Source organism: Triturus cristatus, chromosome 6, assembly GCF_964204655.1.
Source record: "Triturus cristatus chromosome 6, aTriCri1.1, whole genome shotgun sequence".
Classification (NCBI taxonomy): Eukaryota; Metazoa; Chordata; class Amphibia; order Caudata; family Salamandridae; genus Triturus; species Triturus cristatus.
The window spans coordinates 586,855,348-586,927,436 of record NC_140589.1 but is presented as its reverse complement, the minus strand read 5'-3'; positions in this window follow the sequence as shown (position 1 = coordinate 586,927,436).

Genomic DNA, 72,089 nt, shown 5'->3' with positions numbered 1-72,089 from the left:
ACCACTGCACTACACTACACTAAACCCTAAATCTACCCCCAGCATGACCTTCCACACTACCCAAACTTCACTGCACTACCCTAAACCCTAAAACACTACCCCCAGCAAGACCCCCTATACTACCCAAACGCCACTCTACAACCCTAAAACACTTACCCCAGCATGACCCCCTACACCACACAAACACCCCTGCACTACCCTAAACCCTAAAACACTACCCCCAGCACGACTCCCTTCACTACCGAAACACCACTGCACTACCCTAAACCCTAAAACCCTACACTACACAAACACCACTACACTACCCTAAACCCTAAAACACTACCCCCAGCACGACCCCCTACACTACCCAAACACCACTGCACTACCCTAAACCCTAAAACACTACCAGAAGAACGACCCCTACACTACCCAAACACCACTGCACTACCCTAAACCCCAAAACACTACCCCCAGCACCACTCCTTACACGACCCAAACACCACTGCACTACACTAAACCCTAAATCTACCCCCAGCATGATGTCCCACACTACACAAAAACCACTGCACTACCCTAAACCCTAAAACACTAAACCCAGCATGACCCCCTACACTACCCAAACACCACTGCACTACCCTATACCCTAAAACATGACCCCCTACACTACACAAACACCACTGCACTACCCTCAGCCCTAAAACACTCCCCCCCAGCATGACCCCCCAACACTACACAAACACCACTGCACTACCCTAAACCCTAAAACATTACCCCCAGCATAACCCCCTATACTACCCAAACACCACTGCACTATCCTAAACCCTAAAACACTACCCCAGCACGACCCCCTCACAACACAAACACCACTGCACTACCATAAACCCTAAAACACTACCCCAGCAGGATCCCCTACACTACACAAACACCACTGAACTACCCTAAACCCTAAAACATTAGCGCTAGCACGATCCCCTACACTACCCAAACACCACTGCACTACCCTAAATCCTACATCTACCCCCAGCACAACCCCCTACACTACACAAACACCACTGCACTACCCTAAAACCTAAAACACTACCCCAAGCACGACCCCCTACACTACCCAAATACCACTGCACTACCCTAAACTCTAAAACACTTACCCCAGCATGACCTCCTACACCACACAAACACCACTGCACTACCATAAACTCTAAAACACTACCCCAGCACGTTCCCCTACACTACACACACGCCACTCCACTACCCTAAACCCTAAAACACTTACCCCAGCATGACCCCCTACCCCACACAAACACAACTGCACTACCCTAAACACTACAAAACTACCCCCAGCATGACCCCCTACACTACACAAACACCACTGCACTACACTAAACCCTAAAACACTACCCCAGCACATCCACCTAAACTACACAAACACCACTGCACTACCTTAAACCCTAAAACACTACCCCCAGCACGACTCCCTACACTACCCAAACACCATTGCACTACCTTAAACCCTAAAACACTACCCCCTACACTACACAAACACCGCTGCACTACCCTAAACCCTAAAACACTACCCCCAGCACGACCCCCTACACTACACAAACACCACTGCACTACCCTAAACCCTAAAACACTACCAGAAGAACGACCCCTTACACTACCCAAACACCACTGCACTGCCCTAAACCCCCAGCACGACTCCATACACTAGACAAACACTACTGCACTACTCTAAACCCTAAAACACTACCACAGCACGACTCCCTACACTACCCAAACACCACTGCACTACACTAAACCCTAAATCTACCCCCAGCATGACCTCCCACACTACCCAAACTTCACTGCACTACCCTAAACCCTAAAACACTACCCCCAGCACGACCCCCTATACTACCCAAACGCCACTCCACAACCTAAACCCTAAAACACTTACCCCAGCATGACCCCCTACACCACACAAACACCACTGCACTACCCTAAACCCTAAAACACTAACCCCAGTATGAACCTCTACACTACACAAACACCACTGCACTACCCTAAACCGTAAAACACTACCCCAGCATGTCCCTCTACACTACACAAACACCACTGCACTACCCTAAACCCTAAAACATTACCCCAGCACGACTCCCTACACTACCCAAACACCACTGCACTACCCTAAACCCTAAAACCCTACACTACACAAACACCACCACACTACCCTAAACCCTAAAACACTACCCCCAGCACGACCCCCTACACTACACAAACACCACTGCACTACCCTAAACACTAAAACACTACCAGAAGAACGACCCTCTACACTACCCAAACACCACTGCACTACCCTAAACCCTAAAACAATACCCCCAGCACGAATCGCTACCATACACAAACACCACTGCACTACCCTAAACCCCAAAACACTACCCTAAGCACCACTCCCTACACTACCCAAACGCCACTACACTACACTAAACCCTAAATCTACCTGCAGCATGATGGCCCACACTACACAAACACCACTGCACTACCCTAAACCCTAAAACACTAAACCCAGCATGACCCCCTACACTACCCAAACACCACTGCACTTCCCTAAACCCTAAAACACAACCCACAGCATGACCCCCTACACTACACAAACACCACTGCACTACCCTAAGCCCTAAAACATTACCCCTAGTATGACCCCCTATACTACCCAAACACCACTTCACTATCCTAAACCCTAAAACACTACCCCAGCACGACCCCCTCACAACACAAACACCACTGCACTACCCTAAACCCTAAATCTACCCCCAGCATGACCCCCTACACTACCCAAACACCACTGCACTACCCTAAACCCTAAAACACTACCCCCAGCATGAACCCCTACACTACCCAAACATCACTGCACTACCGGAAACCCTAAAACACTACCCCCAGCACTACCCCCTACACTACCCAAACACCACTGCACTACCCTAAACCCTAAAACACTACCCCCAGCACGACCCCCTACACTACACAAACACCACTGAACTACCGTAAACCCTAAAACATTAGCCCTAGCACGACCCCCTACACTACCCAAACACCACTGCACTACCCTAAATCCTACATCTACCCCCAGCACAACCCCCTACAATACACAAACACCACTGCACTACCCTAAACCCTAAAACACTACCCCTAGCATGATCCCCTACACTACACAGACACCACTGCACTACCCTAAACCCTAAAACACTATCCCAAGTATGACCCCCTACACTGCCCAAACACCACTGCACTACCCTAAACCCTAAAACACATACCCCAGCATGACCTCCTACATCACACAAACACCACTGCACTACCCTAAACCCTAAAACACTACCCCTAGCACGACCCCCTATACTACCCAGACGCCACTCCACTACCCTAAACCCTAAAACACTTACCCCAGCATGACCCCCTACACCACACAAATACCACTGCACTACCCTAAACCCTAAAACACTACACCCAGCATGAACCCCTACACTACACCAACACCACTGCACTAACCTAAACCCTAAAACACTACCCCAGCACGTCCAACCACACTACATAAACACCACTGCACTACCCTAAACCCTAAAACACTACCCCAGCACGATTCCCTACACTACCAAAACACCACTGCACTACCCTAAACCCTAAAACACTACCCCCTACACTACACAAACAGCACTGCGCTACCCTAAACCCTAGAACACTACCCCCAGCACGACACCCTACACTATGCAAACACCACTGCACTACCCTAAACCCTAAAACACTACCAGAAGAACGTCCCCCTACACTACCCAAACAGCACTGCACTACCCTAAACCCTAAAACAATACCCCCAGCACGACTCTCTACACTACCCAAACACCACTGCACTACACTAAACCCTAAATCTACCCCCAGCATGACCTCCCACGCTACACAAACACCACTGCACTACCCTAAACTCTAAAACACTACCCCGAGCACGAATCCCTACACTATCCAAACACCACTGCACTACCCTAAACCCTAAAACACTAAACCCAGCATGACCCCCTACACTACCCAAGCACCACTGCACTAACCTAAAACACTACCCCCTATACTACACAAACGCCACTGCACTACCCTAAGCCCTAAAACACTACCCCCAGCATGACCCCAACACTACCCAAACATCACTGCACTACCGGAAACCCTAAAACACTACCCCCAGCACTACCCCCTACACTACCCAAACACCACTGCACTACCCTAAACCCTAAAACACTACCCCCAGCACGACCCCCTACACTACACAAACACCACTGAACTACCGTAAACCCTAAAACATTAGCCCTAGCACGACCCCCTACACTACCCAAACACCACTGCACTACCCTAAATCCTACATCTACCCCCAGCACAACCCCCTACAATACACAAACACCACTGCACTACCCTAAACCCTAAAACACTACCCCTAGCATGATCCCCTACACTACACAGACACCACTGCACTACCCTAAACCCTAAAACACGTACCCCAGCATGACCTCCTACACCACACAAACACCACTGCACTACCCTAAACCCTAAAACACTACCCCAGCACGTTCCCCTACACTAGACAAACACCACTGCACTACCCTAAACGCTAAAACACTACCCACAGCACGACCGACTACACTACACAAACACCACTGCAATACCCTAAAACCTTAAACACTACCCCAGCACAACCCCTACACTACCAAACATCACTGCACTACCATAAAACCTAAAACACTACCCCCAGCATGACCCCCTACACTACACAAACACCACTGCACCACCCTAAACCCTAAAACACTACCCCAGCACGATCCCCTACACTACCCAAACACCACTGCACTATCCTAAATCCTACATCTACCCCAGCACAACCCCCTACACTACACAAACACCACTGCACTACCCTAAACACTAAAAATATACCCCCAGCATGACCCCCTACACTACACAAACACCACTGCACTACCCTAAACCCTAAAACACTACCCCAGCACGTCCACCTACACTACACAAACACCACTGCACTACCTTAAACCCTAAAACACTACCCCCAGCATGACTCCCTACACTACCCAAACACAATTGCACTTCCTTAAACCCTAAAACACTACCCCCTACACTACACAAACACCACTGCACTAACCTAAACCCTAAAACACTACCCCCAGCACGACCCCCTACACTACACAAACACCACTGCACTACCCTAAACCCCCAGCATGACTCCATACACTACACAAACACTACTGCACTACTCTAAACCCTAAAACACTACCCCAGCATGACTCCCTACACTACCCAAACACCACTGCACTACACTACACTAAACCCTAAATCTACCCCCAGCATGACCTTCCACACTACCCAAACTTCACTGCACTACCCTAAACCCTAAAACACTACCCCCAGCACGACCCCCTATACTACCCAAACGCCACTCTACAACCCTAAAACACTTACCCCAGCATGACCCCCTACACCACACAAACACCCCTGCACTACCCTAAACCCTAAAACACTACCCCCAGCACGACTCCCTTCACTACCGAAACACCACTGCACTACCCTAAACCCTAAAACTCTACACTACACAAACACCACTACACTACCCTAAAGCCTAAAACACTACCCCCAGCACGACCCCCTACACTACACAAACACCACTGCACTACCCTAAACCCTAAAACACTACCAGAAGAACGACCCCTACACTACCCAAACACCACTGCACTACCCTAAACCCTAAAACAATACCCCCAGCACGAATCGCTACACTACACAAACACCACTGCACTACTCTAAACCCCAAAACACTACCCCCAGCACCACTCCTTACACGACCCAAACACCACTGCACTACACTAAACCCTAAATCTACCCCCAGCATGATGTCCCACACTACACAAACACCACTGCACTACCCTAAACCCTAAAACACTAAACCCAGCATGACCCCCTACACTACCCAAACACCACTGCACTACCCTATACCCTAAAACATGACCCCCTACACTACACAAACACCACTGCACTACCCTCAGCCCTAAAACACTCCCCCCCAGCATGACCCCCCAACACTACACAAACACCACTGCACTACCCTAAGCCCTAAAACATTACCCCCAGCATGACCCCCTATACTACCCAAACACCACTGCAATATCCTAAACCCTAAAACACTACCCCAGCACGACCCCCTCACAACACAAACACCACTGCACTACCATAAACCCTAAAACACTACCCCAGCCGGATCCCGAACACTACACAAACACCACTGAACTACCCTAAACCCTAAAACATTAGCGCTAGCACGATCCCCTACACTACCCAAACACCACTGCACTACCCTAAATCCTACATCTACCCCCAGCACAACCCCCTACACTACACAAACACCACTGCACTACCCTAAACCCTAAAACACTACCCCAAGCACGACCCCCTACACTACCCAAATACCACTGCACTACCCTAAACTCTAAAACACTTACCCCAGCATGACCTCCTACACCACACAAACACCACTGCACTACCATAAACTCTAAAACACTACCCCAGCACGTTCCCCTACACTACACACACGCCACTCCACTACCCTAAACCCTAAAACACTTACCCCAGCATGACCCCCTACCCCACACAAACACAACTGCACTACCCTAAACACTACAAAACTACCCCCAGCATGACCCCCTACACTACACAAACACCACTGCACTACACTAAATCCTAAAACACTACCCCAGCACATCCACCTAAACTACACAAACACCACTGCACTACCTTAAACCCTAAAACACTACCCCCAGCACGACTCCCTACACTACCCAAACACCATTGCACTACCTTAAACCCTAAAACACTACCCCCTACACTACACAAACACCGCTGCACTACCCTAAACCCTAAAACACTACCCCCAGCACGACCCCCTACACTACACAAACACCACTGCACTACCCTAAACCCTAAAACACTACCAGAAGAACGACCCCTTACACTACCCAAACACCACTGCACTGCCCTAAACCCCCAGCACGACTCCATACATTAGACAAACACCACTGCACTACACTAAACCCTAAATCTACCCCCAGCATGACCTCCCACAATACCCAAACTTCACTGCACTACCCTAAACCCTAAAACACTACCCCCAGCACGACCCCCTATACTACCCAAACACCACTCCACAACCTAAACCCTAAAACACTTACCCCAGCATGACCCCCTACACCACACAAACACCACTGCACTACCCTAAACCCTAAAACACTAACCCCAGTATGAACCTCTACACTACACAAACACCACTGCACTACCCTAAACCGTAAAACATTACCCCAGCACGACTCCCTACACTACCCAAACACCACTGCACTACCCTAAACCCTAAAACCCTACACTACACAAACACCACCACACTACCCTAAACCCTAAAACACTACCCCCAGCACGACCCCCTACACTACACAAACACCACTGCACTACCCTAAACACTAAAACACTACCAGAAGAACGACCCTCTACACTACCCAAACACCACTGCACTACCCTAAACCCTAAAACAATACCCCCAGCACGAATCACTACCCTACACAAACACCACTGCACTACCCTAAACCCCAAAACACTACCCTAAGCACCACTCCCTACACTACCCAAACGCCACTACACTACACTAAACCCTAAATCTACCTGCAGCATGATGGCCCACACTACACAAACACCACTGCACTACCCTAAACCCTAAAACACTAAACCCAGCATGACCCCCTACACTACCCAAACACCACTGCACTTCCCTAAACCCTAAAACACAACCCACAGCATGACCCCCTACACTACACAAACACCACTGCACTACCCTAAGCCCTAAAACATTACCCCTAGTATGACCCCCTATACTACCCAAACACCACTTCACTATCCTAAACCCTAAAACACTACCCCAGCACGACCCCCTCACAACACAAACACCACTGCACTACCCTAAACCCTAAATCTACCCCCAGCATGACCCCCTACACTACCCAAACACCACTGCACTACCCTAAACCCTAAAACACTACCCCCAGCATGAACCCCTACACTACCCAAACATCACTGCACTACCGGAAACCCTAAAACACTACCCCCAGCACTACCCCCTACACTACCCAAACACCACTGCACTACCCTAAACCCTAAAACACTACCCCCAGCACGACCCCCTACACTACACAAACACCACTGAACTACCGTAAACCCTAAAACATTAGCCCTAGCACGACCCCCTACACTACCCAAACACCACTGCACTACCCTAAATCCTACATCTACCCCCAGCACAACCCCCTACAATACACAAACACCACTGCACTACCCTAAACCCTAAAACACTACCCCTAGCATGATCCCCTACACTACACAGACACCACTGCACTACCCTAAACCCTAAAACACTATCCCAAGTATGACCCCCTACACTGCCCAAACACCACTGCACTACCCTAAACCCTAAAACACGTACCCCAGCATGACCTCCTACATCACACAAACACCACTGCACTACCCTAAACCCTAAAACACTACCCCTAGCACGACCCCCTATACTACCCAGACGCCACTCCACTACCCTAAACCCTAAAACACTTACCCCAGCATGACCCCCTACACCACACAAATACCACTGCACTACCCTAAACCCTAAAACACTACACCCAGCATGAACCCCTACACTACACCAACACCACTGCACTAACCTAAACCCTAAAACACTACCCCAGCACGTCCAACCACACTACATAAACACCACTGCACTACCCTAAACCCTAAAACACTACCCCAGCACGATTCCCTACACTACCAAAACACCACTGCACTACCCTAAACCCTAAAACACTACCCCCTACACTACACAAACAGCACTGCGCTACCCTAAACCCTAGAACACTACCCCCAGCACGACACCCTACACTATGCAAACACCACTGCACTACCCTAAACCCTAAAACACTACCAGAAGAACGTCCCCCTACACTACCCAAACAGCACTGCACTACCCTAAACCCTAAAACAATACCCCCAGCACGACTCTCTACACTACCCAAACACCACTGCACTACACTAAACCCTAAATCTACCCCCAGCATGACCTCCCACGCTACACAAACACCACTGCACTACCCTAAACTCTAAAACACTACCCGAGCACGAATCCCTACACTATCCAAACACCACTGCACTACCCTAAACCCTAAAACACTAAACCCAGCATGACCCCCTACACTACCCAAGCACCACTGCACTAACCTAAAACACTACCCCCTATACTACACAAACGCCACTGCACTACCCTAAGCCCTAAAACACTACCCCCAGCATGACCCCAACACTAGACAAACACCACTGCACTACCCTAAACCCTAAAACACTACCCCAGCATGACTCCCTACACTACCCAAACACCACAGCACTGCCCTAAACCCTAAAACACTACCCCCAGCATGAACCCCTACACTACCCAAACATCACTGCACTACCCTAAATCCTAAAACACTACCCCTAGCAGGACCCCCTACACTACACAAATAACACTGCACTACCCTAAACCCTAAAACACTACCCCCATCATGACCCCCTTCACTACCCAAACACCACTGCACTACCCTAAACCCTAAAACACGTACCCCAGCATGACCTCCTACACCACACAAACACCACTGCACTACCCTAAATCCTAAAACACTACCCCCAGCATGACCCCTTATACTACCCAAACGCCACTCCACTACCCTAAACCCTAAAACACTTACCCCAGCATGACCTCCTACACCACACAAACACCACTGCACTATCCTAAACCCTAAAACACTACCCCCAGCATGACCCCCTATACCATACAAACACCACTGCACTACCCTAAACCCTAAAACACTACCCCAGCACAACCCCCTCACAACACAAACACCACTGCATTACCCTAAACCCTAAACCTACCCCCAGCATGACCCCCTACACTACCCAGACACCACTGCACTGCCCTAAACCCTAAAACACTACCCCCAGCATGAACCCCTACACTACCCAAACATCACTGCACTACCCTAAATCCTAAAACACTACCCCTAGCAGGATCCCCTACACTACACAAACACCACTGCACTACTCTAAACCCAAAATCACTACCCCCAGCATGACCCCCTACACTACCCAAACACCACTGCACTACCCTAAACCCTAAAACATTACCCCAGCACGACCCCCTACACTACCCAAACACCACTGCACACCATCTCTGAGGGGCGGTGCACCTTGTTGTGAGGAAATGGAACAGCCTCTGATTCCTTACAACAACGTGGATGGTCTACATGTTTTTTAGAACGCATGGTCATTTACCATACATACCTTTGCAACAAAATGTGTTGTAAAGGCATGCATGGTAAATGTCCACGCGTTCTAAAACAATTCATAGTTATGACTTCACGATGTACAATGCATGCGTGGTAATGCGTGCTTTGTAATGGTATTGTGAAGTAAAAAAGTCGTTGTAACGGCTGTTTACTGATTGAAGCTGGCCCCTGTTCTTCAGTGAGTCATTTATTTGATAAATTAGGAGGAAGGAATGTGGGTTTTTTTTACCGAAAAGTGTGTTATTCAGTGCCCTTGTTACCTTTTTTGTGGGTTGTGGTGCTTTTCACTTCGCTGCCCCGCCGGTGCACACGACTCATGTGCCATCTGCAGGGCCTCTGCCCTCAGCTCACTGGTTTCAGTTTCTGGAGTGGCAACATAAACAGTTGCTCCCAAAGGACTAACCTGAACACTTAGGTGAATATTCCCTGCACCAGCATTCCACGGAAATTCTTTCCTAACTCTCCCACGTCGACGAGGACGTCATAATAGCACAGCTCCGCTCGCGACACCGTATGATGTCATCGGAGCCATAAGAGGACCTCGTTGGCGTGCTGACGTCATTTCCACCCATTTTGTCCGTGCCACCGAGGCAAACAGGTGGACTGAGACACTTTCACATGTATACATAGTATACTAAATATATATATATATATTCACTGAAAAAAACATAGGTTTCAGGGGCGTTATAGTTAGCTGGACATTTCCCTCATACAAAACCCTAGAAATTCCCCCGTTATAGTTAGTTCAGCTAACTATAACTCGCGCCCCCGCAATGCACTGCTGATGACGTCACATATTACATCACTCATGACATGGTCAGTGACATCACTGATGACATCACTGATGACATCACTGATGACGTCATCCAGTGAGTGTGTGTATCTGTAAATTTTAAATATGTTTAATATATATATAGGGAAAAACATATGGAAGAATGAGTGGGTGTATAAGTGTGTGAATGGATGATTTAGTAGGTGCGTGACTGACTCTATAAGTGAGTCATTAAATGTATCTTACTGCAGACTAGTGACTAAACTGTGTGAATGTCTGTTTCTGTCTGTCTGTTGGAGTATAAGCGGCTGCATGGTTTTGTGAATAGCTATATGAGTGTCTCTATGGGTTATTGATTGGTTGTCTGAGTATCTGTATGGGTGCCTGAGTGTTTGTGTGGGTGGGGTGTGTGTGACTCTGTACATACATGTGTGAGTGGGTGATTCTATGGGTGCATGGTTTTAAGAGTGCATCTGTGATGGACTGTATGGTTGGGTGAGTGTGAGTACCTACATATGTGAAAGGCAGTATATATGTATCTAAGAGTATATAAGTGGGTATATGTGAGAGTGTGTGATTGTGAGAGTGGCTGTATGGATGAGTGTGTGCTTGTATCAGTGATTGTATAAGAGCGCAAGAATGTGGTACTATTTTTATGAGTAAGTGAACGTGTGTGTGTATAACTGCATAGGTGAGGAAATGGGAGTGTGATTAATTATTTGCATGACTGACTAGGTGTGAGAGTACCTCTATGGATGATTGGTGGTGTGTGAGTGTCTATGTAGGTGTATAAATGCATATGATAGTCCTGTACTCAGTGACTGCAAGTATGAGTGACTGTACAGGTGAGTGAGTGGATGTGTGTGTAGATCTAAGAGTCAATGAGTGGGTATGTAGTTATTGGTATTGGAGTATCTATGGTTTTGAGAATGGACGTCTGAAATTTTGTTTGAGTATATCAAAGGGTGTGAGAAGATGCACTAATTTATCACATGGATGATGTCATCAGTGATGTCATCAATGATGTCATTTGAGATGTCATCAGTGATGTCATCAGTGATGTCACTGACCATGTCATGAGTGATGTAATATGTGACGTCATCAGCAGTGCATTGCGGGGGCGCGAGTTATAGTTAGCTAAACTAACTATAACGGGGGAATTTCTAGGGTTTTGCACGAGGGAAATGTCCAGCTAACTATAACGCCCCTGAACCTATGGTTTTTTCAGTGAATTTCAAAGGTTTTTTAAATGCTAAGTCCTAACTATATCAGGCCTGAAACCTATGGTTTTTTCAGTGAATTTCAAAGGTTTTGTAAATGACAATTTTGAATGTATTAATTGTTATACTGATTTTTTTTATACTGATTTACTACATTTTTTAAACTATTTATTTTTAGATATATTTTTTAATTACATTATAATTACATTATACATTACAATACAAAAAATACTTTCTCAGAATTAATTACTTTAGTTTAAATACATGGCAAATAGGCAACAGACTTTTAATTACAGTAGTTACAGTTGTTGCAATGGGCAACACAACTTCAAACACAAAGCAACTCCTGTAAACAGTTGAGTAAAAGCGCTTTGGTTACAGTAGTTGTTTTTAAGGAATATTATTGTATTTTAAAAGTTGACACTTAGAAACTTTTTCCCATAGAATCATCAATGTTATCCTATGGCAGAAAATTCACTTAGCAGGTAAGTAGTGTTATCGTTACTTTTTCTTACTCAGTGGCCAACCTCCTGCAAACAGTTGAAAGAATGTGTTTAAGTCATACAGACCATTTTTTAGGAATATTTTTAGTTTGTGAAAATAGACACTTAGAAACTTTTTTGGTGAAAACCACACAATGGATTCCTATGGAAGGAAATACAAGTTACTGGTAAGTACGCTTCGAATTACTTTTCAGGGTCAGTGCTGGGCTAAAAGATGCAGCCCTGGGTTCTCTCCTGATAACAGGTGAGTAAATCGGAATTCGTAGTTCGGCTGATTTTAGAGGAATATTTGTACGTTTCAAAAATTGACACTTAGAAACTTTTCTGGTGAAAACCACACAATGGATTCCTATGGAAGGAAATACAAGTTACTAGTAAGTACGCTTAGAAATACTTTTCAGGGTCTGTGCTGGGCTAAAAGATGCAGCACTGGGTTCTCTCCTGATTACAGGTGAGTAAATCGGAATTCGTAGTTCGGCTGATTTTAGAGGAATGTTTGTACAATGGTGAAGGAAGGGGGAGGGGCCTGAGGTGACGTGTGAAAACACGTCCTGTGGCGCGTTTTACGTTGGGGAATTAATTCCTCTTCAATCCTGAGGTCCCCTGGGGGCCATCTAGCCCACCAGGTACCTCCAGTATACGCCAGGGAGCTGCATTGCAAAAAGGTATTCAGAGGCCACGCCCTTTTTTACAACACTCTGCAACACAGCTCTGTGGCACTTACTGGAGGTACCTGGTGGGCTAGTTGGTCCCCAGGGACCCTAAGGATTGAAAAGGAATTAATTCCCCAACTTAAAACGCGCCACAGTGCGTGTTTGCACAGTATCACCTCAGGCCCCGCCCCCTACCTTCACCACTGTGCAAACGCGCCCCGTGGGGTATTTTAAGTTGGGGGATTAAGTCCCCTTAAATCCTGAGGTCCCATGGCGGCCAACTAGCCCACCAGGTACCTCCAGTATGTGCCAGGGAGCTGCGTTGCAGAGAGGTGTTCAGAGGCCACACCCCTTTTTACAACACTCTGCAACGCAACTCCGTGGCACTTAGTGGAGGTACCTGGTGGGCTAGTTGTCCCCTAGGGGACCTCTGGATTGAAGAGGAATGAATTCCCCAACTTAAAACGCGCCACAGGGCATGTTTGCACAGTATCACCTCAGGCCCCGCCCCCTACCTTCACCACTGTGCAAATGCGCCCCGTGGCGAATTTTAAAGTGGGAGATTAAGTCCCCTTGAATCCTGAAGTCCCCTGGCGGCCAACTAGCCCACCAGGTACCTCCAGTAAGCGCCAGGGAGCTGCGTTGCAGAGAGGTGTAAAAAGGGGCGTGGCCTCATTACACCTCTCTGCAACGCAGCCCCCTGGCGCATACTGGAGGTTCCTGGTGGGCTAGTTGGCCCCCAGGGACCCCCAGTATTGAAGGGTAATTCGTTCCCCCTCTGCAAACGCGCCAGGGGGCGCGTTTGCAGAGTGATAAAAGGAGGGGGCGTGGCCTCCTCCCCATCCCGTTTAAAAAAATATATTTTTTTTTAAGAAGGGGGGCTTATTTTTTTGCCCTGGGGACCCCATCCCCCAGGGCCTGCCCCCAATTTGTATTTTTTTATATAAAAAAAAGAAAAAATCGGGAAGGGGGCCGCGTGGCCCCCCTCCCGAGGCCATAATTAGCCCTGGGGAACCCATCCCGCAGGGCATGGCCTTTTTTTTAATGTTTTGTTTTTGGAGGGGGGCTGCCTTGCCCCCCTCCTGTATCCCCTTTTGGCCCCGGGGACCCCACCCCCCGGGCCGTTTTTTTATTTATTTGTTTTTAGACCCCATCCCCCAGGGCCTGGCCATCTCTTTGGGGACCGTGGGGGGGTCCCAAACCCCCACGGTCCCAGCCCGCTCCTCGCTTCCTGCGGGAGCCGGCATTGCTTTTCCACATGGGGAGCAGCTAACATGCTGCTCCGCATGTGGAAAAGCAATCGTCTTTGCTTCATTGAAGCGAGAGCAGGTTTCCCTGCTCTCGCTTCAATGAAGCAAAGCAGTTTGCAATGGCAGGGTGGGAGCCGCGAGGCTCCCGCCCTGCCATTGCAAACAGCAGTGTCCCGGGGCTGGGCACCCACGGGACACTGCAGGAGCCGGCCCTGGGGGGTGGCGGTCCCCAGGGCCACTTTTCTGTAAAAAAACACACATTCCTTCCTTCTAATCAAATAAAAGACTCACTGAGGAACAAGGGCCAGCTTCTTACGACTTTTTTACTTCGCAAAACCATTACAACCCATGCATTACCATGCATGCGTTGTACATCGCGAAGTCATTACAACGCATTTTTTTAGAACTCATGGTCATTTACCACGCTTGCCTTTACAATGAAATTCATTGTAAAGGTATGTATGGTAAATTACCATGCGTTCTAAAAAAATGTAGACGATCGATGTCGTTGTAAGGAAATATAGGCTGTTCCATTTCCTCACAACGACATGCACCGCCCCTCAGAGATGACGTGAAGCAGGAACCACGAGGAGTTAGAGGTAAGGGGGATTGGGCATGGGGTGGGAGTTACTTTTCTAGGGTTTAGGGTAGTGCAGTGGTGTTTGTGTAGTACAGGGGGTCGTACTGGGGGTAGTGTTTTAGGGTTTAGGGTAGTGCAGTGGTGTTTGGGTAGTGTAGGATGTCATGCTGAGGGTAGTGTATTAGGGTTCAAGGAAGTGCAGTGGTATTTTGGTAGTGTAGGGGTCGTGCTGGGAGTAGATTTAGGGTTTAGGGTAGTGCAGTGGTGTTTTGGTAGTGTAGGGGGTCGTGCTGGGGGTAGATTTAGGGTTTAGGGTAGTGCAGTGGTATTTGGGTAGTGCAGGATGTCATGCTGAGGGTAGTGCTTTAGGGTTCAGGGAAGTGCAGTGGTGTTTTGGTAGTGTAGGGGTTGTGCTGGGAGTAGATTTAGGGTTTAGGGTAGTGCAGTGGTGTTTGGGTAGTGTAGGGGATCGTGGTGGGGGTAGTGTTTTAGGGTTTAGGGTAGTGCAGTGGTGTTTGGGTAGTGTAGGATGTCATGCTGGGGGTAGTGTTTTAGGGTTCAGGGAAGTGCAGTGGTGCTTTGGTAGTGTAGGGGTCGTGCTGGGAGTAGATTTAGGGTTTAGGGTAGTGCAGTGGTGTTTTGGTAGTGTAGGGGGTCATGCTGGGGTAGATTTAGGGTTTAGGGTAGTGCAGTGGTGTTTGGGTAGTGTAGGATGTCATGCTGAGGGTAGTGTTTTAGGGTTCAGGGAAGTGCAGTGGTGTTTTGGTAGTGTAGGGGTCGTGCTGGGAGTAGATTTAGGGTTTAGGGTAGTGCAGTGGTGTTTGGGTAGTGTAGGGGGTCGTGGTGGGGTAGTGTTTTAGGGTTTAGGGTAGTGCCGTGGTGTTTGTGTAGTATAGGGGGTCGTGCTGGGGGTAGTGTTTTAGGATTTAGGGTAGTGCAGTGGTGGTTTGGTGGTGTAGGGGTCGTGCTGGGTGTAGATTTAGGGTTTAGGGTAGTGCAGTGGTGTTTTGGTAGTGTAGGGGGTCATGCTGGGGATAGATTTAGGGTTTAGGGTAGTGGAGTGGTGTTTGTGTAGTGTAGGGGTCGTGCTGGGTTAGTGTTTTAGGGTTTAGGGTAGTGCGGTGGTGTTTGGGTAGTGTAGGGGGTCACGCTGTGGTAGAGTTTTAGGGTTTAGGGTAGTGCAGTGGTGTTTGGGTAGTGTAGGAGGTTGTGCTGGGGGTAGTGTTTTAAGGTTTAGGTTTGTGCAGTGGTGTTTTTGCAGTGTAGGTGGTTGCGCTGGGGGTAGAGTTTTAGGGTGTAGGATAGTGCAGTGGTGTTTGTGTAGTGTAGGGGGTCGAGCTGGGGGCAGTGTTTTAGGGTTTAGGGTAGTGAAGTGGTGTTTGTGTAGTGTAGGGGGTCGTGCTGGGGGTAGTGTTTTAGGGTTTAGGGCAGTGCAGTTGTGTTTGGGTAGTGTAGGCGGTCGTGCTGGGGGTAGTGTTTTAGGGTTTGGGGTAGTGCAGTGGTGTTTGGGCAGTGTAGGGGGTTGTGCTGGGGGTAGATTTAGGGTTTAGGGTAGCGCAGTGGTGGTCGGGTAGTGTAGGGGTTCATGCTGGAGGTGGTGTTTTAGGGTTTAGGGTAGCGCAGTGGTGTTTGGGTAGTACAGGTGGTCATGCTGGGGGTAGTGTTTTAGGGTTTGGGGTAGTGCAGTGGTGTTTGTGTAGTGTAGGGGGTAGAAGTGGGGTAGTGTTTTAGGGTTTAGGGTAGTGCAGTGGTGTTTGTGTAGTGCAGGGGGTCGTGTTCTGGGGTTTAGAGTAGTGCAGTGGTGTTTGTGTAGCGTAGGGGGTAGTGCTGGGTGTAGTGTTTTAGGGTTTAGAGTAGTGCAGAGCTGTTTGTATAGGTTAGGGGGTCGTGTTTTAGGGTTGAGGTTAGTGCAGTGGTGTTTGGGTAGTGTAGGGGGTCGTGACGGGAGTAATGTCTTAGGGCTTAGGGTAGCGTAGGAGGTCGTGCTGGGGGTATTGTTTTAGGGTTGAGGTTAGTGCAGGGGTGTTTGTGTAGTATAGGGGTCGTGTTTTAAGGTTTAGTGCAGTGCAGTTGTGTTTGGGTAGTGTAGGGGGTCATGCTGGGAGTAGTGTTTTAGGGTTTAGGGTAGTGCAGTGGTGTTTGGGTAGTGTAGGGGTCGTGCTGGTAGTAGTGTTTTGGGGTTTAGGGTAGTGCAGTGGTGTTTGGGTAGTGTAGGGGATCATGCTGGGGATAGATTTAGGGTTTAGGGTAGTGCTGTCACTGTCTTTAGTGGGCCTCCGAGAACTGAAATGTGACATTCTCCTGCCAACGGATGGCAGAAGAATGTCACATTTCGTTTCACATTGCGTTTCTCGGAAGCCCACTAAAGGCAGTGACAGCACATTAATTTTGTATGAGAGCACATAACCTACTAAGGAAAATACATTTTAAAAAAGACACTGCAAAGCTCACGAAGAGAAAAACAACTTAATACTACAACTCCCAGCGTGCAGTACAAACTGAAATAACCTGCTGCTAATTAAAGAGCGTCATAAATACCAGCAGTTCTCCTAAAAAACTTCTTATCAAAAATGAACACACTATCGGTTAGGTAGAATTGCATCATATCCAAAAGCATTCGTGTATGATTGAGCAGACTCAGGGATCGTGTCCTCAGAAAGAACTCTTTCCTTTATGCCATATTCATGTTTAATGGAGGCATAAAGTGAAACCACATCTATAGTGGCCATCACATATTCTTCTTTTCCATGGTATACCGCCAATTCGATTCAGAAAATCCATTGTGTCAGGAATATAGGAAGGCAAGTTCTCAACATATGGAAACAGAAAAATGTCTACAATTCTAGACGTATTTTCTAGTAGTGAGCCGAATGAACTCAAAATTGGACGACCTGGGGGATTGTCAAGGCGCTTATGGACTTTTAGAAGTACATATATTGTAGGAGTGATAGGCCGAGCTGTTAAAAGAAATCCGAATTAATCATTATCTAGGAGATCTTGCCTATGGCAATTGTTTAGCATATTGTGATATGTATGCACGATTTGTGGAGTTTGATCCTTTTTTAATCTCACATATTTCACAGATTCACTCAGCTGTCTTCTAACTTCCTGATAATATTTTTGGTAGTCCATTACTATGATCTTTCCACCATTGTCTGAGGGTTTGATGATGATGTTACCATCACTGTGAGTATCTTTTAGAACACGCCAGTCGTTATTGGTCATATTCTGTTTTTTGAGATGTTTGTCTTTCGTTTATTTTAAAAGGATATTCCAAAGATTTTCAGTCATAAGTTCATGAAAAACATCAACCTTGTTTCCAGGTGGGAGCCGGGGACAAAATTTAGAACGCACTTGACATTTGCTGCTAACCAATTTGTTTGTTTCAATTTCCATCCTCTCACACCACTCCTCATTTGTAATATTCTCTGTTATTATTGATAAGTCACCCTCCTGGTTCGCACATTACAGGCTATATAATACTCTTAAAGGTGTTATGTCTTCTGATGTGAGTGGTGATTACATCTCAGGGTTTGCGTGTTCCATTGACCTCGGGGCTTTGTTCATGAAATGTTTCTTTAATTTCAGTTTACCACATAATTTATAAAGAGCTACACTGGTTGTGGCAAAGTCCATCCCATTCGAGGGACAAAATGTCAGTCCTTTGTTTAATAGGTTTAGGTGTTTCTGGTTTATATTGCTGGATGATAAATTGATAACTAACTCATCCTTAGCTGTTGCGTTCAAATCTGTGTTTAATGATCTTATTTCTTCACGTCTTTTGCTTTTTTTCCCCTTTGTTTTTTGTGGCTCCATCTGGTTCTTTTTGTTGGTGTTCTCCCCTTAATTGTGATCCTCTGCCTTTCCATCGTGTAGTCATCCGAAGGAGATGCATTTCCCCTGAAACATTCATCCTCTGTCGACTGTTGGTGGGCCTTCGTCCCCCGAGTTTACTTCAGAGCTGTCAGCGCTTGACATCCTGATTTGTTCTTGTTTCTGGATTTGGTCCATGGATTGCTTATTGTAATTTACTTCATAGCAACGAGCAAAGGTGTACACTCTTCCAGTAGCATAATCCACTTTGTCACAATGGAATTTCCTGATTCTTTTGTTTTGTACCTCCTTTTCGTGATTCTCTAGTCTTTGCTCAAGTTCTTTAAACAATTTCACACCCTCAGCTGATTACTTAAATTTCTCAAGAGATTTTTCCAAATTTGTGATTTTTCCATTTCTTGTGTTAGCCTTCTTTCTGCATTAATTATGAGAGTGTTGATCAACTTCAAGGGGCATTCCGTGGTGTCCAATTGCCATTGTGACAATAAATCTTGATCCAGATCACTTAGAGTGGGAAGAACACAAATTCTCAACCCCCTTAGGATACGTTTACAGTCTAGGTTTTTGTAACACTTTCCCACCACTTGTTTATCTCGATGGTCCTTGTTGGAAGGCGGACCCCGGGGGAGTCGGAGAGACCACCCAGGGGGGGCCCCCACACTGTACGAAGTAGCCGAGCACTGCTGAGAAGCCTCCTAGGAGAGGTCCTTCTCCTATACCGTACCAGCACAGTAACACCACCACACAGGACTCGAGGCTGTTTATCACGATGAGCAATTCTTTATCAGCATTTAGGAGGTTACGGTTATCGATATATACAAGGGGGGGATCGAGGGATCCGCAAGAGTCTCAAAGTCTTTGGTAGGGACGGGGTAGCGGGACAGTCTTTGGTAGTAGCGGGGTACGAGGGTACCTTAGGCCCAGTTCTTGTTCCTCAAGCTGGAGGGACTCCGTGTCCCGGAGGGGTCGAGCCGCGACGGCGTCAGCAGGGCTCTGGTGATCAGTTCGTGGAGCTTGAGCCACGACTAGGTCAGCAGGGCTCTTCAGGTGGTTCAGTTCAGCTTGAGCCGCGACGACATCAGCAGGGCTCTGGGGGAGGCTTCAGCGAGGTTGGGCCGCGACGGCGTCAGCAGGGCCCCGATGTTCCGTGAGGTTCCTTGTCTCAATAAGATGGAGCCGCGACGCAGTCAGCTGGACTCGTGGTACAGGGTCAAGCAAGAGTTCTTCTCCGTAGGGTCAGCCGCGATTCCATCAGCAGGGCTCTTGACTCCGGGATACAACTGCCGTTCCCTTGCGGGGTTGCCCCAGATATAGGTTTGGAGCTCTTTGATGTCCGGGCCCTCGTGCCTGGGGGGGGCGGAGAGGCTGGGCTGGGAGAGGCCAGACACCCAGCGGGGGAGGCGCCAGGTCCGGGGAGGCCAGAGGACGATCGCACCTAGGTGTGGGGGGACGGTGGGGGTCCCATCGAAACTCTCCTCCTCCGGGAGAGGTGAAGTGGCCACGTGGTGCCCCCTGGCCAGATCTTGGTTCCTCGATGTCGGAGCTTCGCTGGGGCCGCGGCCGGGGGGAGCCGGGTTGCGTGGGCTGGTGCGTGGAGCAAGCATGGGGGGAACCCCGAAGAGATGAGGGGTTCCTGTGTGGCCTGGAAAAGGGGGCCGCTGAGGCGGGTGTAGGCAAAGGGATACAATCCAAAGGGGGACCTCGAAGGAAGGAGAGGTCCCTGGTGGCCTGAAAGGGCGGCCCGTGTAGGCCGGTGAGGGGGGACGGGCACAAACCAAGAGGGTTAAGACCACGCCACGAGGCTGGGTCCAACAGGCGTCCCCCCCAGCCGAAGGCAGGGAGAGTCACCCATTTCCTTGGGGGTTCTCCTCGTCGAGGCGGAAGAAGCGGGACAGGCCGTCGGCGTTGGCGTGGTCACTGCCGGGCCGGTGTTCAACAGAGAAGTCCATCCCTTGCAGCGAGATTGACCATCGCAGCAGCTTGGGGTTCTCGCCCCTCATTTGCATTAACCACCGCAAGGGCCGGTGGTCGGTCTGGACCCGGAAGTGGGTGCCGCACTACAGCGAAGTCTTCCCGCTGCTCCCGGGGCAGCAGCCGTCGGCTGATGAAGGCCACGGGTCTGTCGAGTCCCTCCGAATCTACCTGGGACAGGACGGCCCCAATTCCATATTCGGAGGCGTCCGTCTGCACCATGAACTCCTTGCTGTAGTCCGGGGCCTGTAGCACGGGGGCCGTACACATTGCCGTTTTGAGGGCCTCGAAGGCCGCCTGGCAGCGGGGGGGCCAGTGTACCTTCTTGGGCTGCTTTTTTGACGTGAGCTCTGTGAGGGGGCCGACAATGCTCCCATAGTCTCTGATGAATCGCCGGTAGTACCCGGTGAGGCCCAGGAAGGCCCGGACAGCTGTCTGGGGGGTGGGGGGTTGCCACGCCTGGATGGCATCAACTTTCGGTTGGAGGGGAGCCACCTGGCCGCTCCCTACTTGATGGCCCAGATAGGTCACCGATCCTTGGCCTATCTGGCATTTACTGGCCTTGATCGTGAGCCCGGCCCTTTGGAGGGCAGTCAGGACTGCTTTGAGGTGTCCCAGGTGCTCAGCCCAGTGGCTGCTGTATACGGCAATGTCATCCAAATAAGCCGCGCTGAAGGCCTCTAGCCCGGCCAGGACCTTGTTCACTAGTCTCTGGAAGGTGGCTGGGGCGTTCTTCATGCAGAAGGGCATCACCCGAAAGTGGTAGTGCCCATCAGGGGTGGAGAAAGCGGATCTTTCTTGGGTACCGGGGGTGAGCTGGATCTGCCAGTACCCGGCGGTGAGGTCAAAAGTGCTCAGGTAGCGGGCTGCCCCTAAGCGGTCGATGAGCTCGTCGGCCCGGGGAAGAGGATGGGCATCGGTCTTGGTAACGGTGTTCAGGGCCCGGTAGTCCACACAAAATCGTAGCTCCGGGGGGGTGCCTGGTGCGGCGGCTTTGGGCACCAGGACGACGGGACAGGCCCACGGGCTGTCGGAGGGCTCGATGACCCCGAGGGCCAGCATCTTCTCCATCTCAGCCTGGATGCAGGCCCGCACCCGGTCGGGTACTCTGTAGGCTCTGTGTCGCACGGGGGGACTGTCCCCAGTGTCGACGTCGTGGACACACCATGGAGTCACCCCCGGAGTGAGGGAGAAGAGGGCCGCAAAGGGCTGCAACAGTTGCTGACAGTCGTGGTGCTGTTCCGGGGTCAGGGAGGGGGCGAGTTGGACGCCTTCGATGGTCCCGTCGTGGTCGCTGGTCCGCAGGAGGTCGGGTAGGGGCTCCGAGTCGCCTTCGCCCCCGTCGTCGGTCGCTAGCAGTAGGCTTAGTTCAGTATGGGCAAAGTGGGGTTTGAGCCGGTTAGCGTGCAGAACCCGGAAGGGGTTCCGGGGAGATTCCATGTCGATCAGGTAGGTGACAGGGCTCTTCTTTTCCACCACCTTGAAGGGCCCGGTCCATTTGTTCTGGAGGGCGCAGGGGTCAACCGGTGACATGACCCAGACCTGCTGGCCCGGCTCAATCTCGATGGTAGAGGCGTTTTGATCGTACCATCTTTTCATGTCCTCTTGGCTGGCCTCGAGCTTGGCTTCGGCCAGGGCTCGGAACCTCCGTGTCCGGTTGCGGAGGGTCAGGAGGTATCTGTAGACGTCGGGAGGGGCATCTCAGGGCTTCGTCTCCCAGCCTTCCTTGACCAGGCTGAGGGGTCCTCGGACGGGGTGCCCGTACAACAATTCGAAAGGGCTGAACCCCAGGGACTTCTGCGGGACCTCCCGATAGGCAAACAGGAGGCACGGCAGCAGGACATCCCATCTCCTCCGTAGGGGCTCTTCCAGGCCCTTGATCATGCCTTTTAAGGTGCTGTTGAACCGCTCGACCAGTCCGTTCCCCTGAGGGTGGTATGGGGTGGTGAACTTGTACGGGACCCTGCACTGCTGCCACAGGGACCGCATGTATTTAGAGATGAAGTTCGTACCTCGGTCGGTCACCACTTCTCGGGGGAACCCCACTCTCGAGAAGATCCCCATTAAGGCCCGGCCCACTACGGGGGCGGTCACAGTTCGAAGCGGGATGGCCTCAGGGTACCTGGTTGCGTGGTCTATGAGGACCAGGATGAAGCGGTGACCCAGGGCGGTCTGGGGGTCCAAAGGCCCTACCATGTCTATTCAGACCCGTTCGAAAGGGGTGTTGACTGCTGGGAAGGGCTGGAGAGGGGCTTTGACCCGTCCCCCCGTCTTGCCGCTGGCTTGGCAGGTCTGGCAGGACCGGCAGTGGTTGTCCACGTCCCTCCGCATCCGGGGCCAGTAGAAGTGGGTCACCAGGCGGCTGTAGGTTTTGTCCTGCCCCAGGTGCCCAGCGAAGGGCACATCATGTGCCAGGTTAAGGAGGAACTCCCGAAACCGGAGGGGGACCACCAGCACTCGACTGGCCCCTAGTTCGGCAATCTTCTGCTCGCTGTACAGTAGTCCTTCAGCCCAATAGACCCAGTGGGTTCCGGTCTGGTCACCATTCGCCTGCGAGGCCGCTTGTTGCCGGACTCCTTCAAGGGAGGGGCAGGTCTTCTTTTCCTGCACGAACTGTTCTCTGGTGGGGCCCCCGTCGTGGCGCCATTGGGCAAGTTCCGGGAGTGTGCCGAGAGAGGCGATCTCGTCCGGGGGGGCACCATGGAGCTGGCATCGGGGTCCGCTTCTTCCTCGCTGGAGGCAGGCGGTGGCACGGGCCCCTCGGGCTCGACGGTGTCGGCGGCCATGGACGAACGGGGAGCCTGGGCGGCCATGGACCGGGTGGTGGCGCAGGCCCATTCGGGTAGTCCTAGCATTCGGAGATGCTCTCGCCGCTCCACTTGAGCCCAGGGGGAACTCTCGAGGTCGTTCCCCAGGAGGCAGTCCACCGGAGCGTCGTCGCGGACAGTCACCCTCAGTATGCCCGTCACCCCTCCCCATTCGAAGGGAATCTGTGCCATCTGGCACATGCTCTCGCTGTTGTCGGCCGTCCGGACGGGGCATAGCACATTTGGCAGGATCTGTTCGGGGGCCACCAGGTGGCAGCGGACAGCAGTGACACTGGCTCCGGTGTCACGGAGGGCTTCGGCCCGTCGTCCATTGATAGTGACCCACTGTTGGTACTTCTGGGTGTTGCTCGGGATAGGGGTTCGGGGCACCATTTCTCGGCTGCCCAGGCAGACCAGGGACATAGCCGCCGGCTCCCACTCAGTGGACCCCCCGCTGAGGGGTTCTTCCTCTTCCTCCCCTTCTCCCAGGGCGGCAGCCACTAGTTGTCGGGACGGGGGCCCGCTGGTCCCACTTCGTCGGTTCATGGGGCAGGCAGGGTCGCTGGCATAGTGTCCTGTTTGTTGGCAGCCGTAGCAGGTTATTGTGGGCCGGGGTCCGGCTTTGGCTGGCGCCGTGCCTCTTCGGGCTAGGCTCGGGGAGGTGCGTTGCTGAGGCGGCCCTCGCGGCGGACTCCGGGGCGGCCCGGCTGGGATGTCCCGACTCCTGTTCGACCCTCCACCCCCGCCACGCTGGCGGGGGGGTCCGGTGGGGTTTCGCTGGTACTCCCCCATCGAGCTCCGGGGGACTCGGGTGTTGACCCATCGATCGGCCTCGGCGGCAAGCTTCCGCGGCTCGGTCAGCTTGCTGTCGAGGAGGTGTTGTCTTAGCTCCACGAAGCAGTTGTTGGAGAGGTGTTCCCAAATAATGAGGTCGACCAGCTGCCCGTAGGTGGCGACCTTGCTCCCCTTGATCCACCCTTCTAGGGCCCTGCTGAAAAAGTCAACATACTCTACCCACGTGGTACTGGGGATTTTCTTGCAGTCTCTGAACCGCTGGCGGTACATTTCCGTGGTTAGTCCATAGCGGGTGAGCAGGGCCTCCTTCATATGGTCGTACGAGGTCATCACTTCTTCCGGGAGCTGGAGTAGGGTGTTTCGGCCCTCGCTAAGGAACCGACCCCATAGGCCGGCACCCCAATCCTTCCGGGGTACCCGATGGGAGGTCATGGCCACCTCGTACGCCTTAAACCACTGCTGAATGTCGTCGTTTTTATAGTACTCTTTGACGACATCTTTGGGAATATGGACCTTGGCCTCGGTGGGCGGCAGAGCGTCTCTATTGCTGGGGGTGCCGGTCTCCCCCTTCTGGGCCTTGAGCTCGAGTTCTTTGAGGCCCCGCTCGTGTTCGAGGGTCAGCCTTTTCTCCTCCAGCTCTCGATGCCGCTTCTTCTCCTCTATCTCCTCTTGTAGTCCGTAGCTGTTCTATGGCCAATTTCTTTTCGGCCAGCAAGAGTTCGCCGTCCAGCCGAAGTCGTGCGAGCTCTAGCTCATGGGTCCGGACCTTCTCCCGCTCTCGTATTTCTTCCGCGGAGAGGCCGGATTCCAGGCTGTTTCTCCCCCCCTTCGCGGGGGTCGGGGCTGGTGGCGTGGCTGCATTCAGGGGCAGGGGACCTTCGCTCTGGGAAGGACCCGCCTCGGACTCTATCCAGGTTCTCAGGGCTTCCTGCATCTCTTCCTTGGTACCTAGGCCGGTGGTCGAAATGCCCTTGTCTTTGCAGAACTGTTTTAACTCTTTGTGTGTGTACTCTTCCAATCGTTCTGGTTGGAACTCCATGGTCTGTGTTCGTCTGGATGGATAGCGAGTGGGTTACTTGCTTGTACGCTCTGCGTTCGGCTCGGATCCCGTCGCTGGCCACCAAATGTTGGAAGGCAGACCCCGGGGGAGTCGGAGAGACCACCCAGGGGGGGCACCCACACTGTACGAAGTAGCCGAGCGCTGCTGAGAAGCCTCCTAGGAGAGGTCCTTCTCCTATACCGTACCAGCACAGTAACACCACCACACAGGACTCGAGGCTGTTTATCACGATGAGCAATTCTTTATCAGCATTTAGGAGGTTACGGTTATCGATATATACAAGGGGGGGATCGAGGGATCCGCAAGAGTCTCAAAGTCTTTGGTAGGGACGGGGTAGCGGGACAGTCTTTGGTAGTAGCGGGGTACGAGGGTACCTTAGGCCCAGTTCTTGTTCCTCAAGCTGGAGGGACTCCATGTCCCGGAGGGGTCGAGCCGCGACGGCGTCAGCAGGGCTCTGGTGATCAGTTCGTGGAGCTTGAGCTGCGACTAGGTCAGCAGGGCTCTTCAGGTGGTTCAGTTCAGCTCGAGCCGCGACGACATCAGCAGGGCTCTGGGGGAGGCTTCAGCGAGGTTGGGCCGCGACGGCGTCAGCAGGGCCCCGATGTTCCGTGAGGTTCCTTGTCTCAATAAGATGGAGCCGTGACGCAGTCAGTTGGGCTCGTGGTACAGGGTCAAGCAAGAGTTCTTCTCCGTAGGGTCAGCCACGATTCCATCAGCAGGGCTCTTGACTCCGGGATACAACTGCCGTTCCCTTGCGGGGTTGCCCCAGATATAGGTCTGGAGCTCTTTGATGTCCGGACCCTCGCGCCTGGGGGGGGCGGAGAGGCCGGGCTGGGAGAGGCCAGACACCCAGCGGGGGAGGCGCCAGGCCCGGGGAGGCCGGAGGACGATCGCACCTAGGTGTGGGGGGACGGTGGGGGTCCCATTGAAACTCTCCTCCTCCGGGAGAGGTGAAGCGGCCACGTGGTGCCCCCTGGCCAGATCTTGGTGCCTCGATGTCGGGGCTTCGCTGGGGCCGCGGCCGGGGGGAGCCGGGTTGCGTGGGCTGGTGTGTGGAGCAAGCATGGGGGGAACCCCGAAGAGATGAGGGGTTCCTGTGCGGCCTGGAAAAGGGGGCCGCTGAGGCGGGTGTAGGCAAAGGGATAAAATCCAAGGGGGGACCTCGAAGGGAGGAGAGGTCCCTGGTGGCCTGAAAGGGCGGCCCGTGTAGGCCGGTGCGGGGGGACGAGCACAAACCAAGAGGGTTAAGACCACGCCACGAGGCCGGGTCCAACAGTCCTCATATGTCCTAACTTTTTTAATTGCTGTTTTGGTCTTCTTACAGTTCTATAGCTCAAGGACCGTATATTTGCTTGCAGGGTTGACAGCCCACCCTCCTCATCAAATGTCTCCTTGAGGAGACGTTCTCTTATGCTCCACCTATCAGCCATTATTCGATGTTGCTACCCGGTTGACAAGATTGCTCTCTTACTGGTTGTGGTATGCTCAGGCAATATTATCCTATCCCAATTGAAAGTTTTGTTGTTATGCTTGAGCCAATGTGTACAATATTCCTTTATCACATTATTCCTAAATACACTTTTAAATAATGAACTTATGCCCCTGATTCTTCCATAAGCTGCCCCGTTGTGAGTTAACTCAGGTGTTTTCGGGACGGGGCACATTGTAGTTCCACAGCTCTTCGCCTGAGATTCACAATTGCCAGACAACAACTACAGCGCTGGTTTGTTTTCAATTTCCATGTCTGTTGCGATGATGGCGACAACACCGGAAGGAAAACAAGGAGGGACATGCGCAGGCCAACCCCTAAGTTGCCCCACCCCAACCCCTAAGTTGCCCCACCTCCGAAGAGTTTCTCAGGAAGACCCACATCATATGCCCCCCATAGAACTCCTACCGTGCCACCATGTTCCGAGTCGACTCGAGTATGTATTTGGCGATTTTATTCCTTAAAAGTGGTCCTGTTCCATGTATTGCTTTGTGGGTGATACAAAGCAGCTTGAAGGTGGGTGTTCTGGTAACCGGTAAGCAATGTAGGGCACTCAAGGCAGGGGAGATGTGGGCTTGTGGCTTTGCATGCAGTAGTAGCCTGGCAGCAGAATACTTAATTTGTTGTAGTCTTTTCATAGTGATCCGTTGTAGAGCGGTTGGAGTAATCAAGTTTAGACAATACACGAGCGATAGTTGCCTGAACCTTGTGTGGAAATCCTAGATAGGGAAGATGCGTTGCTGACTTTTCATAGTAATGACGCTTGATCTTGCTCATTTGTCCATTTGGCCATTCATTGATTAGTTGAGGTCCATGGTAATTCCTAGGTTTCTTACTTCCTTAGGGGCATATTATCAAGGACGGCTTTAAAATTATCGCCGGTTTAGCGGCAGAAAACTGCCGCTAAACCGGCAATAATGGGCTTGATAATATGCCCTGGAGAATGCCAATAGAAGCCCATGTTCACACCAGAACATGGGCTTCTATTGGAATTCTATAACGTATATTATCAAGCACATTATCGCCGCTTTAGCGGCAGTTTTCTGCCGCTAAACTGGCGATAATTTTTAACGCTGTCCTTGATAATATGCCCCCATGATCCTTTAGGAGGTAGTCCCATATCGTCAGGCCAGGCAGAAAGTGTGTTGTAATTTTTCCAATCATTACATGTGAGTATTTCAGTTTTGGAAGCATTCAATTTGAGATGGCTCCATGTCATCCATTAATCAACAACTCTGAGGTAACTGAAGGGTTTTGAGCTTTCAATCTCTTTAAAAATGAATTGTTAATTATTAAATAATTAACTTCCCACCCCACACCCTTACAATCCTAACAGCCTGCAAATAACATGTAACAAAAATCAATCAGTATTACATTATTTGCATAATAAATATCAAATATATAATTTAATAAAATGTGTTAAATAGCTCATAATTAATTATTACCTAATTACCTTCCCACCCTATCCCCCTATAAATGCAACAACCTATTACAACACTATAAATTACTACTAGAAACTAAATACAACTATTGCTAGTAACTTAAAATGACGTGCTATATTTTCAAAAATGTAATAACATTCATATAAACAATAGTAAAACGTCAAATTAATATATCAACTTAAACACATTAAAATAATTACAAAGATATTTTTACCACTTAGGGGCATATCAACAAGGGCTGGCGATATAATTATCGCCACTTTAGCGTCCGTTTTGGGGTGAAAAGCGGTGATAATCATATCGCATTATTTACAAGGACACGCTGTCGCGTGTTTCCTTGAATCAGCTTCTGTTTAGTTCACGCCTCGCTTTGCATCTCTAATGAGATGCAAAGTAGGCGTTCCCTGCAAAAACTAAGGGAAAATGATCTCTAACTGCCCTACTCTGTATTTACAATACGGCCTAGGACACCCATAGCGATGTAAAATACAGCGTTAACCGCTGTTATCGCCAGTATTTTACGTCTGCTAATTTTCATGACTACCCTATCTATGACATGGGAGGTGGATTCAGTGGCTGAATCCACATCTCCCTATCATCAAGGTTTCTTCTATCGCAGTGGGAATATCGCTGGTTTAACAGCGATATTCCTGCATAACGCCACTTTTGATGTAAAATGTATCGCCCTGGAGTAACGCGTTGTTAATAACGCGTTATCCGGGCGATAAATTACAGCGATAGGCAGTGATAAATATTAAATCGTTAAGCGCGCTTTGCGATATTTATCGCCGTCTGTTGCTGATATGCCCCTTAATTACTGAAAACGATATTCAAAACATCAATATTGTTGGGGGGTGGACTGGAGCTTTCCTGGCCTGAAGATGGCTGCCATTTATGTGAGCTCCTTTGGCTGCTACCTATCCTACACCATCCTAGTGCTGCTCACTGCTTAGGCGACGCACAGGAAGATGCAGTGCACTCTCCTGAATGTCTCCTAAACCTTGTTGCCTCCGTAGTTTGGAACCGGCGCCTGCTTGCTCCCGGGAAACAAGGGCTCTGCACGGCTGCACTGTCATGGCAGCCCTGTGGCCCAGCCAGGCTGAGGCCTGCAGTAAATGACTCTGAGACGTGAATGAAGGTGCAGGCAGAGCTGTCCCCAAGAGCCAGAGCTCATCACTGCTGAAACTTGGGGAGCTATGCAGAGCGGAGCAACTACCTTACAGTGACCCCTTGTGGCCTGGATAGAAAGTGTGGCTGGCCATCGGCGAATGGGGCAGCATGCTTGACCTACCCGTGAGGGTGCCACCTGGGCTTTGGTGCCGTGGTTGTGGACAGCTGAGCGGTATCCCTGGGGCACGGTGAGCTGCAATGCTGCTGCCCTGTAGAGTATCTGTGCGACTCGGAAGGCGTTAGATCTGGACCGCCGATGACTGGGGCGGTACGTGCGTCCTCCCCTTGCTGACATGAGCTGTCCTGCAATGCTGCTGATGAAGGTGCTGGTGTGGGAAGATTGGGACTTGTGCTTGAGGAGCTCCAATGTGGCCTGCTGAGACATAAGTGCCCTGGATGCTGAGCAGACTTGGAGCGGGTCGGTAAAGATCACGGAGATGGCCTTGGCCAGCAAAGGTGACCTTCCAGCACATGTGAGTTGATGAGCATGGCTGTTGGCCCTTCACCTTACCTCGGGGCTGTAGAGGGGGAGAAATAATTTGGGGCCAGGTTCGCTGGTACGCTGCTGGCTGGTGAGGGTTGGCTGGCTTAACAGAGATGCCAATAAGGTTGTCGGACTATTTCGGCATGCAAGCAAGGTGTCCCACAGGATGCCACCGAGGATTGGATTACATTTCCGAAGGGCAGTATCCACCAAGTGCAGAACCTGCTCTGGGTGACACCTCAGGCTGCAATGAGGTGCAGAGCACTCCTTTGAGCCCTACAGGCTTGTTGCTGGTGCTTCATTGACCATGGGTAAAAAGGACAAATCACAATCTAATTTGCAGTTCGACATGCGTAAAACCCCCTAGGAGCTGTGACAACGGCACCGCAATGACAGATGGGATGCAACGGCAGGGCAGCCATAGGCAAGTAGCGATCTGCGCTTCATACTAACAGAGATGCAACATAGTCTAACCAAGGTCAACAGGAAGATCGACGCTGTATTATTTCAGAAGAATAGGATGTCGGAATACCTGGACAAACATACCACATGCCTTGACATGGTGACAAAGCAAGTATCCGAGGTCGAAGATGAGCAGGTGACCACCTCGGTGTCCTAAAAGAATCTCAATAAAACACTCGCAATGTTGCAAGCCAAAGCGGTAGATCTTGAGGCAGACAAGATCACGGAGCAACAATTTGTGGATTTTTGGTCTGGCTGTGCCCACCAATACAAGCAATGTGGAGAAATTTAGGGAGCAGCTCTTGTTCGGTATTCTGGGGCGAGATACTTTTTCTGAGATATTTGTGGTGGCACGCACTCATCATTCACTGGCTCCCAGGCCCGTACTTGGTGCTCGACCACGTCCGATAACAGCTAGACCACTAAAATATAGAGCTTAAGATGTGGCACTCCCTATGGTGCTAGAATTGACAGTGCTGCAATACGAGGGCATCATGGGCATGGCAATCTCGATATACCCAGACTCCATGCAGCAGATGCAGCAGGGACAGAAGCAATTCACTGCAGTCAAACGGAAACTACAGGACCTTCACATCAAATACAACATGCCCTATCCGGCTCGACTGAGGGTCATGTGGGAAGGGAACCCCAAGATCTTTATTGTCCCTCAGCAGCTACAGAAGTTCCTTAAGCAGTGCGCAGCCACTGGGAAGCAGCAGCATTTGCTGAGACCCGACAAGGGCACCCCGTGGCATCACAAGATCTCATTAAGTAAGGTTGCAGACTGCCGGGAAGCAACGTCCTACACTCTGTCCTTGACTCTGCCTGAAGGCCCGGCCAAGGATGTTGCCATGCAGACTGTGCTGATCGGACAATCTCTACTTCAACAGTAGGACCACCTGGCTGGAACTGACTACACACTGGTTGGTACTATTAGACTCTGCTTGGTGTGTTTTCTGCACTGGCCTCAGACTCAAGACCTCCATCAGGATGGTAACACTTGGAATGGATACAGTGAGATCACTTGGCCAGCAGGCCGGTAGATCTCCGACTCCTTACCTGTCTCCTTGGGAGGCAAGGGGGGAGTAGATTGGTATGCCTTCCGTGATAATATTGTCAGTTTTATATTGCAACACACCTTATGCATGTAAGCGGCCCCGTGGTGTAGTATGGCAGGGAGGTTCGGCATAGCAACATCTGTCTCCATGATAGTTCCACAATGGTCGGTTTGCTATTGTGTTGCCTTGGGAGGGGGGGTAGGGTCAAGGCCAGAATGGCTTTACTGTGCAGCTCATTCAGGTACGCACTGTGGGCGAAGGGTGGGGAGAATATGTACAACCATTGTGTGCACGTAGGAGTGAGACAGTCATTTGGATTGACCTGTACTAAGCTTTGTCAACAGGATGCTAGGCTGTGTGATGGCGGCTGGTGGTTTGCCTGAGAACTTGACTGAAACAGGGAATGCATCTGTATTAATGTTCCTTGAATATCAGAGGTTACATTATTGCAGGGAGGTGTGCAAGGCCGTGGCTTAATTGCAGAGGCACAGTATAGATATTGCTATCCTACAAGAGATGCACTTAGTTCTTGACAGTGAGCTGGTTTTACAGCACTGCATGAAGGGAGACTGTTACACAGCATGATTTACTATGCAAGCGGGGGAGTGTTGTTTTGGGTGCAGAGGGGCTCTAATATCAAAGTGAGAGATGCACGCTAACCTGGGTGGACGGTACGTGATGGCTCTCTGTTACAAAGATAATCTGGCAGTACTGCTGTTTGGTGTATATTCTCCTAATTATGATGATCCGCAGTTCTACCACGACCAGCGCACCAGACTAGCAAAATATGTAGGGGCTCATTTATGAGCCCCTGCGTCACTTTTGCGCCACCGGTGCGTCACTTTTTGTGACGCACCAGTGGCGTAAAACGTTCGCCATGTTTACGAAGTAATGCATCTAGGTAGATGCGTCACTTCGTAAACCCCTGCGCAACATTATACCTGTGCCAGGTATAATGTATGCAGGGTGGGCGTACCCCCGCAAGAAAGGGTCGTAGGAGTGGCGCAGCGTAATCTATGAGATTTCGCTGCGCCACTTCTAGGATGCCAATGCGTCAAAACCTTACGCCTGCCTCATGAGGCAGGCGTAAGGGTGACGCAGGTCCTTTCACATGGGGCTTGCCCCATGTGAAAGGAACATTGCTGGAGTTGCGTCAGGCTTCCGACACAACTCCAGCAATGCGCCACTTTTTGCGCCGACAGATACGTTAGTTATACTGACGTATCTGTCCTTCCTTGCGACATGATGTGTTATATTATAAATATGACGCATCATTGGTGTCGCAAGGAGGGTGCTTTCACGCAGCGATGCGTCACTTCTCATTAATGAGGCCCCTAGACTTCATATCATCATATCATATATAACTTTATTCGATGTTATAAAATAAAATCATACAAGTATATATATTAATCTCAATGTTAAAAATATCAGGAAAACAGCAATATTAATATTTTAAAAAAACGTTATCATCTTTAACCTCTTCAGCGCTGCGCGGATTCCCGCGCAGTGCTGAAAGATCTGAGCGCGGGCGGGGCCATGACGGAACGGTTCCGTCATAAGCACAGCCCAACCGGCGTGCATGACGGAACCGTTCTGTCATCGGCATCGAAGAGGTTAAACAAGAGAAAAAGAATAGCACCATATACAAATGATTTGTAAACAAGTGTTGCTGAATATGATGAAACTACAGGAAAATCATTCTAAACAAACAGGCTGGGGATAGCAGCATCACACAAAGGATACACGTAAAAATGAATGACTATCTGGAGCTAAAAACCACAGCCAGAAACCAAGACACACAAAAACAAATTTTAGGTGTAAATAAAAGCTGTAAATATAAAAAGGTGAGTCTGGCCTGTCTCAGGTCTGTGGATAGCAGGAGGAGCCTAATAAAGGTAGGGCAAAGGGTATTAATTCTGGGGCATATAAGAACAGTATGCAGGGTATCTGAAGTTAAAACCTCATCACAGACACATGCCTGTAGATCAGTCTTTTTAAACCAGACACCTTTTGCAAATTACAGCTGGTGAAATATGCCCAGTCTGTAATTTGTCACTAAGCGTCAATGGTGCATGGGCATCTCTAACAGGAGGTAAGGTTCTATTCCATCAACTGACTTTACCATACATTACTGAAGCATCAACTGTTTGGCTAAGGCAAAGGCCTCCCTCTCGTCTGTCACCCAAAAGGAGAAGACTTGCTTCAACCAAACAATATCAGCTTTAGTAATGCCCTTGGCATTAGTAAATAACCCTAGAGCTTTAAAATGTAACTTTATGTAGTGTTACCTGGGTATATAGTACATATTGTCTGTTGCAGGGATTCTGCACAAAGACAGAACTATGCGCAGGATTATAGGACCTTGGTGTATAGGGACTGAGTCTTCCTATCACCTTAGTACCCACGAGCCCAGGACGAACTAGCTATAGTGTCTCACTTGCTCTCCTACTCACTCACAGAGAAACAAATGATTAGACACCCCAGAACACAACACTCCCAGATCTCTCAGGAATCAAAGTAGCAAGACACACCCTTTCGCTCTCACTCCTGTCCTTGTCCGCAATAAGATCTGACAGAGACATCGGATAGTTTAAAATATTATTTCAACTAACGTGCCCTAAAATGTAGTATACATGCCACAACAAGCAGGAAAATGCATAGTACAAATACAGCCAGCATAGCAGCTAGTCCATATATCATGAAAGGGGATGTCATAATGAAAAGACAATAGCGCCTAACCTCCCTCCCTATGCTAAGAAGCAGTATTATTATATATTAGAAGATCTCTGGGCTTTGTCAGCAGACCCCATACCTTAGCATAGAGATGGTAGATCTACATCATAGGTGCTGTCTCGCTCTTCTCCCCTGAAAGGTCCCTCTCCAAGTGTGTGCTACTTATTCGTGTATTCTAATAGGACCAAAGTGTGTTTGTCCAAACAACAGGCGCATCGGTATATTTTGTCTAAGGGCTAAGGTCTGTCCAGAATAAAATAACAAGGGGCATTGTTGTTCGACCTTGCTCACAATGTTCAGTCAAAATCCCAGGAACTTGCAGAGTGAACACAGCGATGAGTTCTCATGTGAAAGCAGCCTTAGAAATTATTGCTAAAATAAAAACTTGTAGTAACGTGTGCAAAGCAGCAGGCAAGCTGCAGCGTGCTCATGCTAACTTAGTGAAAACGACAATGCCCCTATGGGCCACGTGACATCTCCAGGGTTAGGCAATCTCATATAATTAACCTGTTTAAACTTAACTCCCTCTTAACCCAGACTGAACACAACTATAGGAGAGGGCAAAGGCAAATTTAATCAGCAATATAGCCCATGCCCAATTCCTCATAAATGATCTCTGAGTGAGTGCCTTGTCACACACCTAAAAGCCCCCTCATAAACTTGTTTTCACCCACCTGGATTGAGGCAATATTTGCATAGCCCCATGTTTCACTGCCAAATGTGGCCATGGGGCTTAACATAGTTTGAATTGGCTTATGCCCGAAGTGACATGAAAAGTGATTTAGGCTGCCGATGGCCCTCTTAAAACATCCTGTGTTCTCTCTAATCAAGGGCTGCCAACTAAGGCCTGGATCTAATAAAATCCCTAAATAAGTAAAATGATCCACCTTACTTAATGACTGCCATTGCGCTTAAAAACTAGAGATTTTTGTGTGATTTTGACCCATCACCATAAAATGAGATTTGTTTTAATTAGTTACCAATTCCAAACTTTCCATAAATATGATAAAGAAATGTTAAAGTTTTTAAAGGCTTCTGCCTGTATGTGCAATCAGGACTGCATCATCTGCATAGAGAAGAGCGGGGAGCATACGTTCACCCACTCTTGGTATGTCAAGACCATGTTCAGTAAGCACCCCCTCCAGCCGAATAATATACATAGTAAAAAAATACAAATATGGAGACTGGCCCTAGATATGGGGCAGGGGCTTTAATTGTGTTTTAAATCTGGACAGAGATCAGTCTAAGTGGCCCTCGGGCCGCCCCTTGGCTGCAGCTCAGGCACTTGATGACATCTCTAAGCGATGCAGGATGTTAGAAATTTGGTGGCACCGATCCCCTGATTCTGCAGGATTCATGAACTATTCCACAGTACATGACATTCATACGTGCATTGATTACTGGCTTCAGGCTAGGAGCCTGGTTTCGCGGGTTGGCAGGTGCGAACACTTACCGCACACATACTCAGATCACTCTCCGGTTTTGCTCAAGCTTGCATTGGATGTCCTCTATGTTGGCTTAGAGATTCCTGCCCTGGTCCCTCCTGGATATGGGTTTCAGGAGGAACTTGCTCAAGCAATTGATGATTTCTTCACTAACAAAGTGGGCTCAGTGGCAGAATTTGTGACTGTCTGGGAAACTTTCAAAGTTTACATCCAGGAGGGTCATAATTTCCAAACAATCAGGTGTGCTGCAATTGATTAGGGCAAAAAACAACAGGTGATGGACAGAATGCAGAACAATGTCATACATTCACCCCAGTACAGAGATCTGGGCCTAAATCCTTCGTTTTTTTGTTCACCATGCCGTTCCAGTTTGAACCCAGTCATATGCAAATCAGTCTTGACCCTGTGCCTCATGGGAACAGTCTAGCCCGAACTGCCAAGCCAGGTCCTCCCTGGACTGGAAACTAGCATCCTAGGACCGGTTTCGGGGTTTCACCCCTCTTCAGCCAGAATAGCTTGATTCCAGTGGCATGGAGAGCACGGTACCCACGTCTGGGCTCCACGTCTGGGCTCTTCAGCTTTCCTGGCTGAAGAGGGGTGAAACCCCGAAACCAGTCCTAGGATGCTTTATTCCCGTCCAGAGAATACATGGCTTGGCAGTTCGGGCTGGACTGTTCCAATGAGGCACAGGGTGAAGACTGATTTGCAGATGGCCATGTCAGACCTGGGGTGGCGTGGTGAGCAAAATAACGATGGATTAAACCCAGATCTGTGACTGGGGGTGAATGTTTTGCCAATGTGCAAGATTCCGTCCATTATCTTGTGTGTTTTGCTGTTCGCCCTATGTGGGAAGGGTATGCCCAGACGTGGGTCCCGTGCTCTCTACGCCACTGGAGTCAAGCTATCCTGGCTGAAGAGGGGTGAAACCCCGAAACTGGTCCTAGGATGCTTGATTCCGGTCCAGGGAAGAAATGGCTTGGCAGTTCGGGCTGGACTGTTCCCATGAGGCACAGGGTCAAGACTGATTTGCATATGGCCATGTCTGAACTGGGGTGGCGTGGTGAGCAAATTAATGATGGATTAAACCCAGATCTGTGACTGGGGGTGAATGTTTTGCCAATGTGCAACATTCCGTCCATCATCTTGTGTGTTTTGCTATGTGGGAATGGTATACCCAGATGTGGGTCCCGTGCTCACTACGCCACTAGAGTCAAGCTATCCTGGCTGAAGAGGGGTGAAACCCCGAAACCGGTCCTAGGATGCTTGATTCCGGTCCAGGGAAGACATGGCTTGGCAGTTCGGGCTGGACTGTTCCCATGAGGCACAGGGTCAAGACTGATTTGCATGTGGCCATGTCTGAACTGGGGTGGCGTGGTGAGCAAAATAATGATGGATTAAACCCAGATCTGTGACTGGGGGTGAATGTTTTGCCAATGTGGAACATTCCGTCCATCATCTTGTGTTCTGCTGTTCGCCCTATGTGGGAAGGGCATGCCCAGATGTGGGTCCCGTGCTCACTACGCCACTGGAGTCAAGCTATCCTGGCTGAAGAGGGGTGAAACCCCGAAACCGGTCCTAGGATGCTTGATTCCGGTCCAGGGAAGACATGGCTTGGCAGTTCGGGCTGGACTGTTCCCATGAGGCACAGGGTCAAGACTGATTTGCATATGGCCATGTCTGAACTGGGGTGGCGTGGTGAGCAAAATAACGATGGATTAAACCCAGATCTGTGACTGGGGGTGAATGTTTTGCCAATGTGCAACATTCCGTCCATCATCTTGTGTGTTTTGCAATTGATTAGGGACAGGCTCACAAGACTAGAGTCCGAGATAGCTGCCCCAAAATGTGGACACAGTTAGACTGCTGAGTGAAGTGTCCGGGTAAAGATGAAGGCAAAACTGGAGGAATACCATGAAGTGGCATGTACCGAACTCAAACATCTGGGCAAATATGCAACTCCAAGGGTGTAAGGGAAAGAAGAGCAACCCAAGAGATGGGGAAACACCATACACACCGGTGCAGGTGGTGGGACGCTTCCATCCTTATTATGCTGAATTATACACCACTGCCTTCAGCACAACGAGCAGGCTACGGGAGATTACCTAGCTCATATAGCGAAAAAGTGGTTGACCGCAGAGCATAGGGAGCACCTTATGGCTCCACTGGGTCCCTCTGAGATAGCAGCAGTGCTTAAATGTATGCCAGACGGGAAGGCGCCTGGTACTGAAAGCCTAATGGTGGCCTTTTATAAAGAGTACGAGGCCAAACTAGTGCCCCACCTTATTAAGCTCTTCACAGAAATGGTCAAAGGGGACTGCATGTCTCCTAAAATGCGGGAAGCTCTCATTGTTACCCTTTTGAAGCCGGGCAAACTGGCCAATCATTGTGCATCCTATAGGCCCTTGTCACTGCGGAATACTGGTACTAAATGTTTTATGAAGGTTCTTGACAACAGGTTGGCGCCTCTACTTCCAGGAATAGCTGGACCTGAACAGGCCTGGTTTATACCAGGCATATCGCAGATATACAATCTCAGAACCGTCTTTGAAGCTATCTCAGAACTGACCCAGAAGTTCCACCTGCTGCGGTATGTCAGGACACTGAAAAAGCATTTAATTTGGTGGAGTGGGGGTTCATGATGGTGGTGTTGAGAAGGATAGGGGTAGGTGACGCCTTCCTGCAGTTTATAACAGGGCTATACACGCTGCCGATATCACAGATTAGAGTCAAAGGCATAGTTACAGAAGCCGTAGATGTCATGAGGGGCACTAGGCAAGGATGCCCCCTGTCCCCGTTGTTATATGCTGTCATGGCTGAGCCTCTGGTTCTTGCATTACGTGAGTACCATGTGTATCGGGGGATCTGCTTTCTCCATAACAACCTGATAATGACAGCGTATGTGGATGACATCCTCTTATAGGTGCGTGATCCGAAGCACAATCTGGCTTCTGTTCTGCACGAGTCATACTGTTCGGTGGACATTCGGGCTTGCGTATAAATTGGGACACATCCCTAATATTCCCCCTCATGGTAGCTACATCACTTGTGCAGATGGAGTACCTATAGACCTGGTGCGATAACTTGGTGTACAAGTACACACTCATCCATCAGTGGAACTGTTAGAAAATTATGACAAAGCTATCAACCAACTCACAGATGCTATTGGCAGATGGATTATCCTACCACTATTGCTTGGCGGATGTATAGCCATAATGAAGATGGTGGTGCAGCCTCATTTTTTGTTTCTATTTATGTATATTCTGATTGGGCTACCGAGAGTCTTTTTTCACACCCTAAAGATGCTGTTGGTGTGCTGGAAGACACGGGCCGAACTTCTGGCGGGACCACTCCTGTATTCACCACTACTGACTCTAGACTAATTCATGTGGTTCCCCCTGGGGCAGGAGAAAGGGGCGGTAGGAGTATTTTGCGGTTTGCATCTGCAAAGTAGGGGTGAATTCTTTCAGAAGAGGACACTGCATAGCTGGGAGCAAGTTTGCGAGCCGGAGGACTCCCACACAGCTCTGGCTAAGTTTCAGTATCATAGGGTATGACACTCCATGCGAGGTTTGCTGGGGTGGAATTGAAAGACTCACCCCAAACTCCCAGCCCGAATGTATCTTCTTCAGAACGAGACTTGCCAGCACCTTATTACAAAACTCTGCACCTGCTCGCAGGGCATATGCCAACTGAGAACCGCAAATGTGAGGTTGAACTGGCAGGAAGACCTGGGGTTGGTCATAAGCAACCAGCAATGGACACATTGCTGTTCAGTCACTAAGACGATCTCCCTGAACGGCCGACATTGATTGATACACTTTAAGTATCTTAATTGAGTATACTATACCTCTGCCTGCCTGTTTTCCTATGGTTGCGCAAAAGTGCAGGAGGCTATAGATGAGGCAGCAGGGTTTCCCTACGTGGTGTGCTTTTGCCCTTGCATACGACGCGACTGGGAAGCAGTACTAAGGATTAATTAAGATAACGGGAGAGCAGATTGCACTGACTCTTCTGCTGGTGCTATTGGGTTAAGATAGGGAGCTCCGAACGACCATTAGGCGGTTGGTGGCACTGGGACATCTGCTTGCGAAGCACAGAATAGCCATATGGTGGGCAAAGGGGCAACTTCTCATGATACAGAAGTTGCATGTTGATATGACATACTGCAATACCCAGTCTGATACATACTACGAGCTAATGCCGATTTGCTCAGACTCGATTGTAGCAAATAGGAATCCCGAGCGGATTGATGTGACAGGAGTGTGGCTCAATGGTTAGAGCGGCAGACCCTGAAGCAGAGTTCTGGCCAGGGACCAGGGTTCGATTCCCGTCTCGGCGGGGCTCGGGCTCAATTTCCTCGGACCTGTCTATTCTCGCCTCGGTGCCTATTCTAATCACAGGCCCCATGCTGCAACTCTGGGCAATAGCTTGCTTAGCCTCCACACCAACCCCAACAGCGCTAAGGATGCCTGGCTTCACCCTGGGGGTGCCCGGGAGTGGACACTTCACAGGGAAATCCAGGAGGGGTTCCACAGCGGTATGAGTATCAGCGCCAGGAAACCACAAAGGCGACACCGCAAGGTGGCCGTCTGGTGACAGTGCGCTCTATAAGTACCTTTACATTTACAGATCTGGAGTATGTGTGATAGAGAGCTGAGTCAACCCTCAGGGTGATGCGCCCTTCCTTGTAATGGTTGTGAGCAGCTGGTGTGAGTTGGTCATTGGGCATACTTGAACTATAACCTGGGCTGTCATGGCAGTGTATACCAACCCCTCTTGCTGTGTGGTAAACTACCAATGGGATTGATGGAAGAATAAGTGAACCCTCAGTGAGTCTTCCCTGGATGAAATGAGGTGCAATCATGGTTGTGTAGTTGTAGACATGTACTTGAGATCCATTGTAACTGTGCACTTTACTTGCAAGGGTTTGAACAAATTGTCACTGTTTTTTGTATTTTTATTTATTTATTTATTTGATACATCAGTTACTAGAAAATCATTTCAAGAGCGTAAAGACGAGATAAAAGGAGCTTAGAAAGGAGAGGGGGTAGGGTAAAGGGGTAGAAGGGAAATAGGATGGAGAGACGAGGAAGAGTCTGCCCAAAGTCCGGCTGGGTAGGTGACAGCCGAGGGGGAAGTCTACAGCCCATCTCCTCTATAGCTATCAGGTAGCTCCACCGGGCATCGGCAAAATAGCTAGGTCTCAACGGAAGAACATTAAGAAGGGGATGAGAAAATTGAGCATAGAGGGGGAAAGGGGGTGGGAGGGAGAATGCAAAGGCCAAACAATATTACTTTCCTCTAAAAACAATATTCTTGTCAACAATATTCTTACATCACAATATTTATCAAGATATTTTTCCCCCAATATTTCTGTCTGCTGAAACACGTACAAATGTAAACATGTTGTTAGCACGGACCCTGTTTAGACTCTATGGATGTTCTAGAGTTTTGGGTCCGTGCAGTGGGGGTTCTCAGAGAGCAGTTACTAGCCTGCCTGGGTCGTATGTGGATGTCATCTGCTGGTGCTGCATATTACAATAAATCTACATATTTACTTCATTGGATTCTGGAGTCCTTCATAACAACCACCCATAGGCTAACATGGATTAGTCAAAAGAAAAACAGGCATAATGAAACCTGCGATAAGAGTGGTTAGCGCTCCTTTTATCATCGCTGCACAGGTTAGCGTGCAGATTGATAATAGGAGTAATGTCGCTTAGCGACATTTTCCTGGTAAGTTCAGTGAGTTACGCCCACTTTGCATCTCATTAACGATGCAAAAATGGGCGTTGATGTAACGGGCGCTAAGTCAGCAAAACACGCTGTTTTTGCTGATAAGGCAATAAAATTATTGCCGCTTTTCGCCCGAAAACGGATGCTAAAGCGGCGATAATTTTATCGCCTCTCCTTGATGATATGCCCCATAGTTCCTGTAATACCCGGTGAGTCCTAACAAGGCCCTCACAGTCTAGGTAGTAAGTACCTCCCACTCCATCACAGACTGATTCTTTGCATGTAACTGGTGAATCTCCCCATTTCCCACCTGATGCCCAAGGTAAAGAGAGGACTGCCCACATGACAATTAGTTGCCTTTATGGTCAGTTTCGCCTCTTGTATCCTGGCCTACACCTGTTCCAGGTGAATCTGATGCATCAGATGGTCTTTTCCATGAATGTGTTGAACACCGCATTATCATCCAGTAGATCACACAGCACTCTATCAACCCTGCAAAAACATGGTTCATCAGACGCTTTCAGGAGCATTCTTCAGCCCTAAGGGCATCACTTTAAACTGATACAGCCCCTGTGGCATAGAAAATTCAGTTTTCTTCTTAGCATTTGGTGCCAAAGCGATCTGCCAATATCCACTGTCAGATCCAAGATGCTCAAGTAATTTGTAGCACCTAACCAATCCACAAGCTCATCCGCTCTGGGGATTGGCTGGGCATCGGTTTTGTTTACGTCATTGAGTGCTCAATAATCCACACAGAACAGCAAGTCAGTAGACCTTGGTTCTAGAACCACAGGATTAAACCAAGGACTAAGGGATCTCTCGAGGACTCCAGTTCCAACATTTTGGCAACTTCTGCTTTAATGCATCCCTGTAAACAGTCAGACATTTTGTACATTCTACCCTTCACTGGCAGACTGTCACCCGCGTCATGCACACAGACAGATGTCAACCCTAGAGTCAAGGAGAAGAGGTTGGCAAACTGTCCCCAACACCTCTCTACACTCTCTCTGCTGCTCAGACATTAACTAACTAAGCCCCTTTCATAGTGCCATCCTTCATGCCACCATGCAGTAATTCAGGAAGAGGCTCACTATCTTGCATAATTTCCTCTGCCATAGCCATGACATTCAGGGGCATATTTACAATGGAAGTGACAGAGCAACAATAGGTGCAGCCATGCGTTTCTCCCTGTGCTGGTGCTAAATTTAGCTGCCTAGCGCCAGTGCAGGCACCCTTGCATCATAGTGCAAGGGTATCTGCATTGCAGGTAAAGGTTGTTTTTTTGCAGGAAGGTGTCCCTTCCTGCACATAAACAATCTTTAAATGGCGTTTTGTAACTTCTATGTGTGCTGCTTAATGCAGCACACATAGAATTTGCAAAACGTCATTTTTTTTTAAATGATTGTTTATGTAACACCTTCCTGCACATAAACAATCAATGTCATTTTGCTGTTTCCATCTGTGCTGCACAATGCAGCACACATGGAAACAGCAAAAATGAGGAGAAATAAAACATTTCTTCTCATTTCACAGGGTAAGATCAGGTTTTCCCTGGTCTTAATTTTGGAGCTGCGCCATATTTTCGCCACCCTTGTAAATATGGGGCAGCGTCAAAATCAATGGGTGTTGCAGTGGAACGCACACAGCAACACCCATTGCCCTCCCCTTTCACGCTTAGTATAATGTAAAAGGGTGCCTTATTTACAAGGTAGCGATAAGCCACGTTAAGTGGCTTAACGCTACCTTGTAAATAAGGTAACGCCCCTATCGTCACCACAACATCCAAAAAAGTGATGTTTTGGTGGCAATAGGGGCTTATAATTATGCCCCTCACTGTGTGGTATCTCAGAGGTAAGGCTTCAGCCTGTTCACATGTAATACTCTCTTGGGTTCCATTGTGGCACCTGTACCCACCAAGTAGTTAAACTCTGAAACCTTCTGAACTATCTTGTATAGCCCACACAATTTGTCCTCCACATCCCTGGGACAACCATGCTTTAGCACCAACATCTCCTGACCTTCCTGATACCTAGACAGTGTAGCTTTTTGTTCATACCATTTCCTCATCAGTCCTTGGTTAGCTTTAAGGTTTTCTTTTACTTGACTCATGTATTGTGCCATCAACTTCCCGAAGCCAATCACATAGTCCACCACATCCTTCTGTGGAGACTCCTAGGTTCATTCCCACCCTTCTCTTACTTTGGTGAATGGACCTTGAACCGGGTATCCATATAAAAGTTCAAAGGGACTGAACCCTACTTCCTTCTGCATAATCTCTCTGTAGGCAAACAAGAGACATGGCAGGAGAAGGCCCCACTTATTTCTGAGGTTCTTTGGTAGAGTTTAAGCCTGGGCGTTTAACTACGCTCCGTTCGCGGAGCTTGCGAAGTTTAGGTAACTTCGCGCTTCGCGTAGAGCGCGAAGTTGCAGATTGCTACGCAATCTAGCGCGTAGCGTAGTAAATTTGCTTCCTCGCGCGCTCAATATTCATTCTCGCGCGCGCGGTAACGTCTTACCTTGATTCTGCGATCGCCAACTTGCTTTTCTGTCTGTTTGCGAGCGCCACGAGATTTGTACTATGGCTGCCCAAGCTCGCGAGAGTGTGCGACCCCGAACACGTCATTGGTGCGCGCGAGCTGACTTCCGGCGGCTGTTTTGGTAAGATCGCGATCCCGAACATGGAAAAACTGCAATCTGGCAAAGAATATCTCGCGAGCTTCATAAAACCTTCTCTAAAATGATCATTTTGCTCAGAAAACTCCTCAGATTGTGATCTTGCTGTAGTCTTTTGTGTAAGAAAGAGTCCTTTAATTTTTTTAACACTTTTTTTTCAAGAGGAAGGAAGTGCCCCTGAGTCTACAACTTCCTGTTCCTGTCCAGCAGGCTCCTCCCACGTGCTTTGTGCATGTGTTGTTCACTTTCATTTGGATTTGGAGCTGGAAGGATCACTTTTTGTGTCTGTCTGCTGCATCATACCATTTTTTTGGATTTATTTGAGGAATTTTTGATTTGAGATTTAATTTACTACAAGTAAGTTGGAGAATTGGTGTGTTTGTTTCATTGGGGCTTGTTTGTACCTACATTTTTCTGGGATTTTTATTGTTTTTAAAAATTATTGTTGTGGTGGGTGGCCTGTACTACTTTCAATAGGGGCCTTGTTGTTTTTCTCTGCAATTTCAGCCAGTAGGGTACCCATGGGTCCATGTTTTGTGGTGTCTGTAGAATTTCTACATCATGTAGGGCATGGATGGCATAGGATTGAAATGCTAAACGTGGCTGTGGTGTATTTCACTGTTGGTGTGTGTGTGTGATTTACCTTTGTTGGATGTGTGTGCTTGTGGCCTAGTAGTCTTCCACTAGGCCCAGAGGTAGTCAGCCTCCAACCTGTGGTGCGTGATTTAAATGTACAGTTGGTGTTGTCTGGTGTTTTTCCTTTACTCCATGGATGGCTTTGGATTTTATTGCAAAAGGTGTGTTTGGGGTGCAATAGCATTTTTTGGGTGTGTGCTAAACAAATTGGGCTATTTTGGCCTGCATGTAAGGCAAGGGATTCAGCTCGCGAACTTTCGGTAACTCTGCACAGCGCGACAACGCGGACTTACAGTTTTCGTCATTTTTGCGCTCGCAATATGCGTGTTCGCGCACGCGAGAAAGCCTTTTTGTACAGTTCGCGATCCCGAACACGCAGCTTTTGCAATCTGGCAAACAATATCTCGCGAGCAACATAGACCCTTCTCGAAAACGCTTTTTTGTGCATTTCTGCACAAAAAACTCCTCAGGCTGTCATTGAGCTGTAGGTTTGAAGCAGGGAGAAGCTGTTATTTGTCTGGAAAACATTTTTATGAGAGGGATTAAGTTCCACAGACACTACAACTTCCTCTTCCTGTCCTTTGCAATCACTTTTTGTGTGTTATTGTGGTGGGTAGGCTGAGCATGTGTGTGGCGGCCATTTTAGGAAGGCATGCATTGTGCCTTTGCCATAGGCGTCCAAACTTGTGGCCTAGTCGTACAGTAGGCCCAGGGGTACAACTCAGCAATCATCACTGCGGGTTTTTGTTCCTTGCTATTCTTCTTCCTAAGTGTACACAGTACAAATACAACAGGATCCATGGCCTTGTCAGTCTCTTAATGGCTGGCTATACTGTTGATGTTGTTCACTGACTTCATGAAATTTAATAATTGTGATGACCACCCACGAGACACTAATAAGTTATATATTATATTATGGATCTTTTGACTGATGTTCTTCTGGCTTTTTTGCTTTTAGGTGCACAAAAGACAGAGGTGTGTCATCATCATCCACTGTTGTGGTGCCAGACCGACGTCCTGCTGCTGTAGTGTACACAACGTGACGTGTCAGTGACCTGACCAGGCATCTCTGCAACTTGTGCAACTGAGTGCTGTTTTGACATCTGTTGAAGATGCCCCCAAAGAAAGCAGGTAGCAGGTCCTCCGGTACCAAGAAAGTTGCCATGGAGAAGAAGGAACAGAAGAAGAAGGAAGTGTCACTTAAGTCTGGTGTGCCTCCCAAACCCTTTTTTGGTTCACCAAAAATGAGGCCTGCAGCAGCAGTGTCGGGGGGGGGCAAGCTGGGGGCAGCACCTCCACATCAGTGGGCCCAACCCACCAACCCATGCCCAAGCAGATGAGTGTGGAAGAGGTAGCCAGCCTTATGGTAGAAAGCAGTGATGCTGAGCCTGAACTAAACTTATCGCTATCTCAAAGTAGTACACAATCAACGCAGGAGGGAACATCATCAACACAGCAGATAAGTGGTCAACAGCCGCAGCCACCGCCCGCAATAGTAGCTGTTCCTCCCGAAGTAGGGGCAGTTCAGGAAATTGAGCCTCATGCAGAGCAAGAAGAGGAAGCCACTCCTTTAGAAGTTGCATTGGCTTTTAAATCCCCAGCAAGGAAAAGGAGGGTTAGTACATCAAGTTCTTCACCAAGCCCCCCTTCTGATGATCTAGATGTCACTTGGAAGCCACAAACTGAGTCTGAGAGGGAAACACATCACAAGAGCAGGCATGGCAAAAGGAAGGTTCCAGAAAGCCTTACACTTATGGATGTTGATGTAGAAGAGCAGGTTGATGATGATGATGATGATGAGCCAGTCATCACAAACATCACTCCCGGGCCTGAGGAGATGGAGAGCAACATTTTTACATTATCCAAAATGGATGCGAGGGATGTAGCACGCATACCTCCAACACAGGTAACACCAACACGACCTCCAGCTTCCATATTTACATTAGCAAAGGGCCGGCAGCGTCCTACATCCAGCACAACAAGCACCACCTCAGCAGAAGTAGGTAGTGGTCCTGCACAGAGTCATATTCAACACACACCCTCCAGTTCATCCGGCATTGGAAGTGGGAGTGGCACCTCCAGCAGGAGACAAAAGTTAAGCTCCCCAGTGTGGGACTACTTTACGGTTAGCCCAAAGGAGGAGAACATTGCTGTATGCTCCGTTTGTCATTCCTGTGTTAGCCGTGGAAAGCTTGGTACAAACTATGGTACCGGAGGCCAAATGACCCATCTGAAAAAACACCACGCAATCCAGTGGGAGGAGCACCTTAGGCTCATCAAAACTGGAACCATTGCTGTTGGGCATAAACGAGTAGAAAGTCCGCTCACGGTGGAACAGGAAGAAGAGGGAGACATTCTCTGTGCTAGTGGTACACAAAGTAGCCCTGTCCCCAGCACTGCAGTGGTAACGCCCACATCCTCAGCCACATCTCATTGGCACAAGAGTAAGAGCCAGCCTGAGACACCAAGGAGTACTGCTGGCCCAAAAAGTGCGACGTCGACCACAGGAAGGAATACCATGCAGCCTACCATTCTTAGCATGTTTAGTAGGCCGGAGGGGCAGTAAGAACGCAATCACCCAATAGCACGTTTGTACAATGCTAAGCTGGCAAAAATGTTAGCACTGGACCTTCTCCCTTTTTCTTTTGTTGAAGGGGTGGGTTTTCTTGAGTTTGTGACCACCATCTGCCCAAAATGGAAAGTTCCCAGCTGCTACTATTTTGCAAGAGTTGCTGTTCCAGCACTACATCACAACGTGCTGGAATTGCTTGGAAAAGCCTTAAAAAAGAGTGCTGTTCAGAGTATACACCTGACAACAGACATGTGGACCAGTTGCCAAGCCACTGATTACATGTGCATCACTGCACACTGGGTCTCTTTTTCGGGTGTTAAAGATAAGATATCTGACGGCGTTGTTGACACCGCTGAGATTTTTAAAGACACTCGCAAACATGCAACTGTAGCCATGTTTGCAATGGAGAAATCTCATACTGCTGCTAACATTTTGGATGAGTTTAACAGCAAGGTGTTTGAGTGGCTGCGACCAAGAGGTCTTACCATTGGTTTTGTTGCCATGGACAATGGCAGTAATGTAGTTCGGGCCATGAAAGATGGTGGGTATTTCAGGGTGCCATGTTTGGCACACTGCATTAACATTGTTGTGCAAGACTTTCTGAAAAATGAAAGCAAAGTCAGCAGCTTACTGACCACCTGCAGAAGAATATGCACACATTTCAACCATTCTTTTAAAGCCCGGAAGGAGCTGAGGGTGATTCAACGTGAGCATAAAATGCCAGTCAAAGCACTCATCCAAGAGGTGCCAACACGTTGGAAATCAACGTATTACATGCTTGAGCGTCTGTTTGAGCAGTACATACCACTTAATGCTTATGTCATGAAAAGGTCAGGGGATCCTACAGTGAAAGGCATGAGAGTTGAGATGGCCCAATGGGACCTTGTCAAAAGCCTGACAGAGATGCTACTTCCTTTTGAGGTCTTCACCCGTGAAGTGAGCAGGGAGGACTGTACTATGGGCCAAGCTATCCCATTGTTGTACATGCTAGAGCAACAGCTGAAGGAGGTGGCAGAAATGTACGCAGGTGTGGATGACAAAGTAGACGCACATTCTTTGGCAGACACCTTATCCGCTCGCTTATCTCACAATACAAGGATTCAAAATAACATTCTGTCAGATCCACATTACATTACTGCCTCAATTTTGGATCCACGTTACAAATTATTGCTGCGCAGTAATGAAGTCATTCCTTTTTCAGAAGTGAATGTTGCCCAGTACAAAACTTTGATAGCTGAGGAAGCCACTGAGTTTGAAAACGAAAGGATCTTCATTAAAGGCCCGCCCCTCCAGGGCAGAAAAAGTACTGCAGGGCACCCAGAACGAAGTTCTACTTCAGAAGCCAAGAGCAGTGCGTTTGCCTCCCAGCAGTCAACACTGCCAGCAGCAATAACATCAACAGCACCAACAGGATCATCAGGCACATTTACAAAAACGGCAGGTGATTGGTTTCTACGGAAAGGGTATTGCACATCAATGACTGATGCAAAGGCAAAAGAGGCCCAGGAAATCGGAGCACCCCTGAACATTGAGCGGATGGTTCAGGCCTATCTAGATGACACAACAGAGGTCTACATGGAGCAAAGCCCATTGGTGTATTGGTATGGGAAAAGAAGCCAATGGCCAGTGCTCAGCAGGCTGGCGATAAAGTATGTGGCTTGCCCTGTTGCAAGTGTCTCTTCAGAGCGTGTTTTCAGTGCTGCTGGTGCCATTGTTACTGTCAAAAGGACCAGTCTCTCGCCCAAAAGTGTTGAGAGGTTAACCATGATCAAAATGAATCAACACTTTATACCACCGGAGTACAAAATACGTGAATCACAGGAGGAAGAGGAGAGTGACTTTGATGACATAAGTAGTGGATTGTTAGACGTACTGCTGTCCGAACCACCAGAGTTTGAGGACGAGCTCCTCTTCCCTGACAACTAGGCTTTCAAATTGTTCTCCCTTCCTTTATTTGTGTGTGACTGTGTGTATCTGTTTTTCTGGTTCAAAATCTACATTCACAACAAAGCCATCAACAGTCTCCTCTTTTTATTTCCCTATTGGAGTTGCACGTCTGTGCATAACTGTCCACTCCACTCCTCAGGGTCCTGCTCCATGTTCCTTACTCTCCCTAAGTACATTTCGAGCAAGTCAGACATTGGATGGAGATGGAGAATAGTACAATACATGTTGCCTCTAACAGTCCCTCCATAAGAAGTGAAACGTGACTCCACCTATATTCCATTTTGTTTCCAATCCGAAAGAAACTCATCACTGACTGGCAGAAGGCTAGGCAGGCATCATATCAGACAGCCAAAGAGAACACCAAGACAGGTAATGAGTGATTATTGTGAATGATGGTGGCATGCATTGCATTGGATGCTGGCTGACTACGAAGAATTGTGCATGCCATGAAGTAGAACTATACTAGTTTATCGACAAAGTACAAGTGACTCAGGTGTGGTGACAGTTAATGTTTCCTTGTTGTTTAATAATGACCACATTGTACTCCTACCACTGCAGGTGCCGGCCAATATCCGTTGCAATTTGGTAATATGGAATATATTATAAACTTAATCAGTCACTACAGACTGAGTTGGTGTTGGAGAATACGTACCACACGGTCACCATCATTGAGGATGCTGAGCATACTATCTTTGCACACAGTCAGTTGGATTGGAGAAAATTTTTGGAATAACTGCGTTTCATGGGCTGACATAAAAGGTAAAAAGTTTGAACAAGAACCACAGCAGACCTAGGCTAGATGTCCGTGTAGTGGTGTGGACTGGAGTAGAGTGTAGTGGTATGACGGACAGTGGCGCATTGATTTAGTCACTTCATTGGGAAAATTCTAGGTTGCTGCAGTGCATTTGACATTTCTCTGGCTCGGTCAAAATGTAAGTAAGGGGTAGGGTGCCTGGCCTGTGCCGCAGTTCTCCTGTTCTGTGGCTGTGCTGGCTCCTGAATCCTGTCCCGTTGTTGTTGTACCTTAATGCTGTAGAGTAGACACACTATGTAGCCTATCCAAGCTGCCTCAGTCTGAAAGTGTTCTCTCCAGAGTGTTGTCTTGCACTCCACTGTAATTGAGTTTATTGTTGTAAAGGCTGTAATTTTCAATACCCCGTTTGTTTTTCCATCTACACTTACAGGCCGGCCTTTACCCTGTGCTACAGTGGGAGAAACGACTCACACGTACCTTACCAATACGCATCAGGCGTTTCATGGGCTGACATAAAAGGTAAAAAGTTTGAACAAGAACCACAGCAGACCTAGGCTAGATGTCCGTGTGGTGGTGTGGACTGGAGTCGAGTGTAGTGGTATGACGGACAGTGGCGCATTGATTTAGTCACTTCATTGGGAAAATTCTAGGTTGCTGCAGTGCATTTGACATTTCTCTGGCTCGGTCAAAATGTAAGTAAGGGGTAGGGTGCCTGGCCTGTGCCGCGGTTCTCCTGTTCTGTGGCTGTGCTGGCTCCTGAATCCTGTCCCGTTGTTGTTGTACCTTAATGCTGTAGAGTAGACACACTATGTAGCCTATCCAAGCTGCCTCAGTCTGAAAGTGTTCTCTCCAGAGTATTGTCTTGCACTCCACTGTAATTGAGTTTATTGTTGTAAAGGCTGTAATTTTTCAATACCCCATTTGTTTTTCCATCTACACTTACAGGCCGGCCTTTACCCTGTGCTACAGTGGGAGAAACGACTCACACGTACCTTACCAATACGCATCAGGCGTTTCATGGGCTGACATAAAAGGTAAAAAGTTTGAACAAGAACCACAGCAGACCTAGGCTAGATGTCCGTGTAGTGGTGTGGACTGGAGTAGAGTGTAGTGGTATGACGGACAGTGGCGCATTGATTTATTCACTTCATTGGGAAAATTCTAGGTTGCTGCAGTGCATCTGACATTTCTCTGGCTCGGTCAAAATGTAAGTAAGGGGTAGGGTGCCTGGCCTGTGCCGCGGTTCTCCTGTTCTGTGGCTGTGCTGGCTCCTGAATCCTGTCCCGTTGTTGTTGTACCTTAATGCTGTAGAGTAGACACACTATGTAGCCTATCCAAGCTGCTTCAGTCTGAAAGTGTTCTCTCCAGAGTGTTGTCTTGCACTCCACTGTAATTGAGTTTATTGTTGTAAAGGCTGTAATTTTTCAATACCCCGTTTGTTTTTCCATCTACACTTACAGGCCGGCCTTTACCCTGTGCTACAGTGGGAGAAACGACTCATACGTACCTTACCAATCCGCATCAGGCAGGCAGTGATACCCAAGATTGATGTGCGGAGTGTCCATGGAAGGGAGGACCAAGAAGAATGACGAGAATGATGCAACTCCTCATTTGGACCAGGATAATACAGTAACTTTAGTATCATCATTCGTCTTTACATTTATTTGCTTGCTTTTTTCTCTTTAATCATTACGACTGTGTGTTGTGGTTTGTTTGTTAATTGATCCAACTTTTTTTTAGTTTCCTTAGCTAGCTTGAAAAATAAAAGTAAGCCCGGTACAGCATGTAATTGGGTTCGGTCTGAGCTCTGAGGGCGTCAGACAGGCAAGGCAAATTTCAATTTCGTCCCTGACTGTACTGTCTCATTGGGTCATAGTAGTTATAGTACAACTCATTATCATTAACCATCAAGTTATCCTCCTCAGCATGCATGCATTTGCTTTCTCTCACTACATACTTTGATTTCTTTGATAATGGATCATGGTCATTTTACAAGATTGTGTTTTACTTTTGTTGTGTCCATGCATATTGTCTGTTTTTCTTTCTCAAACCTTTCCCAAAACCCCACTTCCCATCCAATCATCAATCCCTAACCCTCTTCCCCCGGGCTGTGTGATTTATATTGAGGTGTGATGTGATGACTATCTACACCAATTGATCACACGCTTGCTGGGGCAGATGTGGTGAAAGCAACACTAATTGAATTTCAACTAAGGCAGGGCAAGGATCTTCTTCTGCTTGACCACCCATGCTGTAGTTTACTTTGTGTTCTGTTCCACTCCTCCTCCCAGAGTCTCAGTCAAGTGACTTTCTCTTTCTTTTTTCAAACGCTATTGCCAGTGTCTACTACTACCACCACTATAATGGCATCTACTCCGTCAATTTGGGAAACCAACCATGCAGCCATCAGTGTGCCGAACTTCATCATCAATCACAGGTAAGATAAGTTTGGTGGGAGGTATGGACTAGGAGGAGAGACTGACAGTACTATGACAATTAAAAATAACTCAGTGAGGGGTACTGCATCTATCGGTTTGTGTGTTACAAAATCGGCAGATCTTTTAAATCAAACACTGGCTGTGGGCATGCAGCAGCACGGAAACAAAGTAAACAACCATGTAACTTACATTGAATTCGGAAAACTGTAACCCACCACAAAAAACATTAACATCGTATAAATAAATAGTAAGTATATTTTTAATGTCCCCTAACAAAAATAAACTATCCCGCTCTGACCTAACCCACCCCCCTCCCTAACCCCAACGAAACGAAACGAAAGTCCAAAGTCCCAATGTCCGTAGAAACCCCCAACGCCCACAAACCCACCCACCAACAAAAGGAATTAAAAAAGGGGCAAACGACGAGGTCCTCTATTGTCGGCGGGCCTTAAGATGTTTGTCTACCAGGATCTTTACCCGCTCCTCCATGTTCTCCTCCCAGCGGGCCATCTGGCGGAGCAGCTGGTGGCGAAATGCCCTAAAGTTGCTTCCAGGGTGGGGGGCAGCAGTGCTGGAAATAGAGGCGCGGCGGCGGGTGAATGCCGGACCACGGCGCCGTTAAAGTGGAGGCCGGGCCTGACTGGGGCCCGGGGCATTGGAGGAGGCTGCAGCTGCAGCCGCCTCCTCCTCCTCCTCCTCCTGAGCCACCAGCCGGCGATAATGCTCGCAGATGGCCTCCAGTTTCCGTCGCCGGGCCCTAGCGGCCAACTCCTTCCTTGATGGTTTAGTGTAAGGAGTATCATCTATATCAAGAAAGAAAAAGAACATGTTGGAGCCAATTCTCTTAGCAAAACAGGAACACTAAAATCATTCAACACATAGTGTCACAGTATCACTAGCAAGCACAGTTCATAACATTTGGGATTTGGTGCTGGGGTAAGTATCTCTAATCCTACTTCCTTGGACTCTAACATTTGTGACCGTTTCAGACATTATTTATAAATATAATCGTACTATGTATGTACTCCGGTACACCAGTCGTGCTGTTCTTATCTGTAGTTTAGCCCAATTACATAACCTTGTTGTAGGCGGCATGCCAGGTCCATCAGCTAAGCTTGCACCCAAGAGAAACAGATATGAGCCACATGATGCAGACTCACGTTAGTTTTATTTACTACTACTGTCTGCAGGTGGGGAAGCTCATCTTTTTGTCTGACGCCTTACGGCCGTTGGCACTGGTCATACTCTGTTACATGAGGGCAAATGGCATGCACAATTTCACTTACACCCTGCCATGGGTACTACAAAAAGGCTGATTATTTATTTATCGGATCCAACGATCATTGCTTATATTCATATTATAGATGCTGCTAGTGCTAATACGATATACGACATCAGGTCGGTAGCGGTCGGTGGTGGGAGTGCTGCCGGTCGGTGACGTGGGAAGGTGCAGGGTGGGGATAGTAAACGATGGATTAAGGACATTCACAGGTAATTAAAGAATACATAAAAAAAAAAACATTGCTGCACACAGTAGCACACACTGCATCGCATTCGGCGGTGCAGTGCGCACCTTGAAAATAGTTTTATTTATTTTTATGTTGATTACCTGTATTTGGCCGTAACAGTAATACACAGTTTATTCGCCAGTGCCACCCACCCGTCCCCTCCCCATGTCACCGCCCGCCAACAATCCCACCACCAACCGCTACTGCAGAGGGTACTTTGCTTTCATTGATTGTGTAACCAATATACATAAACATTAAACAACAGATAGGCCACCCTTTGCAGGCTGGCTGCCCCAATCGAAAATACATTAATAATAATAGGTAGGGAGTGGTCCCCAGAGTGGGAGGAAGGGGTTTCCGCTTGATAATATATGACGTGCTTGCAAACTACTGCAAGTGTACTGTATGCTCATAATACTACCTTGATTCCTCTTGGCTTTGCTACTGTCGCGCAGTTTCTGTTACATTTTCTTCAAAGTAAGAATCTCCAGTGACACTTTCCACCTATACTGTCTCTTGGTGATAGTACATCCAGGCATACATCCATTAAAGTAAACGTCTATCCTTTTGTATATATCTCTTAACAAACCTTAGTTGGTTTCACCAACAAACACCCATGCTTCTGCTACTTCCTTCCTTGCCTTGGCTTTGAGTTTGAACCAAAAACACCGCTGATTCTTGCTATCTAGTACTATCCACCCATACTGTGTCGCCCACCCAGGCAGGCATTCTTTCACCTTCCACCCATCCTTCAACAACCCATGCATCTGATCTTATTACTATCAGACTCCTATATATGCTTCCAACAACATATCCTTCTCTGCCGGTCAGTCATATTGTTTATCTCGCCCGTCCTTCCACCCTTAGGGGCAGATTTATGACGACTGGCGCATCCCTGCATATCAGCAGGGATGCGCCAGTTATGATGCGGCACTGCTGCGCCACCATGGATGCGCCGCATTTATAATGCGGCGCACCATGGGGCAAAAACGGCACAGATGCGTGACGCATCTGTGCCGAAAAGTGGCGCATTGCTGGAGTTGCGTCGCAAGCGCGACGCAGCTCCAGCAATGATCTGGGGGGCCCTATCTGTACAATGCTGCGTCAATCCTTACGCCTGCTTCAAGCAGGCGCAGGGTTTTGACGCAGCATGGGCCTAAAAGTGACTGAGTGAAATCTTGTAGATTTCACTCAGCCACTTTTAGGAGGCGTTCCTGCGCCAGAACGCCCCCACCTGCCCTGGAACGCCTACATGTTGCGCAGGGCTTTACAACGTGACGCATCTGGGAGATGCGTCACGTTTGTAAATGCCCCGCACCATGGCGCAGGATTTGCGCCGCTGCTGCGTCACAAAAGTGACGCAACGGCGGCGCAAAAGTGCCGCAAGTGCAACATAAATCTGCCCCTTAGTGCTTTCCCTCTATGTTCAACACATCCATGAAGGTCATCTGATCTGAGTTTGTCTTCTCCATAAAACATTCACAGCTGATTTTGGAGTCAAATAGAAGAGGCCATTGGTTACTCTACTCACGCTGGTAATGCTACGTAAAGGGTGTCTTCTTCAACCGTTGTATAAAGTCGCACAGTACAGTGAAATAGTGAACACAGTTCCATCTAGCTGTAATGTCAAGAAGTAATGAATATAACTTACCGCCGCCGGCCACTGCTGCTGGATCCCCCCTGGGCCCTGTGTCTCCTGCAGGTGCCGCCAGTTCGCCTGCCCCCTCCGGAATGGCCGCATCGCTGGCCCCGACGGCACTGGTGGATGGTAGTGTGCCTAGAAAAAAGCATCACAAATTTTTTAGATGCCTGTAAACCTCCCCCTATTTTAAGTGTTCACTTGGAACATTGAAAAAAAAGTTAATGCGATGCAACATACATCAGCACTAGACAGTAAGTACAGTCAGTAGACAGACACTAGTAGGATATGGTTCCACTTCCTAGGGTCATCTAGTCCTACTCTACTCTTTTGAAAGTTAGCCTGAGCCATGAGTAACCTTTTTAGATTCATCATGTCGACTACTACTCTTTTGGTGCATATTATACCTGCCAGCTTATTGACATGTGCAGTAGATGCCTTTAAGGCCGCTTGACTGTTGCGTACAAGTGAAGAGGTCGAAAAAAAAACAACATATTGACTTTGTTTAGTTTATATTGCTTAGCCATCACACATACATGTTACACTTTTTGGCATGACTGCAAAATGCTAGCATCATTCACCAGTATACTATCTAACGGCTAACTCGCAGCGTTTTTCTCATATATCATAGGCGGAAGATTCCCTTCTACAAACCAGAGATTTACAGAGCATAGTGGATGCAAGATGATGTAACCAGTATTTCTACGTTCTACGGTGAGGGATCTTCCAGAATTATAAAGATCTTGGCTCTTGTTCTTGTTGTCAATCATGCACTTGTAAATGTTTACTGTTTTAATGTTAGGCTTTTTGCTGGCTTATTGACTATGGCTGTCGTAAATTAAATTTCATATTAACGATGTACAGAGTTTGATACTTGTTTCAAATAAACCTTTTGAACTTACACATAGACTCTGTGGTATTTGGTGTGGTGGAGTGGACTTACACAAGTGTGTGAGCAAAATGGTGTTTGTTATTATGTTCTGGGTTGTCTCTGTCTCAGTCATCATCAACATTGTGTATCGTCTTCGTGGGGGGTCGGGAGTGGGACCCTAATGTGAGACACTATAGCTAGTCTGTTAGGGGATCCTGGGTTCTTCGGACTGAGGTGTGATCAGTAAGATCCAACCTCCCATCAGCACCATCCTATTTTGTTGTGCATAGTTCTGTATGTGGCTCTGCAGAATCCTAGACAATAGTAGTATCATGTACTATCCGATCAAAAATACTAGTCAAATATCTGGTTGGGCATTTTGTTTGTGGTAATTGTCAAAGCCTCAACATTGAGAAGACTTGAAGAGGACAACCCAAAGGACAGGACCCAGTGGCTAGAGCTATTGGTCAATCAGAGTTTTATTGTTGCAAAGAAAACCTTCTATTAAAGAGTGGGCAACTGTGCAAGCTTCGCTACACACAGAGTAATAATAGTAATAGTAGTAGTAGTATTAGTAGCACAGAGAGTCATAGCAGAGGGAGTTAGAAGCAACTTCGAGGCAGGGATAAACAGAATTAGTAAACAGATAGTCAAGGTCAAAGAAGTAAGCTTTTGTAAAAAAGAGATTCAGAAAGTGGAACCATAATTTAGAGTTTGGGAAAAAAAAGATGCAGTAACATAACATTTAGGGAAATATAAATGTCAATCTAACCAATGGAGGACTTACTGGGGCCAGCTGAAGGAGCCTCAGTAGAGGAGAGGTCCTGGGGTTCCCCCGCCGACTCCGACCCCGTCTTCTTGCCCCTGGGTGGTGCTGATGATCATGTAAAATATAATAAAGAAAGAGACCAACATTAAGGAGTGCTGTGAGAAAAATAATAAATCATTTGGAAAAACAATAAGTCAAAGAACATTTTAGGAAACAACAAGTGCAATAAAATTGACCTATCTAATCAGATGGATCGACTACTGGCTGCTTCCTAGTGCATTTACGGATCGTCTACTTATTTATGAACACTCCAGTGTTCCTTGATCATTCTGATTCCAAATACTAACAAAGCCTAGTAAGTACCACCTGACCTACACCACCTATTCCAGACGGGCCAATTGTTCACTAAGTCTGCAATTTTTTTCAGCCATCAAATGCATAGATGATGAGATGGAGGACACATGCATAGTTGCATACATTAGTGCATACATACAACAAATTGTGGGTTGGTTGCATAATGCTGATCTAGTTCTGCTACTGACTGACCATGCTTAGCCTACCACTCACTAAACAAAGTACAAAAGGTTCGACGGAGGACTGGGGTAAGCAGCACTCAGTGACAGAGGATGCGTCACGCAGACCGCATAAAACAATTAGTAACTACTACTAACAAACTAAACCTAGTATCCAATATCCATCCACCACTATTTCACAGTAGGACAATGGAAGGACTAGAGTCTCTCTAGCAAATCGCATTACCTAACTTCAGTTCTGTAAAGTAAACTCTTACATAATCAGCATCAGCACAAGCTAGCGCAAACTACGTTGCAAACAAGTAAGAGTACCACCGTGCACCTGGGTCCTTAAATCAAAGAACATTTTGCTTTTTGGAACGTAATTTACCAGCAACGCTTGGCACGCAGCAGTAATCTTGTTGTTCATCTAATTTAATATACACAATCAGTTACTCACCAAGCCCGATGACCTCGACACCTAGCAGGTCCAACAGGTCCTGCTCCCGGTCCAGGATGTCGGACCACCGGTGAGCTAGCTGGTTGTGGGTGCGCCGGATCCCAGTGCACCGGAACACGGCCCGGCGCACCTTCGCCCACCGACGGTGCCGCTCCTGGGTAGCGTACCCGGAGCCGGGCCTGCCGCCTGCTGCCAAGGTCAAGGGGAGGAGGCGCTGGATGAAGAAAACAAGAGCCGCCACCTCCTCCTCCCCAAACAGTTGCCGGGCCTGCACCCCTGCAGGACGCATTCTGCCGCAAGGCAGGCGGCGCTTCTCTGCGCCTGCAGGTCCCTTGCCCTTGGGACTTGGTGTGCCCTTGGCCATGGTTCTGGGGTGGGTGGGAGGCGGAAAAGAAAAGTCCGAAGGGGAAAAAAAGTTAGGGGGAAGAAGATAGAAAGAACTTTATAAAAGTAACAAAAACACAGTAAAAGTAGAAATAAAATGCAAAATATAAACTGAGGCAAACAGAGAGTTAGATAATAACTAAAAAAAGTCAGGAAAAAGGCTTTAAAGACAAAGGATTGCTATGATAAAGGGAGGATACAAAAGTAGGCCCAGAAACATGGCATAGAGTGAAAAACAAGATGGCCGCGCCCATTCGCGACCGCGTGGGTAAGTTCGCGCGATATTTCTCGCGAACATGTACTATTTATCGCGAACAAGTAAAATGCGCTCCCGAACACGTCAATGCACATCGCGAACACGCTATCCGCGACCCGGAACAGGAAATAAGGCATCGCGAGCGGGCGGGACTATAGAAAAACAAGATGGCCGCGCCCATTGGCGACCGCATGGGTAAGATCGCGAGATATATCCCCCGAGCATGCAAACAGTTCCCCGAACATGCTTACCGCGCTCGCGAACAAGAAAAAGCCATCGCGAACAGGTTGCCACAAGCAACTACGCAAGCTCGCGAAGCTTCGCGAAGGTCGCGTAGTGCAATGACATCTTCGCGAAGCTTCGCGAAGCGCGACTACGTGAACTACGCCCAGGGTTAGTAGAGTTCCTATCATGCCCCTCAGTGTTTTGGTAAACCACTCTACCAAACCATTGGTGCAGAGAAGTAGTAGGTTACACCAGCTTACTTCCACATCTCTCTCATATAGAAAGAGATGAAGTTAGTTCTCTGGTCAGAAATTAGGGGCATATTATTAAGCCAGGCGATAAAATTATGGCCGCTTTAGTGGCAGAAAACTGCCGCTAAAACGGCGATAATGGGCTTGATAATATGCTCTATGGAATTCCAATTGAAGCCCATGTTAAATGTGAAGGACATCTAACCTGAGCTTCAATTGGAATTCCATAGAGCATATTATCAAGCCCATTATCGCCGTTTTAGCGGCAGTTTTCAGCCACTAAAGCGGCGATAATTTTATCACCTGGCTTGATAATATGCCCCTATCTGTCCTTGCAAATCCAACCTTAGAAAAAATCACCAGTGAACCTCACGATACCACCTTTGCAGTCATGCTCCTCAGAGGTACAGCTTCAGAGTACGTGGTGGCATTATCCACCACAACCAAGATGTACTTGTTGCTTTACTGCGAGGGGTTGTCAAATGGACTAACAATGTTGATTCCCACCCGCTCAAATGGAACACTTACAAGTGCTAGAGGCACTAACGGTGCCTTAGTGTTCCCTCCTGTCTTACTACTCATCTGGCAAGCAGGATAGGTTGCACAGAACCTCTCTGTGTCTCTGCACATCCCTGGCCAGTAGAACAGAAGGTCTAACCTATCCTGGGTTTTTCTAATTTCTAAGTGCTCTGTTATGTGCACTTTATGGGCCAGTGGCAACAGGAAGTTCCTATCACTAATGGAACCACTAGCCTCAGGCTAGTACCTGGCTCAGTATTTACCGGTTCACTATAAAGTAGAATATCCTCTCAGCCAACATAGTGTTTTTCGACCATTTCTTTGATGACCTGATCTTGGGATTCTTCCAAAGTCTCACAAGCGTAGAGCACTGTTGCTGTGCCTTATGGAAATCTTCCTGGCTAGGCCTTCCAACAGCTAACAAACCCTGCAGCTCTGGAAGCAACCCAGACTCCAGCAGCTATTCAAATTTGGGAGCATCATCTTCATCTCCCTTTGGAGAGAAAGCAATGATCTCCATGGCTACTGCCTTCCTAGAGTCTGTCATTTCATGCAAACTTCCTTGTCCTAGTCCATGCAAATCAAAGATGAACCCAACCTTCCTCTAAGACTGGTGTGTAGTCTGTGCCTTGGTCAACACAGCTGATGTTCTTCAAGCTATAAAGGCTTCTGGTCCTGGCACCAAGCCAGGGGCAATCAAATCATTGTCCAAGAGACATCCAGCTCCTTGCTTGTCCCTTACCCCGACATCAATCATGGCCGCCTTACCATTGAGCTCAATCTCAACCTTGGCAAGCGGATACTTAATGTCCGCTCCACTGGCAACCAATCCTGTTTCCTTGGTTCCAAGGAGTATCTCCTCGGCTTAAGGTATTTCCTTTCAACCACAGTGCAGACGTTTCCAGTATTCCTCAGGGCAGGCACTTTCCTCCCATTGATACTAACTTCCTGAACTAATCCTATTGTGTTAGGATGAATGTGCTTCAGAGCATCTGTGTCCCTCACTCAAATGTTCATAGCTGATAGTTTGAGCACAACCAGTCTCTCTTGGGTAACTTTACTCATATGTAGCATCCTGGAACCGGTTTAGGGATATTACCCCTTATCCGCCAGGCTAGCTTGAATCCAGTGGCATAGTCAGTCACATTTGGGCATACCCTTCCCACTTAGGGTAACTATAACACCACAAAAAGATGTTGGACGGCATCCTGAGCATTGTCAAGCATTTAAACCTAGTCAGAGAGCTGGGTTAAATCCATTGTGTTTTTTGCTCACCATGCCACCCCAGTTTTGACCCAGCCATATGCAAATCAGTCTTGACCCTGCTTCCGCTGGGAACAGCCTAGCCAAAACTGCCAGGCCAGGTCCTGCCGGGACCAGAAAACAAGCATCCTGGGACCGGCTTCGGGGTATCACCCCTCATCAGCCAGGCTAGCTTAGTTCAGTGGCATAGGGAGCACAGGATCCAAATCTGCGCATATCCTTCCCACTCAGGGCGGCTATAGCAACACAAACAGATGATGATGGAATGTTCTTTCCTTTTCCTTCTTTTTTTTCTCCCACTCTCAGTTTTTCCTCCCTTTCTCTCTGTTTCTCCTCTTTGTCTCACAATTTTTCTTCAGGAGCCTATTCGTCCTGTTTTTCGCTTGCCCTCTCCTCTTCATCCCGGTAAGCTAGCCTTAGCTTCTCCCTCCTGAACTCTCTGACTTTCTCATCTTCCTCAGCTTTAGCTTTCTGAAGCGTCAACTGCAAGCTCGGTGTCTTTGCTAGACTCAACCTATCTAAGGAAGGAATTTACTTCTGAAAATGGGGAGCATGGTACCCTAGAAATTAGAGGTGGTATACAAACCTGAGGTAATCTATAAACTAAAGGTGGTGAGTGTCTTGAACTCTGGAAAATGCACTGGGGACACACTCACCATGTGTCTGGGATATATCTATGCTAAGGCGATCCTAGAGCCCACAATGCTCTTTTCCTGGGTTTATTACATGGTTCCCTCCCCAGAGTCTGCTACAGTCTCATCTCTTTCTGCGTCAAAGAAAATTTTTTACTTATTGCAGTCCTTGGGGAGATTGGAAATTACCGATGTCATCTCTGTATCTTTGGATCCTGAGCGTTTGGTGCTGCACCGCTAGTTGGCAATTGTCAGAACCCCTTTCAGAGGGCCATGGGGCAGTCAGGGACTATTGGTGGGCCCAAACGTGGTGGTTGAGGTCTTTTACTCCTGATCAGTAGCAGCTGCCTCCTAGCAAAAGAGGTAGGGTGACCGAGGGCGAGACTGAAAGGGATTTGGGGGGAAGAAATGAAATTTTAAAAATACTTACCTGTTGCTCTGCTCCCGCTGATGATGCCTGCCGCCCCGCTGCTCCTCTCGCCTGGTCGTAAGGGGATGGGCCATCAAGGCCCACCACCCAATCCAGATGCTGCTCTCAAGCATGAGAGTAGCTCCAGGATTGGTCTGCGCTGTCTCGCTTGCCAGTCAGATAGTGCATAGGAACCATGGCTTTTCTCCAACCCGGCAGTGTAACACAGCCGGGTTGGAGAAACATAAGTGCGCATTTCAGTTTGGCTAGCCTAGGACATGCGCACTTATAATTGACCACAACTCCTCCTTTATGCCATGGCCCAGTCCGCACTATACTCATTGCGATGTCAGACAGCGATAAAATGTGTTGTTATAATTTTATTTATCATCTGCTGGCTTTGGGCAGTGGGGCGAAGCTCCTCTGCGTTTATGGAGGAGCCACCCCTGCTCCTGATGTCCCAGGCCTGACCTGCTATGGATCCTGAGCAACTGGTCCAAGTACCTCTTCTACACTTGACTGTCAGTGGTAGCTGTGAATGAGCAGACAAAGGCTCCCTCAGGGGAAGGGTATGTTATGTTATGTTATGTTATTTTGTGCTGTGCTGTGTTATGTTATGTTATGTTATGTGATGTTATTGGATTTGTAAAGCATGGCTTATCACCTGGGAAGGTATTCAGGCACTAGGAGGGTGTTATCTGAGACTGGCTGAGGATGATGGATGGACTAGTGTACTAGTTAAACATGCCAGGTCTTAGGCTTCTTTCAGAATTCCAGAAGTGACATGGAGGTCCAGATGTGAAGGGGAAGGTTGATCCAAGACTTCGCTGCGAGGTGGGAGAAGTATCAGCCATTGGCTCTTCTTCTACATATGCGGGGTGCATGGGCGAGTGAGAGAGAGGCAAAGCAAAGGTGACTGGAGGATTGATGGAAGTTGAGGCAGTGATTAAAGCAGGAGGATCCGGTGTTGTGCAGTGCCTTGAATGTGTGTGTGAGAATCTTGAAGTGGCATCGTTTCTGGATCGGGAGCCAGGGCAGCTGTTTGAGATGGGGTGTGATGTGGGTGTGATGAGGGAGGTCAAGGATGAGTCTGACGCTGGCATTCTTGATAGTCTGGAATCTTTGGAGGAACTGGGCTAGAATTCCTACACAGAGTGCTTTGCTGTAATCCACTCTGCTTGTGACGAGGGCCTGGGTGACAGTGTGCCTTGAGTCCTGCAGGAACCACTTGGAGATCTTGCGTAGAATGTGCAGGATGAAGAAGCAGGAGGATGTGGTGGCAGCGATTTCTGATAGCATGGAGAGTTTGCTGTCAAGGATGATTCAGAGGTTTCAGGCAGTTTTCCTTCATCTAGTCTGTGATTCTGGTCCTGCAGTTGTGGAAGGTGGGAAGGTGTTCCTGGTGTTGGTGGGGTCTTTTGAGAGGGAGAAGATGAATTGTGTGTCATCAGCGAAGGAAATGATGTGGAGTCTGCGGGATCTGATGATGTTGGCTAGTGGAGTCATGTAGGTGTTGAATAGGGTAGGGTTGAGAGACAATTCCTGTGGGACTCCGCAGATCATTTCCTTGGATATAGAGGTGAAAGGAGGGAGCACCTGTGAAGTGGTGATGCTGAAATATACTGTGGAGTGATGGGGGCCAGACGAGGTGGGTGGTGTGGCTGTATGGGATTCTGTTGGTGGAGGTGAAAATGGGGTTGAGTGTGTGTCCTGTGGCATGCAAGGGGTTGTGGACGAATTGAGAGAGTCCAATGTTGTCTGGGCAATCGAGGAGATCTGTAGAGTTGGGGTCTCTGAGGTTGTCCAGGTGGAATTTGAGGTCGCCGAGGAGCATAAAATCTTTGTAGTAGATGGTGAGGAAGTGTACAATTAGATTTGCAAAGTTGGCTTGTGGTCCCGGTGAGTGGTAGACGAGGGTTCCTTTGATGGTTGTTCTTTCGTTGATCATGAGTTTGAAGTAGATGCAGGTCAGTAAACACGACTCATAACTCAAAGTGCAAACAGTACAAACAATACATCAATGTCCAGCTAGATTCTTGTTTTATAAGAAAAAGTAGTATTTTATTTCTAACTCTACACATGCAAAGATATAGAACATTCAGAAGCAACAACACAATCCCCCTTGAGGTCAAGGCTCTAGTAGTTGTTAGCAAATCCCTGTACCACTCTCCTTCATGTAACGTGGTCGGGGTTATTCATCATTTACTGGTGACCGCATCAAGGAAATGTTCACTAATAGGCCATGCTCAAGAGTTCCCCTTTATTTCTTCAGTGTTAGTCAAAAGTGCCTATGGTGCCGCAGCACCTTCAGAAGAATATCCCACGGGGCCCACAGGCCCAGTTCAAGTGTTACCCGCTCCTGCAGTACAGACATTTTCAACATTACAGTTTGTTAATCCCAGACCCTCCTCCCTTACACTTGATGATTCCCTTATCACCCTCGCCTCTCTTCATGAGATGTGTCCAGGCTCTTTCCTTGTAATCTGTCACTGAATCAAAGAGCAGTCTTTTGAAGTGTTAAAGGGGTCTCTTCCATTTCCCTTCAGTATATGTCCTATCAAGATCACAGAAATGCAGCAATACATAAATCTTGTGAATTTCCTCTCCTCTTCATGTCTTCACCAGGTGGTCCTGGACTTCCCAAAATTGAACCCAGGGTCCTCCATACAATGTACCATTGTAGGCACATTTGCTCTGTGTACATTCACAGCACACTTACTATTCAGCACTGGTACTGCCATGCATTATACCCCGTTAAATTTACACATGCATTCAGCACACACACTCATGGTCTGATTCACAAGCGGCCTCTGTAGTCACGATGGAGACCTCGTAGTCACGGAGAGGTTCCCACAATCATGGCGGGTCCTCCATACAGCAGTTTACCACTGCGGAGGTCCTGCCACGAGTGCAGGACCCCTGCTGTGAATGTGAGGCCTCCGCTGTGACTGCAGAAGCTGTTTGTGAATCAGGCCCTCAGTCTGCATGCACTGTTCATCACTAAAACTTTTTTATATTTACCTACGGTGTGCTATTTTCAAACACACGCTCTGCAAGCACACACACTCACCACATGTGATGCAGAATGGTTCACCCTTCATGTATTGTACTTCACGCAAGTACAGATATACCCAGCACATGCTCTCATTGTGCATGCACTGCACAGTACTATATTTCTATGTAATGTATTCACGCAGGCATACACACACTCAGCAAATGCACTAATCCCACATGTATTACAAAGTACTGCCCTGTTCCTGTACGGTACCCTTCCCAGGCACTCATACAACCAGCGCAGAGTCACTACTACTCTGCTGTGCAGCACAACACAGCTCCCTCATGTAGGCTAAAGATGAGTTAGGCACACAGCTACTTTTAAAAGGTGAGTAAAGCTATAGGCCTCACTTCAGTGACACAGGGTAATAAGGTCCTGTTCACTAATACTGATCACTACATGGTATGCTGCCATCACCGAACATGTGCTGCATAACTCCTGGTGAAGTCAGTGGACGTCCACCACAATGAAGGTAGTGCTTTGGGTACCCCTCCAGGTCCAACAAGACCGCAAACCGTGAGACAGGCCTATGTCATGGCACACACACATGATCCGTGTCCACCTGGTAACAAAGTCATTATCACTCTTGTATGCAGCACATTTCACCACATCAATTTGGTACAGATAGGATGCTCCCATGACCCTACTCAGGGTACATACAGAATATGTGGCTCTCAAGATGCCGAGTCGGTCTCTCAGACAAGACTCGTCAACAAACAGAGTATGGTCATATTCAGGAATGGGGCCATCCAATATATCAGGCCTTATATTTGTGCACAACTCAGTAACACTTACACAGTCTTGGTCAAAATCTCCCTTTTTGTCTCCCTCTGGGATTTGTAACAGAAAAGCAGGGGTTCAGCTGTTACACTTTCTAATAGACACATTCTAGGCTGCCAAAATAACTCTAGGGTAAAGGCAGTGCCACAATGTCTCCGGGCATTCAAGGGCTTTATACATATAATTTTAATTTCATGGCAGGTTTAGCAGCTTTTGGTCAAATGTTGTGTGCGGATGTGAGCCATGAAAAGTTTGATTTAGTGTGGGACCATCACAATAAGTGGACAACCCATCGCAATTCTTTCAATTGGCTGGATGCTAAGGCTCACCGCTGCAACCGCTTTGAGAAAACCAAGTAATGCTGTGGCTACCAGATCAAGGGTAACTGAAAAGAAACCTATGGGAACTTAGTCTCCCCATGCATCTGCACCAGCATAAACAAAGCACACAAACTCTTTGGTGTAGCCTGGCATTTCAAGAGCGGGTGAGCTACAAAGTAGATTTTTGAGATCCTGTAAGCCTTCTACGCTTTCCTGATCCTTTGGTACCAGGTCATTGACATCAGTATGTGTTAGCTTCAACAAAGGCTTTGCCACAAACGAAAAGTTTGGGATCCACTGTCTGCAGTAGCCAACGATGCCCAAGAACATTTTCTCTCTGTGTGGTCAGGAATGTCATTTTAAAGACTGTTTCAATTCGTGTGCGGGACACTTGCCTGATTCCTTTCTCAATCTGATCTCCCAGGTACATGACCTTCTTCTGATAGTGCTCCAACATTTTAGGGGAATCCTTGTACCCGTTCTCAGTCAAGTGGTTGAGATGAGCAATAGTGTCTTGCCTACAAGCTTCCTTAGCCATTGATGCAATAAGTAAGTCGTTGATATACTGAATCAGGATTGAGCTACACAGTAGTTGCAGTCTATAAATTGTTTTTAAATACCTGATTGTAATAGGATGGGCTCTCTGTATACCCTTGAGGAGCACAACATTACGCAAGATTCTTCTATTGGAACCGAAATGCGACGAGAAACTGTCTCTCTTCATGAAGCGGAACCTAGAAGTACGTTGGACAAAGGCCAATGACCGTGCACAATTCTGCTGCTGGGGGAATTCGGAACAGGACCACAGCAGGGTTCAGCACCACAGGATAGCATTGAATGACAATTTGGTAAATCCTTTAAAGATCCTGCACTATTATCCACTTTATATATGCTATTTGCAAAGCCATAATTGGAGAGTTGCATGGGCTCCCAATGAATTCCTTCAGAATGCCCTGCTCTATTATATTCTTGATGACTGGCGTTATTCGTGCAAAGACTTCTGGGGTCAGCTTGTAAGGACGGGTTTGAGAGAATACTACATTCAGCTGGAGGGTAACTTTAGAGGCTTAGCACTCTTAATCAACTTAATGTCTCTCCCAGTGAAATCCCACACATCTTCTCTGACTGTCTCTCTCAAATTGACAGGTAAATATCCTTTTATAATGACCAGATAAAACCTAACTACAGGTTCTGAGTCCTGCAATTTAAATTCTTCGTCTGCTACTTGGGTCTCCAAACCCACTCCGTCTTGTGTACAGTGTTTGATGCAATTGAGTTTGCCTCGCTCGTGGTCGCCAACATGACGATGACGAACATGAGCGAGGGAAAAAACTCTGCTATGCGGAGCGGAGCGGAGCTTTTCGGAACTCTGCAAGCTCCGCGTAATGCAGAAAACTCCGCAAACTCCGCAAGCGGAGCGGAGTTCACCGCCCAGGGTTAATCCCAATCTCACACACTGTCAGTACAATTGTGTTCATGATCTGCGTACCAATACCAGTGCATCTCGGTCAGGGGTCATCCTACTGCAGTGCAGCTTCAGCATCCACCTGCATTCAAAAGCCATCAACAGCAGCAGCAGGACGTCTCCGGCTGCTCGGCTTCAGGCACCCATTTAATGCCGTCGCCCAACAAAATAAATGTATACTGCCCAGGTTGATCTATGTACTGCCCAGCTGCTCAGCCAATTACTGATTGATTTTTCTTGGCAATGAATCTGGCTGATAATTAACACTGCAGGTTTGGAGCCCCAGACTTCCATTTTGGATCATTGCACCACGGAACTACCCAGCTATTTACGGGTTGTTTCCTTAAACAAAAATTGCTTCGGATCAGTCGGCATTAATTTCCTTTTCCCTGACTCATCACCAGCACCCACAATATCTAACTAGCTCACCAATGTCCTGAAGATGAACCTCAATAATTGGGTTAGAAAAGTCGTCGACCACCCTACAACATGAACTCCTCGTAACTTGTATAAATCATTGATGGAGTTCAATTATATTGTTGTCAATGCGATGTCTTTTTAAAATTCACTATCACTATTTCACACCACGCTTCCTTTCACTTACTGCGTGAGCACCCTAATACTGAAATTTTTGCGAATTCATGTCTGTCATTTTTTGACCTACATGACCCTTTACAGACTCTTTCTCTTGCTCCCTACTGAATTGATTTCATCTGTAAAAAACACTGCCCCTTTCCGGATCACCCCTCTCGTTTTTGGACCTTTTAGGCCGCACCTGAACCATTGTTCTCAATATTCAGTATCCCCCATCCCCTGCGCGGCACCAAATGACATAAGCACCTGTATACAGCCAAGCTCTTCTGAACTCTCTTTTCCACCGTTAACGTTCTGTCTGCTTCACACAATCAGAAACTTCTACAATACCAAGAAGTCAAATTTCTTCCACACAACAGCAGACTCTCGAACTGCAGGAGTCACTCTTCCCAGCTTGCTCACTCCTGTGAACCAAGGAATAAACAACCACTGAGCTTAATTAATGCACTCGCCCAATAGAAATGTTATGTCCCTATCTTGGTGTAACTGATAGTGCCTCACAGTACACCTCATCTTAGCAGACAGTTCAACAATTCACAACAAATCTGAGGTACCTCTTCAAATTTATATCACATACATGTAACATATCCAAAATCAAACAATATCAGCAAAAACACAATAACTGCTGACCCCACAAGTTCAAGAACTGGTACAACATAGCAATGAAATTAAAAGTCCATCCACTGCATTCCATCACAATACCACTACTACAAGTCCCAACATGTGCTGCCTTCTCATTCTTCCATTGCATGCACGTAGTTCCCTAATGATACTCATGTCATCCTTCTCCAGCTTAACTCACGAACCAAGATCGGGTTCGGGCAGGGTCAATTTGAATCTCAGGGTAAAACTGCCTGACCCATGAAGGTTTAGTGATCAGTTCTATAGTCAAATGGGTTCATCTAATGCTAACCAAATCCAATTGAAACTATCAGCTCTGTTGGTGCGCAAATCCGTCTCTCATTTGCTTACCAACACCACGCCAGCTACTCGGAGCAGGAGCACTGCAGTCCCTATATGGACTTTGGTGCGTCTCAATTGTACCCATCTCTAATGCCAGTAGGCTCCAGTATAGCCATAAGTTAATGACGTTCTCAATAGGAATGAGAAACACGGGCCAAAGTTTAAAGGACTTAAATAGAGTAACACTAATGCAAAATACATGACATATATCATCAGTAAAGTTAGCTTTAAAGCATACAGATCATAAGAATAAACAACTCAGTAAAGTAAATCCAGCATAGATTTTTCTTCTAGGAGTGGAAAAAGAGGTTCCCTTAAACAGAGGAAAAGCAGGTCATTTCATAGGACTTTAGACAAAGAATTTGCCACATTACTACAAAAGTGCATGGTCCCAGGATATGCATCAATGAGGAACAGGCAACAACAAATATTTTACTAAAAAATACATTCAGAGATTCTGTCATACCAATAGCACATTGGATTCAGAGGTTCTCATTGTCTATTCAGGTGACAAGAATTGTAACACTGAATGCAAAGCGATCTGGGACAGCTACGTAGTTCTTGGTTAGGTACATCTTTATCTCGAAAGACTGGAAAAGCTCCAGTCTTTCCATATATAGCCAGGGCCATTAGAATTATGTGATTGAGTGGTGATTTTCACATAATTATATATTTGCTGCATTTGCCACATAATCCATCTTCTGACGCATAATCTACAGATTTTAACAAAAATAAAATTTGTTTTTAGTTCCAATGGTACACAAGTTACTAAAAATGAAAAAGCTGGACTGGTCATCTTTCTGTTGCTTATTGCTATATTTGAGTGTTAAATTGTACTAATAAGTTGCAACCAATACCCAGACAGTGTCTCAAGTAACAAGTTAAAAATTACAAAATAATGTTACTATTACAAAATGTGCTACAATATGCCACATAATTTGCCTTTTCTTGCCGCATAATTTATTCAACCCTGCTGCTTAATTTGGCCCTCTCCGGCTGCATAATTCCAGTGGCCCTGTGTAAAGCTCACCGTTCTTTCTTAGAGCAAAGGCAACAACAACAACAATGATCACGTGGTGTATCGCAACATCATTTCAAAAAGGAAGATAGCACAATTTTGATTTTATGTTAGCGCAAACTCAATTTCAAATACATTAAAAGTTTTAAGGAAGGTAATTAGGGATCCAGACAACAGTACAGTTGGGGACTCAGGGCAGAGGTACACGTCTCTAACCATGCAGAGGACTTTTCTATCCCAACAATGTAACACAGAACATTTTCCTTAAGAATCTAGTAGAAAGGTCACGCAAACTATTGTCTCTGGGAGCATTCAGTAAAGCAAAACACCTGCCCTTGGGACCCCTTTGTCAAAGACTTCAAAATTCACGTTTTTCAGTGATTTAATTTTTTGCAGGACACTTGCGTTTTCATGTTTGTACTTATGTTATGCACATATCTTGACAGTCAGTTACATAATAGCTGTTTGAGTTACGCTATTTATATTTGTTGTCTGTGATGTCTTTGAATATGTTCACTTTCTAACTTGTTTGTTATTTTAAAAAATATATTTTTACGCTCAAGTTTTGATTGGAGTCTTTAAAATCGATTAATACTTAAACAATGGTCAAAGAAATACATGTATGCTCATTGATTCAATTCCTTGTGTATGTTAATTATTTATAGTTTAATCAACAGCTAGTGGGCATACTGTTTCTGTTTCTACTTTTGATACTTGATCCTTCCCCCATGAGCCTGAACAGGATCTACCCCTGTCTAAAGTCAAGCTTTTTCTTCTACCACAACTTGCATATGGGAATGTTCGCCATCCAGATATTAGGTGGTATATCACTCTCTTACTGTTTCATAAACCTTGAAAGTGCAACACTTGAAGCAGTCGAGTTTGAGTTCAACAACTTTATTTGGTCCATTGACCATAAAAGCAGAATAAAATCACAGTAAAACAAACTAACTGCATCCATGGCGGAATCAAACAACAGGTACTGTAAAAAGAGTAATACCCCCTATTAGAAATAATGCATGAATAAAATATCATACCCAATTTGGGAGACAATCCATCTTTTAATTTGAACTTAAAAACTCTGACATTACTCAGATTACATAGGATAGTTCCTTCTTAGTTTCAGTGCTAGTGTGATAAAATTCAAAACTGAGCAACAAATCAGCGGAGAGTTAAGATACTGGAGAAAAAGCAAGCCCTCCTGGTAAATTGAATTTAAATGTAAATTTTGATACTTGTATAGCGCACTACTCACCCGCAAGGGTCTCAAGGCACTTGTTCAAATACCACTGTGGAACCCATCCTGGCTTTC